This window comes from Equus caballus, chromosome 21 (assembly GCF_041296265.1).
Source record: "Equus caballus isolate H_3958 breed thoroughbred chromosome 21, TB-T2T, whole genome shotgun sequence".
NCBI lineage: Eukaryota > Metazoa > Chordata > Mammalia > Perissodactyla > Equidae > Equus > Equus caballus.
The window spans coordinates 21,926,633-21,998,721 of NC_091704.1; positions in this window are offsets into that span (position 1 = coordinate 21,926,633).

Sequence of the window (72,089 nt, forward strand, 5' to 3'; positions counted from 1 at the left end):
GGAAGATGAAAATCCTAGTTGTTGTGGAAGAACTAATGAGAAGACATGTGGAATTGGCTTCATGTCTAATTGGAAGTGAACTAAATGCATACAGATGATAAATTACAGGTACGCACCATTTTAGGAAAAAATTCGTCCAACAAATATTTTACTATGAGTCTAAATTTGGCCTAATCTCAGTTCTGCTAGTCACCAGATATACATGGCAATTTTTTAAAAGACATAAATTAGGGGTACCTTTCCTATCATTTTTAAAATGTGAGCTTGAAACAATAGCACATGCCAAAAAATTTTGCTTTTTTCTAGCTCTTCTGCCTTAAACTGAGCAGCTAGGACTAGGGTAAAGGTGAAAGCTGATCAATGGTTTGAAGAGAAAGGCAGCTTACCCAGGCAATTTATCTCAGATCACAGGCTGAGGCCCACAGAAATCCAACCCATTATTTTATAGGCAGGTCACGCGTACTTCTCACTGAAAATAAATTTTTATTACAAATGAAGCATTGACAGTAGCTATCCAATTTATAGGAAATGATATACAATTCTGAAGCACAATCTAAAATAAATACAAACACCTATTGTAAATAGATATAAATACTCTAAGTATTTAAAATAAATGATGGACTGGTCCATCTTGGCAAGGAAGAGCATTTTACCACTGACACTGTTTAGCATTACTGGTGCAGGTGCTAGTATAAAGCAGACTGGCTTTTAGTCAGTTTATTATTTATCTTAAACTTTCCTTTTGCTTGTCTCTGGGGCGGACCGCTCCCCACACATTGGTATGCCCTAGTCTTAGTAATTGCCTCAAATTCTTTTTAGAATGAGGCAAATATAAGGGAATGAATGCAAATATACCTAGGAACTAAATATACCTAGAAGATATAATTAGAAACCTCAGAATACCATTGCCTGTAAGAAATCTTATTAAAACCATTCTAATAAATCATCAACTGTTATCAATTATTGCTTAATCTTCCTTTCATTTCTCTATTTTGCTTTAGGAAGATGTGGTTAACTCACCTTTCACTCAAGATTGAACAGCTGCCGTTCAACAGGATTTTGGCTGAGCCCCCGCAGCAGCCTTTCCAATGCAGCCTTCAACAGAACTAATTTTACACCGTGAGAGATGGCCCCAACAGACTCCATGAATGCAAACTCCTCTGTAATCGCTTTTAACCCAAAAGAAGATAATAAGAATCTTTCCAAGTTCTGAAACTCCTAACTTTTATCAAGGGTTGCAAATTCAAATGTACAGGGTCAGGCAGGTAACGTAAATAAGTAACATGATGAGGACTGGCGGCAAACAGGAAACCTGGGGAGGACGTGCACTCGAAAAGGTTCTTGCACCGAGTCTGGTCACAAGGATATTGTGGTGATGGTGCTGTGCTGTTCTCGTGTTTCAGGAGTTTTTGGAGGCTTCGTTTTCATTTGGTTGAGGTTTTTACTTTGCTTTGTTTTATTGTTTTAACTTCTGCTTTTGTTTGTTTTAGAAATTGAATTTTGTTTGTTTCATTTTGTTTTTTGCATTGAAAGTAGTAATTTTCTTAATTGGGAGAGAGGACAAACCTGCATCCTAGTAAAGTTAGAGGGTATATTTAGAAATCTTAGAAGACCCTTGTGTATAAGAAATCTTATTTCAACTATTCTAAGAATATGTTTGTTCTAGTATTTTCTTAATGATATTCAGAGAAAAATATTCCACAATGTCCTGAAGTGGAACATGCTAATCGAGAATATAATGAGGCCCTGGGCCAATGCTTATTTACTCCCTCTATACTTGCAGTGTTTATCTCCACTTGGACTCAAAACTTAGTCAGGAAAGTGTTTTATAATTTCTACTATTGGTTGGATTTTCTGTTTGGTTAATTTTTAGTTTTTGGAAATTTTTAGTTTTGGAAAATTTATTTACTTTCTTTAAGATCTATTTTAGGTAATTTTAATAATATTTCTATGGATGCTGAAAAAGAAGGTATACATGTATTTTTATTTTCACAAAGCGAATTATATATATAATACATAATTACACATATAATTGTTGTGATATATAAATACAAATATATATATCTCAAAGTAATTATTGATGTTATTAAGTATACTATTATTGATATTATTCAGATTCTTTTTCTACTTCCAACAATATTTGCTTTGTGTATTTTGAAGAAATATTATTTGGTTCTAAGGGTTCATGACAGTTTATTTTTTACAGCAATTTCTTTATTTTATCAACAGAAAATGCACCATAATTTCATTTATTTCTTTAATTCTACCTTATCACATTTACCTTACTCTCTGCTTTTTTTTTTCACTATCACGATACACCTACCCTATCCTTTTACATTTCAGCATTTGTTTCATTTTGTTTCAGCTCTGTTGGTTTTCAACAGGATACGGTTGAACTCTGTTTTTTGACTCAATATGAGACTCTACTTCTTTTAATAAGAATATTTTATCCTGTTTATATTTATTGTTGAAACTGATCTGGTTGTTTTTATTTTTATCACAGTCTTCTACACTTTCTTGATGCTAATCTAGTTTTATGTCTTTTACTATCTGGACTTCCTTTTCTTTTTTTGGGTTTTGTATTTTCTAGGTGGGTTTTGATTTATATTCTTCAGGGTTCTGGAAATGAGTTTTTTTTTTTTTATTGCACTAAACAACTTAATGCCTCTATAAATAATTCCTTAGCCTATAGCTCTCTGTCAGAACCAAGAGACTATTGTATTTTTTTCAGTTGCCCCTATTTGAGGTAAGAAATTAAACACATTCCCTCTTCTGCTGTATCCACTTCCAGGTTTTTTGTTAATATAATCTGGACTTTCAAATCCAGATTATTGTTAATTTCATTTTCTATATTCTCTTTAAAAAAAGATTGTGGGATATTTGCATTCAGCTTCTTTTCACCTCAGTTCTGCTTTTGCTGCTTTCAGAGTAATTCTTAATTCTGCAATTGCATCCTAGCTGTGAGCAATCCTTCTTGATTCATGTAACTCCCTTTTTATCTTATCCTACTGCCTTTTCATTTCAGCTCTTTTGCAATTCTGGCTTCCTCTCCCAATTCAGAGGTCAAATCTTCTTGAACTATTTTAAGAATGTCAACAAGTCCCGTGAAATTTTCCTCTGGGTTCTGTGGGAGCTGATTTCTAGAGTAAACTTTTCCTCTGGGTTGCCCAGATCACATATCCTTTCCTTTGCTCTGGACAATTTTTTCATGTGCCCCACCTGACTGTTTTCTCTTCCTTGAATGCAGACCCTATCTAGACTCAGAGTTTGTCAACAGACAGTGTGATAGGCCAATCTCCCGGCTAATTCTTGGTTTTGTGTGGGTTTTCCCATAGTGGTCTTTGATTTTCTGCAGAGGTGTCCACTTCATACCTCTTCTTCCTTGTTCTCTTATACTTGAACCAATGGAGGACATGACAGACTGGAATTTCCAGCATGCACTTCTGCAGAGGACTTCCTATCTCTGCTCCTAAACTAGTGCTTTATTCACGAGACTACATCTCCCAGATTTTACAGTGCTATTGTACACACGTGTGCATACACACACACACACTTCATGCTGAGATGATTTTTGAGATATTTAGTTTCTGCATAGATGTAGAAAGTAGGTAAGGAAGGCACCTTGGAAAAAGAACGTACTCTTCCAGTCTCAAAGAGGGGGACCCAAAAGGTGTAACTGATCATTTTCAAGCTATACAGGACCTAAGTTCTTACAGCAAAAGGACAAGTAATGGTGGGATATGCAATATCTCTTGACATTTTTTTTAGGCAGTCTGCTTTGGAAACAAATCTAAAGCTTGAGTAATTTTTCCTAGTCCAATCCCTCTGCCTTATAATTATTGTCAGACCCTCCCAGATTCTGTCATCAGGCTGTCTAGTTTTGGGTGGTGGTATGAATGGTCATATTGTACTGGATCTTTGTGGATATTTTAGTAAGAAATAAACCTGAAGTCTCTTTATTTATCGGCCTTCCCCCCAACCACTGCCCCTGAAAGGCTGCAGAGCTATTCTTTCAATATCAAGATCCAAGGTTCTTCACACATACACACACATGCATGCATGCATGCACATGCACACATCATTTTTGCCAGGCTGTTTAAGATTCCCTTCCATTGAATTTTGATCTGAATGATGCAGTGAGTCTCTGGAAATCAATCAAAAATGCTTTTGCCAAAAAAAGTCTCTGGAAGTCAACCAAAGAAGTTTCTACCATCAGGTGCTTAGATTTATTTATAATTCACAGTGGCCGTCCACGTGTTGGGAAATTCACAGGATGATACCTGACTTTTGAACTCAGACCTCAAATTCATAGGCCAAGGAAACACTTAAGCTTGCCTACTATGTACTGTCCTATCCCCTCTCTCCACCTAGGAAACAGATGCTGGCAGATGGCTGTCCCACAGGCCAAATAATGGTCTCATTGTATTAAAAACTCATCCCTACTGCCCCCTTGAGGATAGTAGGTGCCACGAAAGGCTGTGTGCTCCAAAACATGATACGTTACGGTTGCCACCATAGCCAGAGGCTTAGTAAATGTTGCTGAAACCCAGACAGTTGAAAGAGATGCCTCTGCTTGCTGCAGAGGCCTTAGTCTTACCAAAAATCACTCTCTGCCCCTGAAAGTCCAGAGAAGAATGGCAAATCTTACCTGCCCTTCTGACTACCAAGGAAAAGGGCGATCTGAGGAGCCATCAGAGTCAAACCCCACCCAAGACATTGGTCATGGAGAGCCAAATAACCCTGAGATCCATGTGGGCCTGAGTGCGGGTGGGAGTGAGGAGCAAGGCAGGAAAATTCCAGACTTGAAAGCCCCAGAGCCAATCTCAACGTCCTCCCCGGAACCCACCTCGAGACTCACGAGCCCTGCACTCAGGGGGGTGTGTTCAGAGACAGCGTCCCTCTGCAGCTCTTCCCCGGGCCTTCAGCAGTAACATGGCCTGGCCCAGGGCTGAAGATGGCCTCTGTCACAGACTCAGTTAACTTTGTCTTCTTCCTTTCCTTTATTTTATTTTATTTTATTTTGAAAGAGATGTTAAAGATTTTTGGCCAGCTGAACAGTATGAGTTGCTACGGATCTTTAAGTACAGCTAATAAAACAGAATTGAAAATATTGTACCATCCATTATGACAGGCGTGATTAAACTGCTTGGACATGATTCGTCTCTATTATACCAGAACATGAGAAAAAAAGATTAAGCCATCATCTTTATCACCATTGAAAAAAAAGCCTCTCCCTGGATATTAAAGACTACACCCCTGCTCAGAGAGAAATTTGAAATCCATTCGTGGTTGTTAACAGTCAATGAGCTCACCACGATCAGAGCATTTGGGAAGAAGTTGATATTTGTGTCTGAAAAGATGATGATTTACGTTAATGTGGACAATGAGGCTAGAAATCTCTACTACCTGACAAAACAGCTAAAATGAAACATGGAACAGGATGAAAGATCTTTGCTAGGTCACACAGCCCACAGGAGGGCTCATAGCAGTGGACAGGGTTAGAGTCCCTGAGGGGTGTTGGAGGGAAGGTCGTATGAGTACCATTTAGACGGCGGGTAGGTGCCTCCAGGCTGTCTGAGAGAGTGCTCCACGGCATGGTCGCTCTGGGCAGCAGTTTCCAGCATCCTTATAGCTTCACAGTCGGTTGTTGGGGATGTTGCAATTCTCCCTTCTGATATGCTTTCTTGAATGGGAGAGCAAGTAGTAGCAGAGCTGATACTCCAGAAATTTCAGGAAATCCTGGATTCTCCCAAGGGAGGGTGTTCCATCATCCCTTATGAGCTAGGGAGGAGAAACGATTCACTAATTTGAAAGATCTCACTATTCTTTCCTAGCTTACCTCCACCCCACACTCCCGACAGGCGTGACCTCCCTCCCTCTTTCTCTCTCTTCCTCTGTTTCTCTCTCTCTCCCTCTTTTACTTGGTCTTCAGATATGTATATATCAGACACACTCAGAGTGTGTGAAATTTTATATGAAAGAATGAGAGCCCTTGGAATTTAGAGAGCGTTTTGGCTTTGGCTGATTGATAAAATGTTTTCATTAATCTAATCTTATTAGTAATTTATTTCTAGTTTCTTAGCCATCCATGGAATACGGAGTTAACAAAACATAACAACTGTACATAAACTACTCCATTAAAATTGAAACTAAGCCTGCTTTCTCAGTGTAGCAGAAAAAGCCTTGTACTGGAAGCCAATAGACTGAGTTTCTACTCTTAGGTCTGCCACTACATAATTATGTGATCCTGGATGAGTTCTTTTGACTTCTTGGACATGTTTTTCTCATCAGTTACACTTATGTAACCTTTAGGGTCAAGGACCCCTCTGAGAATTTGATGAAGCTACAGGCCCTCTTCCCAGAGAAATGCACATGAAGACAGAATTTTGCGCACAATTTCACAGTTCTTGGGCTCCCACAAAAGCCCACCTAGGACTTTACATGTGTGAGTGACCACAGGTCAGGAACTCCTAGAGGAGAGAATCTCTACAGCCTCTTCCAGCTCTAACATGATACAACTTTGTAAACCTGTGAGCAGGAGATGCTGCTGAAGAATTTACTTTAGGAGAAAGAGGAGGAAGGAAGAAGAGAAGGGAAAGGAAAGGAAAAGAGAATGAAGGGAAAAAGAGAAGTTTTATTTCTAGTAACCTGAAAAACACTTAAAAACCCAGTCTTTAGATAAACACTTAAGTGAATTAAATGCAATATAATTAAATTTCATGTTATAAAGGAAAATGCAACGTAACATTTTAACTCACTTTAAAGTTATACCCTCTTGGGAACAATAAAATAACTCATATTACGTAAAGTAGAGAAAGAAAAATGGAAGCAAAAAGCATTTACCATAACTAAACGGTTATCTCAAAACGTGATTAAATACTTGGAATTCTATGATAATTGAATTAATCTTTACCTTTTTTTTAATCATCTGATTTCTGAGACTTGACTCTTAAATCTTTTGGGAAAATAAACCTAGTCTACAGGTTTTTAGTCCCACGAGAACACATCATTACCCCCATATTTTAAAATGCAATTTTAGCAGCTCAGTAGAGGTATTCAATCTAAAAGATTTAATTAACTTTAGATGATGTCTCATGCCGAGCCCAGGCAGAATACAGCCTCTCACAAACATTCTATGAATGCTGAGCCAAAGAAGCCATGAGCTCAACAGAGGGAGCCCTGGGCTCCAGTCCTGGAGACGGGGCACAAAGCAAGTCCCTTGTCCTATCTGGAGCTCAGTTGTTCCTCCTGCAAAATAAAGATGTTAAGCCTGATGATCTTTAGGATCTCTTCCTGTGCAAGTTTTACCTCAAGTCTCTCTTCAGCACAATCCCCAAGACACTGTCCTAAATTAACGCAAGGAACCGGAACCAGTTTCCCTCCAAACACAGGTACTTGTGCGTTTATGGCTCTAAATACATGAAAGGTCCAAATTGAGCAGGGAAAGTGAGGTAGAATAAAATCTAACCTTATGACAACTCCCCACACACGTTTCCTAACTGCTGTAGGTTTTCCCAGAAAGTAGAGAAGTGAGGAGGGGGAGAGGGTGTATGTTTGCGTACTTGAATATTATCAACTAGTAATTCTTTTTTTTTATTAAGATTATGATAGTTATCAACCTTGTGGAATTACAGTTGTACATTATTGTCAACTAGTAATTCTTAATCACTAATTTGCTCTTAATAATCTGCTAGAAGAAAAGAAGTTAAATAGTTTCCCGAGTCTAAGAACTTGTAACCTAAAGTGGGCGACAGCAAACTAGGCAAATAGAAATACACTTATTTACATAAGATTTAGAGCAGCGATTGCCCGCCCCCAGGGGCCAGGCTGGTGATGTAACAGTGTGAAACAATTTCTGTCTGATGCAATAGGGAGCAGCAGGGATGGCGGAAACTAACACATTTTGTTAGCCAAAATAAACATGTCTGCAGGTGAAAACTGCTATCCAGGCCAGATCCAGTTTGCAACTCTGACTTAAATGTCCAGAGAAGTACTTCTTGAGGTTATCCAGCGAGTTAAACGCAAAACAAGAACTCAAATTTAGGCCTTTTAATTCTCAGACCAGGGTTTTCTCCACTATACCGCACCTTCCTTTTGTCAAAGATTGCAGCAAATTCCCTTCATAATAGATGTTGGCATCATCCTCTCCCATTACTCTCACTGCTGACTGTCAGATCAGGCTCCACATATGCCATCATCAGACTCTTTCTCTAAAACACGAGTTTTATAACGTCCCTTCCCCACTCAAGAAGCAACAGAGGCCCTACCTGCCTCATCAGGCTATTGAGGACCTCTCTAATCAGGCCCCACTTAACCCAAATCAAACTGCCCTGGACCAGGAGAGGCAGATTGCTGGTGCTCACGCTGCCTCATTGTTCATACCTTTACCCGTATTCATCACATTTCTCCTTTCTGGAAAGTTCTCTCCACTCATTATCCAAATCCTTTGCAAACAAACAATGAATAAATATTGGTCTCAGTTCTTCACTCCAAGATGAGGAGTATGCAAATGAGCTTCCTCCAACCCCTCCCACTTTCTCTTCTTGGCCAAGGAAGACGCTAACCTTGAAGAGAATCTACCTTCCAGAAGCCAGTGGGTCTTACATTTCCTTAAAGGGCTCACTGACAAAATAACCAGGGGATCAAAGGAGGGTAGGTGCTCAGCTGCAGAGGGACTTAGTTCACAAACAGGGAGAAGTTGCTCATGTAGGACGTGAACCCGTTTCTCTGCCTCATGGGCCAATGTTCTCTGAAGGACAGTGATATCAGCTACGTACCACTCCCCGAAAGAGAAAAACAAGTAACTTGGTTGATGGATGGAGCGCCCTCCCATCATACAAATCTGGCACCTTTTTTTGTGGGTACCTATAGAAGGAGCTAGAAAGAGAACCCAAGTATGCTGAAAGAGAAGTGGCATCTGGTGTCATTTTTTAAAAAACCACTGAAGCGTGTCGAGCATGCTTTAACACCCAGAACATTGCCTAGAGCTTAATTCTCCAGGTTTATTCTCCTTTTTACTACTTATATTTTATGGTATTTAATTTCTCTAATTTTCAAGCTGGCTCAGGTGCAATAATGAAATTCTAGGTCAGGGATAATTTACACATGATTAACAAACTGAAAGAACAGCGTCTTTCCAAAAAACGAATTGTTCACCTGAAGGAATTAGCCAGTGGTTCCTAGTTTCTAAATATTCTCATTATAACCTGTCTCATCCTGCCAAAATGGGGCTTGCTCTGGCATTTGGACCTTGGCGTGGGCACCATTCCCGTTTGCGCGTTTGGGAGTGAGCAGAGGCGCTGGCCTTTCATCTACTGTGAACGAGACTCGGCTGTTGGACTGAAGCTTTCATCAGCAAACCCGGCTGGAATCCTCTCCACGCGAGCACGAGCCTGCCAGACATTCATATCAAACTCTACAGGCTTTATTTAACTCGCCCAGGAAGGAGGTATAAAGGTTACAAAATAATGAGGAAGAGCTCTGTTGAGCAGGAACCCAAGAGTCACAACCTCTTTGTTAAAACTGACAAAAGAGGTGGGAGATAAACTCCATTTAACCTGCCGAAGGGGAAGCTGGACCGGAACAAAATCTCGGGATTCATACATATGAAGGGAGATTATAATAGGGAATGCTGAGCAGCTGTTCCAGATTCCTCTGAGGACAAGTCAGAAATGGCTTTAATAGCAGCAAAAGCGTTTGCAGGTATTTGAGTGTGCTGGGAAGAATAGACAATAAAACGCAGAAAATTTGAGTTCTAATTCCTGCTCCTCCCTTCACCAGTTGATCAGCCCTGGTACCTGTGTTTTCTGGGAAATTAGAATGGGATGGCCCCCTCCCCATCTAGTGCCACGGGATTATTGTGAGAGTAAAAAGCAATGACAGGCACAAGACTGCATGTAAAAGTTGAAAATCGTTAAGAAAATATAAGGAATTATTACCTCAGCTTCAGCAAACAATAGGTGAGGGGTGTGATGTCATTTTCAACAACACTGCACTAACTTACCTGGTGACCTCACCAGGTAGGACATATTCAGCTCTGTATACGTGTTGATTTCTCAAAAGCAAAACAGACTGAGTGTGTGCATGTGTGAGTGTGTGCCTTTGTGTGTTTGCAGACACAAAGGGTTCTGTTAATACCACTTTTTAAATTCTCTTTTAGAGGCTGATTTAGGCCTACAATCCAAGTAACAGCATAAGAAATGCTGAAACGTATGAGAGAATAACTTGGTTTACAGGTCTTGCTGCTGAATTCTAATGTCTAGAACTTTGTTATCATGGGGCTTTCACAGTCCTTGCCAAAACCACCAAAATATAATATCCCGGCAGCTGATATCATTTTGTATCTGGAAAACCCAAAAGAGTTCATGGAAAAACTACTACAAATAGTAATAGAATGTACATTATAAAATTAATGTACAAAAACAGGTTTTCTATACACAAAAAATAGAATGGATGAGAATGCCCCATTTATGATATCAAAATATGAAATAAATGACTTAAGTGCAAACTTAAGAAATAGCCAAAATCTATATGAGGAACATTACAAAGCACTCCTTTAGGTCCCAAAAGTAGGCTTCAAGAAATGTAAAGATATACCATGTTTTGGCATATCAGTTCTCCTGAAGGTAATATACAAATCTAACACAATCCCAATATAAAATGCCATCAGAATTTGGGGGGACACAAAGCAAGTTTACTCTAAGGTTCATTTGGAAGAGCAAACAAGCAAGAATAGCCAGGGAAAAAAACCTAAAAAAGAAAAACAAAATGTTGGTACCGGAGACTAGCTTATATAAAATAAAGTCTTCATAATTAAAAACAGTGTGGTTTTGGCACACGGCTACAGAAATCAATGGAACAGAATAGAAAATTCAGACATAGACTTAACTTCTAACATGGAAATTTAGTATGCGATAAAGCGGGCGTCTCAAATCAGTAAGAAAAGACAATGAGTGCTGAGAGTATGACCAGCTGGCTTTATGAAAAAGATAAAATTGGATCCATTTCTCATACACTACGCTAAAATCCAAATGGGCTAGAGATTTAAGTGTAAAACATAAAGCTATAAAAATGCCGTAAGAAAACATAGGCAACTTGCTCTAGAATTAGCGACAAGGGAAATTTTTTTCACTATGGCTGAAAATCCAGAAGTATGTAAGAGAAAAGGTTAACAAATTGAAAACATAATAATCAAAAACTTCTGAATAGGTCAAAACGCTATGAACAAAGTAAAATACCAAATGATGAACTGGGCAAAACTATTTGCAACTAAGATCACAAAGTGTTAACATCTCTAATATATGAAGAACTTCTAAGAATACAAGAATAAAGGTCCAACAACCCTATAACAAAAATAGGCTGGGTGATGTCAGCGAAACAGCAGAGTAAGAAACTGCAAAAAAAAACTCCACTCCTCCATAAAAGCAAGTAAAACACAGACAAAAACTGCCAAGATTCAACCTTTTTTGGAACTCTTGGAACAAACCAAAAGCTTGCCGCAACTTTGGGAGCACTTATCCAACAGAGAGGGCTGAATCTCAGTAAGAACAGCGAGCTCTGTGGCATTTTAATTTACCCTGGTCCCATTGCCTGTTCCTCAGCTTAAGAGTAGCCTTGAAAGTAACAGGCCACATTCCCCGTTCTGGTACTGATCCCAGAGGGAGCAGAACAGACCTCATTTGCAAAGCATTGTCCTTAGTTCATCTCTGGTGACTCTGTGGAAGACCAGCTCATCAGGCCTGTTTTAGCTCATCTAACAGGAACTCACCCAGCACTATAACCACTACCCTGGGGGTATTTGTCAAAAACATTCATAGGCATTTATTCCCAACAATCTGGAAGGCCACACACATAAAGAGGACTATGCACATATTCAGGAAAGACCTGAGAAGGTCTTACACTCTCACTCCAGGCTGACCTTGACTTTCTGCACAAGCAGGAAGCAAAGGCTAAGGCGGAGTTGTAAAACACCTGGCTGAGTCCTGAAGGTGTACCCCAACACGTACACACAGCCCCTGTGCCAAAACTGAAAAAGATCTTGTTTCCAAATGACCACTAAGCTAACAGAACAGAAACTGCAGTGGTCACAAATGACAAAAATACAGACTTTTAAAAATTCGTTCAGAAAAGTCACTAAAAAACAAACAACTGAAACAAGCAAAAACAAACCGTGGGGAAGAGGAAGTATCTTATTTCCAGAGTCACCACATTATAACATTCAAAATGTCTAGTTTTCATCAAAAAAAATTGTGAGGTATGGAAAGAAACAAGAAAATATGACCCATACACAGGGGGAAAAAGCAATCAATAGAAACCGTCCCTGAGGTAGCACAGACATTGGCATTACTAGAAAGAGATTTTGAATCAGCTATTTTAAATATGTTCAAAGAGCTCAAGGAAACCAGGCCCAAAGGACTAAAGGAAATCAGGAGCATAATGTCTCACAAAATAGAGAATATCGATAAAGAGAGAAATTATTAAAAGGAACAAAATAGAAATTCTGGAGTTGAAAATTACAATAACTGAAATTAAAATTTTACTATAGGGGCTCGACAGCAGAGAACTGCAGACAAAAGAATCAGCAGAGAGAGGTGGAGGACGGCAGCACGGGAGGGTCCTCCCACAGACACAACAAGCCCACCACTACCTGTGGAACAATTTCCTCTGAGAGAGATCTGGCAACCAGGTGAACAGAGCCTCCACAATGAGGGACAACACAGGGAGGGGTGGAAGAGGCAGAGAGACAGTCCTGCTGAGGAAAAGACACACTCCAGCAGCAGCGCTTCATGGCCAGGAGCGATCTCAAGGGTATGGAGCTTTTCCCAAAGGAGTGAGGGGTTCCAGCTCCACATTAGGCACCCCATCCCTTAGATCCAGCACAAGAGAGACGAGACCCCAAAACACTTGGCTTTGAATATCAATGGGGAACACATCCAGGAAAACCATAGAACTTCAGGGAAAGGAAAACCTGCTCTTAAAGGGCCCACACACAGACTCACTCAACCCAGAAACCAGCACAAATACACCAGATAGGAAACTGTATAGTTCCTTGATAAAAGCAACTCACTTACTAAGCTTGGAGCGCCTCCTGGAGAGTCAAGAGACATCTTGGCCTCCCCCACCCAGGGTCTGAGACACAGGCAGCAGCCATTTTTGTGACCTACTTCAATCGTGCTAACAAAGACATTGACAGGCACCATTTCAGAATCCTTCCTCTAGCCTGTTAGCTCAGGGGCCTGTCCCATCAACCAGAGCTCCCGAGGCAATCAGGCACCACCAGGCAGCACAGGCAGCCTGCCCAGGACCTGCCCCACCCACCAGTGGGCCCACTGCAGAGTAGTGCCACCAGGCCTCACAACCAGCCACACAGGGGTTCTCCCCTGCCCACCACTGTGCCTGAAACAGTCTCACACTGCCACACTGGGTGCCTGCCACACCCACTAGCACACCTGAGTCAGTCGCATGCCCCCAGGCCACACAGTCAACATGTGCCAGGACCTATTCTGACCACCAGTGTACCCAAGGGAGTTGTACACTGCCAGACTGCAAAGCCAGCCCATACTTGAGGCCTGCCTCACCCAAGAGCAAGCTAGCAGCAGCTCAGCCACTGAGCTGCACACCCAGCTGTGCCAGGGGTCTGTCCCGCCCACCAGTGCACCTGAGGCAGTTGTGCACCACTGGCATGCACAGCCAGCCTGCACAAGAAGCCTGTCCTGCCAACCAGTGAACTCGAAGCAGTTGTGCACTAGTGGACCCCACAACCAGCTACAATGGGGCCTGACCCTCTCACCAGTGAACCCACAGCAGTTGTGCACAACCAGGCCTCACACCAGCCACATCAGGGGCCTGATCCACCCAATAGAGTGCCCCCAACACAGCGATAGCAGCCCTGCCACAACAGAAGGGCACACACAGCCCACACAGGAGACATCCCTGGAGCATTTAGCATGGGTGACAAGAGGGGAGCAAGCTGCTGGGCCCTATAAGACATCTCCTACATAAGACCTCATTTCCAAGATCAGAAGATGTAGCTGACCTAACTAGTACACAGAAATAAGCACAAAACAGTAGGCAAAATGAGCAGACAGAAGAATATGTTCCAAATAAAAGAACAAGACAAATCCTCAGAAAAAGAACTAAATGGAACTGAGATAAACAATCTACCTGATAAAGAAAGCAAAGTGATGGTCATAAAAATGCTCACTGAACTCAGGAGAAGAATAGACGAACACAGTGAGAACTTCAACAAAGAATTAGAAAATATAAAAAAGTACCAATCAGAGCTGAAGAATACAATAATTGAAATGAAAATTTCACTAGAGGGAATCAACAGCAGAGTGGATGACACAGAACGGATCAACAAGCTGGATTACAGACTACAAGAAGTCACCCAAGCTGAACAGAAAAAAGAATTAAAAAGATTGAGGTCAGTTTAAGGGACCTCTGGGACAACATCAAGCATACTAACATTTGTATTATAGGTGTCCCAAAAGGAGAAGAGGGAGAAAGGAGCAGAAAACTTAATTAAAGAAATAACAGCTTAAAACTTCCCTAACCTGGGAAAGGAAATAGACAGCCAGGTACACAAAGCAAAGAGAGTACTAAACAAGATGAACCTAAAGAGGCCCACACCTCCCAGACACATTACAAGTGAAATGTCACATTAAAGTTAGAGAAAACCCTAAAAGCTGCGAGAGAAAAGCAACAAGTTACATACAAAGGAAACCTCATAAGGCTTTCAGTTGACTTTTCAGCAGAAATCTTATAAGCTAGGAGGGAGTGGCCTTCCATAGACTCAAAGTGCTGAAAGGAAAAAGTCCTACAACCAAGAACACTCTGCCTGGCAAGGTTATCATTCAGAATGGAAGAAGAGATAAAGAGTTTTTCAGACAAGCAAAAACTAAAGGAGTTCATCACCAATAAACGGCCTAATACAAGAAATATTTAAGGGACTACTTTAGGTGGAGAAGAAAAGGCTACAAATAGAACTAAGAAAACTATCAAAGAAAAAGGATCACTGGTAAAGGCAAATATATGGTAAACATAGTGGATCAACCACATATAAAGCTAGTATGAAGGCCAAAGACAAAATTACTAAAATCATCTATATCTACAATAAGAAGTTAAGGGATAAATAAAATTAAAAGAGGTAAAATATGATGTCAAAACATAAAACTAGGGAGAGGGGAGTAAAAATTAGGGCTTTTAGTATGAGGTCAAACTGAAGAGACCATCAATTTAATATAGATTGTCGTATACCTAGGTGGTTATATATAAACTTCATGGTAATCACAAACAAAAAACCTATAATAAATACACAAAAAACAAAGAGAAAGGAACCCAAAATAATGCTAAAGAAAATCATCAAATCACAAGGGACAAGAGGAAGAGAAGAACTACAAAAACATCCAGGAAAAAAGTAACGAAATGGTAATGAGTGCATACCTGTCAATAATTACTTTAGGGGCTGGTGCAGCAGTTAAGTTTGCACATTCTGCTTAGGCAGCCCAGGGTTCACTGGTTCAGATCCCAGGTGTGGACCTACACACTGCTTGGCAAGCCATGCTATGGCGGGCATCTCACATATAAAGTAGAGGAAGATGGGCATGGATGTTAGTTCAGGACCAGGCTTCTTCAGCAAAAAAAAAGAGGAGAATTGGCAACAGATGCTAGCTCAGGGCTAATCTTCCTCAAAAACAAACAAACAAACAAAAATAATAATCACTTTAAATGTAAATGGACTAATCCAATCAAAAGACATTCGGTGGCTGAATGGAAAAAAAATGACCCATATATATGCTGCATACAAGAGACATACTTCAGACATAAAGACACTCACAAACTGAAAGTAAAAGGACAGAAAAAGATATTCTATGCAAATAGAAATGAAAATAAAGCTGGGGGAGCAATACTTATACCAGACAAAATAGATTTTAAAACAAAAACAGTACCAAGAGACAGAGAAGGCCATTACATAAGGATAAAGGGAACAATCCAACAAGAGGATATAATATTTGTTAATATCTAAGCACCCAACATAGGAGGACCTAAATACATAAAGCAATTATTAAAGACATAAAAGGAGAAACTGACAGCAACATAATAACAGTAGGGAACTTTGATACCTCATTTACATCGATGGATAGATCATCCAGACGGAAGATCAATAAGGAAGCATTGGCTCTAAATGACACATTAGACCAGACTGGCTTAATAGATAGTATACAGAACATTCCATCCAAAAGCAGCAGAATACACACATTCTTTTCAAATGCACATAGAACATTCTCCAGGACAGATCACATATTAGGTCATGAAACAAGTCTCAATAAATTTAAGAAGGTTGAAATAATATCAAGCATCTTTTCCAATCATCAAAATATGAAACTAGAAATAAACTACAAGAAGCAAGGTGGAAAAGTCAAAAATATGTGGAGATTAAACAAAATGCTACTGCACAACTATTGGATCAAAGAAGAAATCAAAGGAGAAATAAAAAAAAAATACCTGGAGACAAACGAAAATGAAAATATGACATACCAAAATCTATGGGATATAGCAAAAGCAGTACTAACAGGGAAGTTTATAGCAATTCAGGCCCGCCTCAAGAAACAAGAAAAATCCCAAATACACAATCTAACGTTACATGTAAAGAAAGTAGCAAAAGAATAACACACAAAGCTCAAAATCAGTAGAAGGTAGAGAATAATAAAGATCAGAACAGAAATAACTGAAATGGAGACTAAAAAGACAATAGAAAAGATCAATGAAACTAAAACCTGGTTCTTTGAAAAGATAAACAAAATTGACAAACCTTTGGCTAGACTCACTAAGAAAAAAGAGAGAAGGCTCAAATGACTAATATCAGAAATGAAAAAGGAGAAATTACAATGGATACCACAGAGATACAAAGGATAACAAGAGAATACTACGAAAAGCTATATGCCAACAAATTGAATAACCTAGAAGAAATGGATAAATTCTCACAATCATACAACCTTCCAAAACTGATTCAAAAAGAAGTAGAGAATTTGAACAGACCAATCACCAGTAAGGAGATTGAAACAGTAATCAAAAACCTCCCAAGAGACAAAAGTCCAGGACCAGACTGCTTCCCTGGTGAATCCTATTAAACATTCAAAGAAGATTTAATACCTATCCTTCTCAAACTCTTCCAAAAAATTGAAGAGGATGGGACACTTCCTAACTCATTTTATGAGCCTAACAGTACCCTGATACCAAAACCAGACAAGGACAGCACAATAAAAGAAAACTACAGGCCAATATCACTGATGAACATTGATGCAAAAATCATCAAAAACATATTAGCAAGTAGAATACAACAATACATTAAAAGGATCATATACCATGATGAAGTGGGATTTATTCCCATGATGCAAGGATGGTTCAGCATCCACAAATCAATCAGTGTGATACACCACATAAACAAAATGAAGAATAAAAATTACATGGTCATCTCAATAGATGCTGAGAAAGCATTCAACAAGATTCAGCATCCATTTATGATAAAAACTCTGAATAAAATTGGTATAGAAGGAAAGTACCTCAACATAATAAAAGCCGTATATGACCAACTAACAGTTAACATTATACTCAATGGTGAAAAACTGAAAGCCATCCCTCTAAGAACATGAACAAGACAAGGATGACTACTTTTGCCACTCTTTTTCAACATGGTATTGGAAGTCATAGACAGAGCAATTAGGCAAGAAAAAGAAATAAAAGGGATCCAAAGTGGAAAGGAAGAATTAAAACTGTCATTATTTGTGGATGACATGATTTTATATATAGAAAACCCTAAAGAATCCACAAAAATACTCCTAGAAATAATAGATACAGTAAAGCTGCAGCATACAAAATCAACATAAAAAATCAGTGGCATTTTTATAGACTAACAACAAACTAGCAAAAAAACAAGAATACAACCCCATTTACAATCACAACAAAAAGAATAAAATACCTAGAAATAACTTTAACCAACGAGATGAAAGACCTGTACACTGAAAACTATAAAACATTGTTGAAAGAAATAGAAGACACAAACAAATGGAAAGCTATTCCATGTGGATGGATTGGAAGAATTAACATAATGAAAATGTTCATATTACCTAAAGCAATCTACAGATTCAATGCAATCCTTATCAAAGCCTCAATGACATTTTTCACAGAAATAGAACAAAAAATCCTAAAATTTATACAGAACAACAAAAGACCCCAAATAGCCAAAGTAATCCTAAGAAAAAAGAACAAAGCTGGAGGCATCACACTCTCTTATTTCAAAGTATACTACAAAGCTATAGTAATCAAAACAGCATGGTAGTGGCAGAAAAACAGGCACATAGATCAATGGAACAGCACTGGGAGCCCAGAAATAAACCCACACATTTATGGAAAGCTAATTTTTGACAAGGAAGCCAAGAACATACAATGGAGAAAGGAACATCTCTTCAATAAGTGGTGCTTGGAAAACTGGACAGACACATTCAAAATAACGAAAGTAGACCACTATCTTATGTCATACACAAAAATTAACTCCAAATGGATTAAGAACTTGAATGTAAGACCTGGAACCATAAAACTTCCAGAAGAAAACATAGGCAGTATGTCCTTTGACATTGGTCTTAGCAGTATCCTTTTGAATATGTCTCCTCAGGCAAGGGAAACAAAAGAAAAAATAAACAAATGAGACTGCATCAAACTAAAAATCTTCTGCATGGCAAAGGAAACCATGAACAAAACAAAAAGGCAACCTACCAACTGGGAGAAGATATTTGCAAATCATATGTTCAATAAGGGGTTAATATCCAATATATAAAGAACTCATATAACTTAATAACAATAAAAAACAAATAACCCAATTTAAAAATGGGCAGAGGACATGAATAGACATTTTTCCAAAGAAGATATACAGATGGCCAACAGGCATCTAAAAAGATGTTCAACATCACTAATTATCAGGGAAATGCAAATTAAAACCACAATGAGATATCACCTCATGGGTGTCAGAATGGCTATTATTAAAAAGACAAAACAAGTGTTGGAGAGGATGTGGAGAAAGAGAATTCTCATACGCTGCTGATGGGAATGTAAATTGGTACAGCCGCTATGGAAAAGAGTATGAAGATTCCTCAAAAAATTAAACAATAGTACTACCACATGACCCAGCTATTCCATTTCTGGATATTTATGCAAAGAACATGAAAACGTTAATTCAAAAAGATAGATATATGCACCCCTATGTTCCTTGCAGCATTATTCACAATAGCCAAGACTTAGAAGCAGCCTAAAGTGCCCATCAATGGAAGAATGGATATAGAAGATTTGGGATATATATACAATAGAATACTACTCAACCATAAAAAAGATGAAATCTTACCATTTGTGACAACATAGTTGGACCTAGAAGGCATTACGCTCAGCAAATAAGTCAGATAGAGAAAGCCAAATACCGTATGATTTTACTCACATGTGGAAGATAAAACACTAACAAAAACAACATACAAACACATAAATACAGAGAATATATTGTCAGTTACCAGAGGGCAAGCGGGTTGAGGGAAGGACAAAAGGGGTAAAAGGGCACATGCGTACAGTGACAAATGGCAACTGGACTTTTGATGGTGAACATGATGTAGTCTACACAGAAATTGAAATATAATGATGTGCACACAAAATTTATATAATGCTATAAATCAATGTTACCTCAATAAAAAGCAAAAAGAATCAGCAACCTTGAAGATAGGTCAATTGGGGTTACCCAATCTGAGAAACAGAAAGAAAAAAGAATGAAGGAAAATGAAAGAATCTAAGAAACCTATGGGAGACCACTAATCATGCAATATATGCATGGGAGTCTCAGAAAGAGAAGAGAGCAAAAAAAGAAAAGAAAGAATATTTTAAGAAACAATGGCAAAAAATAATTGGCATAGCCCCCAAAATCTCTTAGCATCAAATGGAATATTTTTGTTAAATGCCCTTTATACTTAAAGAGGTTAACTGCAACTTTTTCTTCATAGTTAGGAAAAGTGTGGCTAGGAAAAAGTCAACAAAGAATTATTGCTTTGCAAAAACACACTGGAATTAAGCCTTTTCTTCTAAAGACAAGTGTAGAATCACCGCCAATCGCTCATTAAGCGGCTTCCTTTTGGTATCATATTCCGTTCTCGCTGACGCGAAAAACTTCTGTCATGCCCCACACTGGTGTGGAAAAATACCACCAGGAGGATTCAGCTCTCAGAGAGAGTGTCCTTAGCTGCTCACCAAAGCAGAATGTGAACAGAAAGACAGAAATCAAACCGCAGGCTGGCTCTACATGACAACAAAACAAATGGCTGAATACGGTCAGTCTATCTCACACAACCTAAGGGGTTTTCCACTGTACTGTTTTTTTTTCTTCTCTGAAGTGATAGTGCTGCTGAGAGATTTGGTATCAGCGGCTGTAGCCAGAGTGTGTATTTATCAAGCATCTCAAACTGTTGGTCATATGCTTTAGGTTCAAATGCCCCCTCTCAGTTCTTACAAAATCAGCGCCGGAGACCTGGCATCTCGTCGCATTCAAAGAGCCGCCAGAGCTAGCACCATGGCGGGAGGTGAAATTCAGCAGATGCCAGTGTCGGGAGCGGCTTTGCCGTTTCACGTCTCTTCCTTGTGCATCTGCAGAGGCCTTCTTCCAGATGTAAGGAAATTGGCTCCATGTGTCTGGTCTTTTCTGCTTTGAAAAGGTTTCTGAGAGTTCTTTAGTAATCACACGTCTTTATGACACTTTCTAATTCATCACTATAAAGACTGTTTCTCCAGAAATAGGGTTGAGTTTTGCCAGAAGATGCATGTGAATTAAAGGTCACTCTAATTCTAAAACTGAACGTTTTCCCCATTTCAAATGAACGCTTCTTCATTTTATTGTTACTGCCTTCCTGTTAGTTCTTCTTAAAAGCACATTTTTTTCTTTTTAAAATTTTCTTCCCTCGGGAAAATCCTAGAATTAGGCCGGGATGCAAATACATAACCCGACTCCTGAGTCTTCTCCCCGCACATGGGCGTCCCTGCATCACGAGGCCACTACATGAGACAGGAATTGTCGATTTATTTGTCTAATTGTGTGAACACGGGCAACTAAACCTCTCTGAGCCTTGGTTTTCTCACTTGTAAAGTGGGGAAGAATAAAGTATTTACCTCATGATATTGAGGAATGTCACATACTAAGCATTCTGTAAGTATTTTCTGATATTATTATTATTATTATTAGACTGTGAGGACCTTGAACAAGAGCACTAATTCTCCACACCATGGTGCCTGGCACATAGTAGGTGCTCAATAAATATAGGGTGGGTGGTTGAATGAATGAATAAATGGACAACTATGAAAATAAGCAAGCAGCTGCGAAAACAAGAAGAATGCAACCCACAGGCCCACTGAGTGTAGAATGGGAACTTGCTAGATCTTTCTGGGAAGATATTCATTGGTGCTTCTATGTCCAATGCAAAAGCAGTGTGTGTGAATAGGAATGGGGTGATGGTGGGGCTCCATGTTTTATTCACTGGTGCAGTTAATATAACAATGTCTTTACTTGTACATTTGATGCTGAAAGAGTGATGATGACTGTCCAGCTACAGAGAGACCTGGCACCTGCTGGAGAAGTCTGAAGACACAGGAGAGATCTCAGGAACCCTAAAGAGGATTCTGGAAGCAGTAGCTATTGAGAGCTGCAGGTGCTGTAGCTGAAGCTACTGCTACTGATCCATTTGCCACTGGAGGAGTTTACTCAGAAAGACGTCAAGAACCGCTGGGGACCAGGGAAGAAACTGTTCTGGGGCATGCTGTCATTGGCAGAGCCTTGCCAAAGGCCACTATGGTCCCACATTGGGAACCACACACCCAGTGACAAGTAGGGAGACCACCGTGTTTCCGGCTCCAGCCTCTCTGCCCTGCAACCCTTGACTGTGTGGTAGAGGGTAGAGATTATGGGTGCCTGAGTGACTTCCTTCTAAGAAGAGAGAATGGTGGCAACCTGGGCAAGCCAGTCACAGAGAGCTCAGATTCTTGGGGAAGGATGTGGGTCCCTGTCTCCACTTGTGTACTCCATTGTAGGTGAGGGGAATTTCCTGATTACCAATTGCTGTGTAATCTCTTACTTGTTTGCTTTTTTTTCTCCTTAGGAATTAAAATTATAATACTACTTTAAAGCACAAGTCATGAAAATTTGTCGTATTTATTCCGTTTTTGCTACAAGCTCACCCAGTAAGCATGGGCAAGCTGTTGAACTTGGCCCTCTTCTAATGCAGTTTTTCCGTCTATGAACACAGACTCCCTTTCCATTAAATATGGATAGTGTTGATCTCTACCCGCTGAGTCTCCCCTTTGTGCTGGTGTTTTATATTCACGGAGCTCAGCAAGGAACAAAACAGAGAATTCAGTACAGAGCTTCTGTCCATTGGGTTTTCATTCAAAATTCAACAGATAGACAGCACTCCCACATAAGGAAGGGATGAGGTGACAGAGGAAGCAGGTAAAGCTGTACGGTAATGATGCTTTGCTGTGGGCTGCCAGGGCTCTGATGGCCAAAGGATGATCTTTTCAAAGAAAGTGAGTCTGGAGATGTGAACAGTGCACACCAAGGTCACGCTGAGTGAGTTTGCAGCCCCCAAGTCAGTGGAGCCTGAGGTATGCAAACAATAAACTTCCATTTGCCTGGAACCAGATTTGTATTTTTGTGCTCATCTTTACGAGATGGGGGCAAATGGAGATTATACAACTACACATGGGTATTTATCCAAAAAGGAACTCAATCAGCAGTGTAAAGTCAGTACTTCCTGTGTGAAGATGATGCTAAGTATTGTCAGAAAGTGCAGAGGTCATTAGCAAGCTCCCAGCCGTCACAGAGTTGACCATATTGATGGTGACACAGATTAACTAAAAACAAGGGACCGAATTGAGCAAAGGGATAAAATAGGTGCTAAGGACTGGTGTCAGCTAAACGGACTGGAGGATTTGTGGAAGGGAAGACCTGATGGGGCACTGGGAAGGCTTTGCAGCAAGTTGGAATTTTGGCTGGACCTTGAAGACTGGCTTGAACTTGGTCAGTGGAGAGGGAGAGGAAAAGCAGGGGTGCGCAGGAGCCACCTCATGCTGTCCTGTTAGGGCTGCTCATCACATTTTTCAGGAATATTGTGAGGTGGTTGTTAAATGCAGCCATTACTAAAAATGAAATTATGGAAACTTATAATTATATAAATTATTTTTATTTCTAATTAATTTTTCATATCTAATTTAATAAGACATATTATTATAGAAATAAATACTCAGAACTCATCCTTTCCTAATTGTTTTACTGTTGTCTAGGCTCTTGAGTTTATTCACACCCATCGCAGCTGTGTGGTGGAAATGCTATACAATAACGTGTTACTGCACGTCTCTTCCTAACTCCATGCTGGAAGCATTTACACAGCAGAAATCTGCAAACACTATGAATCAGGGCTTGATTCATTGTTGTTTTGATTGTTTAGACTTAAGAAAGTAAAGGAAAAATATTAATAATGCAGATTAAACTTTAAACTATATTATGTTTGTAGTTGTTACATTGTAAATGACACCAAAATATTGAAGGAATCTTTTTCCAGCACTGGAAAATTATTATCCAATTCAGCAAAGATGTCCCTCGTGTCATGGATGAACAGTGAAGTCCTAACATGCTCATTAATGGAAATAAAAATATCAACCAGCGTTCGTGTCAGAACTGCAACGAGAGCCTGTTATTAAACATTTACCAGCATACTACTGCTGGAAAGCCCCATCATAAAGAAATAGCAGCATGTGCAAAACGGCAGAGGCTGAAACACTCATATTCAAGGGGATAGCATGGTCTGGTAGGAATACTGTGAGCTAGAGTCATGGGTTCAAATCCCAGTTCTGCTATTTACTAGCTGTTCAAACTTAGGGGAGCTACACGACGTTACTGCGCCCAAGTTTCCTCACATGTAAGATAGATAACAAAGCCAACCATACAGTGTTCTTATGAGAACTAAAAGAATATCGTATTAAGTGCCCAGAACAGTGCCTGAAATGGATGCATATCACACACTCAGTACTGATACTAATCATTATAGTGAAATAGTCTAAAACCCATAGAAAATAGGTTGACTGAGAAGTAGGTTTATTTAGGGGATGGGTGAAAGTTTTGGGTCTTAAATTCCGGCAAGGAATGTGGAATTTATTATATAAAAATTGGTGGGTCCCTAAAGGTTTCTGAACAGGACGCTAATGTGAGTGAAATAGTATCCTAGGAAGACGGTGATGGCTGTGATATGTGATCCAACCCTTTCTCCTGCATGTGGACATCTAGTGTAGTGCTGAATGGTAAACTTAGTTATATACATAACAATGTCCTAGAGACACTGGCAGATCCCCAAATGCCTTCTGAATCAAAGAAAAATTAAGTCATGTTTAATGGTATAATTTTAGTATTAAGTGTACCTCGGAATATTCTAATTCTTCGGAAACTGACAATGTGTACCTGGTAGCTGTAGTACAGTGGTCCTGCCTTCTGTGCAGGGGATACATTCCAAGCCCGTTGGTGGATGCCTGAAACCACGGATAGTACTGAACCCCATACATACTGTTTCCTCCTACATGTACCTACCTATGATAAAGTTTAATTTATAAATTAGATACAGTAAGAGATTAAAAACCATAACTAACAATAAAATAGAGCGGTAATAACAGTATACTGTCATAAAAGTTACCATAGAGCTAAGCAACCTCAACATACGATTTTTTTCTTTCCTTACTAAGTCGAGAAATTTCATGTTTTCACTTTATAGCTTCTCACTGGCATATCCCAATTACCAGCATCACTACTCTTGATCTTTGGGGCCATTATTAAGTAAAATAAGGGTTACTTCAACACAAGCCTGTGACAGTCGATCTGATAACTGAGAGGGCTACTAAGTGACTAACGGGCGGGTAGCATACACAGCGTGGATACACTGGACAAAGGGATGATTCACGTCCCGGGCAGGATGGAGCGAGATGGCGCAAGGTTTCATCACGTACTCAGAACAGCATGCAATTTAAAACTTGTGAATTGTTCGCTTCTGGAATTTTCCATTTGAAATTTTCAGACCACGGTTGACAGCAGGTAACTGAAACCGTGAAAAGTGAAACCGTGGATAGGGGAGAATTACTGCGATGCCCAATTAAGCAAGAACATCAGACTCATCCTCAACATTTTTCCTGCCCATCACTCTTTCTTTGAATCAGTGGCCAAGATCTGTGGTTTTATCTCCTTAATATCTCTTGACCCTACTTGCCATTGACCTTCCCGTTACCCGGCCTTAGGTCAGTGGTCCACAACCTTGGCCTCGCGTTGTTATCACCTAGAGAGCTTTAAGAAAAATAGGCAGTGCCTGGGTCCCGCCTCCAGAGACTGTGGTTTAACTGGTCTGCAGTTGGGCTTGAACATGGCCATTTTGAAAGCTCCCAGGGCTTCTGTGCAGTCAAGCCTTGGTTCATGCTCTCCCTGTTGCTCATCTGAATTATTGTCATCTGGCTGGGCCCCCTGCCTCCTGTTTTGATTTCTTCGAATCCCTTCTTCATCCTGCTTTCAGAATGACCTTTTAAAAACACTAATCTTATCATGCCACTCTTGCCTTGAAACTCTTCAGTACCTCCTCAGTACCTCTCTAATAAAACCCAAGCTCGTTAACAGCTACCTTCTTCAACAACACACGCACAACTCTAACAAAGGGGTGATGACAAATCCAAGGGATGAAATTTGAACCAACGAGTAATCTAGCTTTAGAAAAATGCTGCAAATTCAGATGTTTAAAGACATTTTCCAAAACCCTTGTTGAAATATACACCCCCACGTAACTGCCGTGCAATGCTGAATGCGACTGAGAGCTTCGGGGGGAAACAAGTCCAGGGGTAACAAGCAGCACTCAGCCCTGTGGCCACGGCAAAGTGCGGGGAGACAGGGAGACGTGATCGCTCAGCAAAACCCAGTAGATTTTCAGTTCCACTGCTGACTCTCAACACATCCTCTGATTTCCCTCCTGTGATGGGTTGACTTTCACCTCCCCGAAATTCGTATATTGAGGTCTTAATCCTCAGTAGCTCAGAAGGTAGCCTTAGTTTTGAGACACAGTCTTCACAGAGATAATCAAATTAAAATGAAGTCGTTAGTATGACCCCTACTCCAATATGACTGGCATCTTAAAAAGGGGAAATTTGGAGACAGACACGCACACAGGAGAACACCATGTGAAGATGGAGGCAGAGATTGGGGTGATGCTCCTACAAGCCAAGGATGCCAAAGACTGCCAGCAAACCACCAGAAGCTAGGGGAGAGGCATGGGACAGATGCTTCCTCACATCCCTCGGAAGGAACCAACACTGCCGGTATCTCCGTCTTGGACATCTAGCCTCCAGAACTCTGAGACAATAAATTTCCATTGTTTAAGCCACCCAGCTTGTGGTATTCTGTTGTGGCAGCCCTAGCAAACTCATACACCTCCCAGGGCAGCTTCTTGATCTAAGCTCTGCCTCCCTCTCCAGCCACGTCCCACCTCTCACCCCCAGGCTTTGCAACCCAGCCATATCAATCTACTTCAATATCCCCAAACATGCTATGTCCTTTCATGCCTCTGGCCTTGTGTCCGGGCTGCTGCCTCTACCTGGAATGCCCACTTCCCAGCCTTTGTCCACCTGGAGAGCGCCGATGAATCCTAGAAGACTCAACTCAACTCTTCCCTCTTCTGTTTCCCTAGTCACTATGCCCTACTCTCCCCAAGCCAAACGTCACAGAACTAACCATTCCTCCTTAGATTTACCACTACAACAAACAATTTGTATCCAACATCCCTTCACACCCTCTCAGCCTCATCTCTTACTCCAGCCACTGCTGCAGCATGTAGTCCCAGGCCCACTTCAACCAGCTTTGTGCAGTCTGATCTTGACTGCCCCTCTCCTCAGCCCACAATGCTCACCTCTCGCTTCCTGGCCCAGGCCTTCTCTGACGCCAACATTGGAACATCCACAGAAACCCGATGGACATGCACATGGACCAACCGGAAGAAACGCAAAGGAGTTAACCCCTCTGGGGCCACTCACAGGTAAAGTTTCCCCTTTCATCCCCTGTGCAGACAGTTCTGACTCATATTTCATAAAGCTCCTCAGAAGTTCCAGCAGATTGAACACCAATGGCTTGAGCAGCAGCCAACTCCAAAGGCATCCTCAGGTATTGGTTTTTCTCTCCTTCCCTGTTTCACTCCCCTGGTCCCTCCCTTACTACTGCTTCCTGGAATCATTTCCAAATAAACTGCCTACATACATGTATTTGTCTCGGGTTCCATCAAACTAAGACATTGTGTTCATTTTGGGTTGGATTGTATTAAACTATATGAAATTGCCAATACTTGACCATTCTTGACTTATGGCAATTTCATATGATCTAATGATTATTTGTTTGTATTTAGATCTTTCCCAACAGAATGTAAGCTTCTTGAGGTCAGGAGCAGTACTGTTCATTTCTCATCCCCAATGTCTACTACTGTGACTGGTATAGAGTGGTCCCTCAATAAATGTTGAATGCTTGTGTAGCAATCTTCTCAGCATAGACAAGGAAAAGGTTAAAGGAAGGATACTTCTGTAAATGTTAGGACAATAAAGTTAGATCCCTACCTCACATTTGTCACCAAAATAAAATCAATATGAGTTAAAGATTTCAATGTAAAAAAGAAAGAATTTTTTAAAGCACTAATAAAAAGAGTTTATAGCCTAGTGGCAGAGACAAACCAAAGTTCCAATGTGGAGGGGGAAGGGCTCCACCAGCAGAAGTATGGGGTACTAGAAAAGCATCTGAGTCAGGCCTGGGGGCTCCTAGGGAGAGTGAACTCTAAGCTGAGTTCAGAAAGACAACTAGATATTAGCCATGAGAGGGGTATTCCAGGCAGACGGAGGAGCCTGTGCAAAGGCACGGAGGTAAGAGAGTCAACTGGAAGAAACAAAAGCAATTGTCTCAAAGCTCTCCCTGGAGATACTAACTAAGCCATGGCAATAATAAAAGCCTGGCTTTGGAGAAGGCATGTCAAGTCTCACACGAATGACAGCTGTTTTCTTGGGACAGGAACTCAGAGTTAGACTTGGAGTCCATGTTGTCTTCTTGGGAGTAGACTGGGATCTCAGTGTGGGGACAAATGGTTGCTGAATCCCTGGAATTATTGCAGACTTAGTCTCCACACTGGCACCAGCTTTGACAAGTACATATAAAAACTGGTCTGGCCCACTCGTGAAGGATCATCCCAATTCCAGGGCTGGATCCTGCACCAAGTATATGTTTATAAACACTGTCCCTTCTCTTCTGATGGCTTGAGAGAAAAGCTGCTTAGTAAGTTACCCCTTTGTGGCCCAGGAGCTCTTTGATTTGCCATGACCCAACGTGGCTGAGAAACAGGATCCGACGCGGGGCCAGAGACCAGGAAACAAAGCAGGCTCGCTCTTTATTTTTCAGTCTACAGTTGAATCCATTGGAGACTCTGGGTGCTACATCAAACATCTGTGACAATCGAAACCTTTCCTCTACACCAAGTCAATGCTTATGTCATGCTTACCCTAACGGATTGCTCTACGCAACAAAAAGATGGCAAATCGACTCAATGTGCTTCATTTTATAATAACCATGCAATATTTCACAATGTATCTTTAAAATCCACTTAAAGTAATAAGATATGTGTTTTGCCATGAAATCCTTTAACACAAGAGAGAGTAACGTGACAAAACACCATGATATTCTAAAGAGGACCAACCAGTATATTCCATGCCCCCTCCAAGAGTAGTAGTGATTGAACATGAGTACTGGTAAGAGTTTCTATCAGGCGGGCTCCTCACTTCTCATTCAGAATAATGAGGAAAAGTCTCTTGGCTTAAGAAACTTGGTTTGTCACTAGAGGGTAGGCATGAAAACTCCAATATTTTTTAAATCACCTGTCTTTGGTCACCTATCTACTTTCTTCAGACACCTGATAGGATGAATTGGAAGAAACTGATCAAATACTATCCTAAGTGAAAGAATTTTACCCAAAGAATTTCTATAGCCGTCTATTTTCCAAGTTATAACTGTGTGTTATTTATGACTCATGTCAAAAATGCCTTGGGGCCTTTGCTCCTCAATTCCATAGCAGTTTATTTCTCCAAAATTGTGCCCATGTTTTACAGCAAGACCCACAGCAATAAAGCAAGAAATCAGAAAAATCAGCATTTGATATCAACCCGTTTAGCATTCTCTGCTGCCCAGGACTATCCAGAGGAGATCACAGAAGGGGTCTTGGTGACCTTGCAGTAGCTGCACACTGCTGTGATCTGAATTACAACAGTCTCCTTTTCAATAACGCATTACAGACTCAGTACACTTGGGCGTCCTCAGCGTTTCTCAGTAGGAACCAAAATTATTCCAGCACACACCACATTTTTCTTGTCACACAGCTTCCATCAATACATTTATGATCACTTTAAAACACACAATGGAGCCTATGCATCATGCCCACATTTATCCACAAGTGCTCAGATAGATACATAAGCCAATACATTCTAAATAACTAAATAAAACAACTAAGTAAAATCCTTATCTGAGGGGTGAATGCAGGGCTGCTCACGGTCAAGTTCTGTCCTAATAGAAACTGAGTGAAAAACAGGTAAAAGCAAGCTAGGTCAGCTGTGAAGGCCAGCTGTGAAGGTCAGGGAGATGACGGGGCTGCCATGGCAGATGGCGTCAAAAGGAGACCGACTGAGACTGTTGGCATTAGCTGAGAATGAGTCCCCAGACCATTGGGGGTCCCCATATTCAAGCAAGTCTCTATAGAATAGAGAAATAGAAATTCAATGCCCCTTCAGACCCCAGCATAGGACAACAAAGCCACACTGAAATGTCAATGCCAGTTGCTGGGAGTCCTGGTGGGGAACCAGTGCTCCCATCCTATTCAGCACACACAGGCCATCTCCCAGCTTCCTCACGAGCTGAATGATTCACACATGGCAGGAACAATTCAAATTTGTCCTTGAGTATGACAACAAAATACTGGATGCCATGGTTATAAAAATAATCGCTAACAGGTATGGAGTGCCAACTGGATATCAGGCAACGTGCTCAATATTGTCTATACATGATCTCATTTAATCTTCATCTCAACTGAATGAGGCAAATACTATTATATCACCCCTAATTTCATAGAGGAGAATCTTGTTTAGTGAATTAGACACTTCAGCAAGTGTCTGTCCAGTTCCAATCGTTTTCCCATCTCTGTGAACTCCCCCATCTTCACCCCACAATCCAGAGAGGTGGCTCTCCAGGAAACACGTTTGTACCACCTGATTCTGTCAGTTGGGGCTTTCAAATTTCAGATTTGAATGCAGAGCAAGAGAGTCTGAAAGCTGGTTGTCCAGTCTTAGCAGCAGAGACTGAAAAGAGGAGTCGTGAACTCCTGCCTACTGCTGACATCCAGGCAGCCCTTGGAGCCTGTGAGAGACCTTCCAGCAAGCTCCCTTTTTCCTAAGCTAGACTGAGTTCTTTCTCTTCCTTGCTGTGGCCTTGATGCCTCTGATGGCAGGAGACAAGAGGGAGCCCCCAGCCCACTCCAGGAACTGAGTGGGAGCTCTACACCCCAGGAAGACTTTATTCCCTCCAGCCTCAGCACTGTCATTAGCAGGAGCCGAGGGAGCCCCAGAACGCCACACGCTCTGCCAAGACCCCTGGCTGTTACTCATACCCTGGCTACCACCTTGTGCTTTGTGACCACTAAGTCCTTATCTCTGCTACATCAACAGCCACAAGCAGCCCAGGACTCCAAGACATCTGTACATCCCCTTTTCTGAGCCCTGTCTCCTGCCATCACCCACCTCCAGCTCTGAAATCCTCTACTATACCTGCGGGATCACACAACCAGTCCCCAGTGAAAGCTCAGCTCTCCTCGGCCTCCTCCAATCATTTCCCTCACCTCTGCTCTAACTGAAACCTGAGGAGTCAGCCTCTCCTGCAGCCATTCCAAGCGGTGGCCGTTTCCCACCTCACACCCCTTAAACCACTCGACTGGAAATGGGTAGCTGTCCTCTGCTCCTCCCTGCCATTTCTAGACCATTCTTCTTCCTAAACTACCTGCCCCAGGCTCTACTCCCACCCACTGCCCCTCCTTGTTGTGGTCACCTACTGAGCCCCCCACCCAGCATCACTGTCCTCATTCCTCTAAGATTTTTGCTCTTGGCTCACTGCCGCTTTCTCCAACAGTACTCTAATAAAAATTCTTGGAGCTTTTAATATCCACACAGGTGGTCTTGCCAATATTCTTTCTTTTCAGGTCCTCAAGGTCTTGTCCTCCACCCTACCTCAGCCACCCACTCCTACGGTCACACCCAGGATAGCATCCCCTCCATGACATTGATTTCAGGTATTTCATTTATTTATCAAACTACCTGTTTAATATCCCCACTTGTCTAATGACCGTCTCAAACTCAGCACATCCAAAATCCAATTCCTGGTCTTCCCCCCGACACCTGCTCCAACTTCTGTCTTCCTTTCTCACTGAAGGGCAATCCCATCCTTCCAGGTGTGCAACCAAACACTTCCATTTTTCTCATACCCTACATCCAGTCTGTCAAGAAATCCTGTTGGATCTACCTCCAACATATTTCCAGAATCCAGCCCCATCTCACCGACTCACCACAAGCGCCCTGATCTGATCCGCCAGCATCTCTCACCTGGATTATTGCCGTAGCGTCCTACCAGGCACACTGTGTCTACCCTCGCCACTCTCTCCACCTCCAGTCTCTTCTCAACACAGTACCCAAAGTGCACCGCTAAAGACATAAATCAGGTTCCATCCTTCTCTCCTTAAAAGTGCTCCTTTGGCTTCCATCACATTAAAGTAAAAGCCAGGGGCCACCCGGCGGCCGAGTGGTTAACTTTGCGTGCTCCCTTCGGTGGCCTGGGGTTTCACCAGTTCAGATCCTGGGCGCAGACATGGCACTGCTCATCAGGCCACGCTGAGGCAGCGTCCCACATGCCACAACTAGAAGGACCCACAACTAGAATATACAACTATGTGCTGGGGGGCTTTGGGGAGAAGAAGAAAAAAAAGAAAGAAAGAAAGAAAGGAAATTCACAACAGATATTAGGAAAAAATAAAAGTAAAAGCCAAAGTCTTTGCAGTAACTTCTGAGCCCTTATATATGGGTGTCCCCAGCACCTCCGGGACCTCCTCTCCTGCTGCATCCCTTTGTTTATCCCGCTCCAGTCCCTCCGGCCTCCTTGCTGTTCCTTCCACATACTGGACACACATCTACCTCAGGGCCTTGCTCCTTCTCTCACCTCGACCTAGAATGTTCTTTCTCGCAGATTTTTCCCTACCTTTACTCAAATATCGCTTCTCCTGGAGGGCTTTCCTGACCCCCCAACCTAAAATCGCAGGCTCTCTCTCCCTGTCCTGCAGTTTCCTTACCCCTTTTCTTATTTGATTTTTCTTCATGACACTTATCATCATCTTCGTGCTATAAACTTTTACTTCTTTTTTTAGTGTCTACCTCCACCTGCTGGAATGCCAACTCCACCAGGGTACAGGTTTTTGTGTTTTATTCACTGCTGGGTCCTCAACACATAGGACAGTGTCCGGCACACAGTAGGTACTCAATAAGTGTTTGTGAATTAGTGAGTGAATAAGTGAAAACAAATAGATTTAGGCAGATTAAGCATCTTCTCCAAGGCCACGTTTATCTGAGGCCGTGCGTTCTCCACTGATGGACTCCCTGCCTCCCCTCACCGTGCGTGCCTGGGATGGCTCACAAACAGACACAATCAGAAACGCTAAATCTTCAAATGATGGGTTTGTGGTGCCCTTATTTGAAAAATGAAGGATAAAAAGGAGTCTGCTTGGAATTGTTTAATTTAGGGCACTTTGTAACTGGTCATATAGAAACTATTTCTTGCTTTTTAAGCCATTTGGTCTCTGTCTCAACTACTCAACTCTGCTAGCGAAGTGCAAAAGCAGCCGCAGACAATACGTGAGCAAACAGGTGTGGCTGGGCTCCAATAAAGATGTATTTACAAAAATAGACCATGGACTGGATCTGACCTGCGGGCCATGACTGCTAATCCCTGGTTGGAATCTGGGAAAATGCAGCCGGGCTGAAGGTGTACTTGTGCTCCAAATCTCAGGCAATTACAGGAAACAGTGAGATAAAGTGAAAGGAGCAGCAGCTTCGATTAGAACCAGCTTGGGGTTCAAACTCCGGCCCTGCATGTGCTGGCAGTGACCTGGGCCGATGACCTGACCCCTTTGAAGTTCACATTGCTCAGCTGTCCGAAGAGTTAAAGAACTCTACCTGGCAGGGCTGTTCTGAGGCGTCAATGAGATGATGTGTGTTCAGCAGCCGCTAAATTGTACACAGTAGCTGCTCAATAGTGATGGTTATTATTATTAGGCTGCCCCTATGAGTTCCCATTAGACTGTATACCCCTGGGGTCCAGGCATCTCTTTTTTTCATTTTGAGGTCCCCTTAGCACTTAGTTCCAGCCTGGAGATGTCAGTGCTGAGCATTTTGTGGAGGGCACACCACTTTACATAATGCCTGGTAAATTTCTGAACCCAAGAACTAACACAGACTTTTAAAAAGAGAGTTCTAGAAGAGTTTAAACCCATAAGGATTCGGGATATGGGGGCTGTGGAGTTACAATGATAATGGTACCATGGGGAATATTAAACCAATGAGGTTTCGTCCTTGCTCTGTCTAGTCCTCGCTTGGCCTGTGGGAGACAGTGCACATGGTCTCTTGCATTTCCGTTCCACCCCCTGAGAGACCTGCTGCGCCCACTAGAAGCTGGAAAACAAGGCTGCATTTCCCTGAGCCCTTGGATCTCAGTCTCCCTTCGTTACCTGGCTTCCACCAAACAGACACACCACAGAGATTTGCAAATCTTCCGTGAGGTGGCTTTTCTCCTGGCAGAACACAGGGCGCATATTTTGCTGGCTTGGCTGCTGGCCGAGGCTGGGTGGTCCTGCCCTTGAGACAAGTTTCCTGATATGCCGGCAGAGGCGGCAGCCCCCGTGGAGGGCTAATCCTGCAATGTTGTTCCCAGAGTCACTTCTGGAAGCTCAGCCTAGAGCCTCCTCCTCCCGCCTGTCCAACCACGTGCATTCAATCTGTTTATGAGAAAACTAGCCAGAGTGATCGCTGCCGACTGGAACTGATCCTGCTCCTTCGTTAGGAGCCTCACCGGCCAATTCAGATCATCATGTTTCTTCCATAGCGTAGAATTCATTCAAGACACGACCCCAGACAGGTTCCTACTGAACAGGAAGAAGGCGAGACAAGTTTGTCCTTCCATTGGGGCATAAGAAGGACAGAGGAGGGGAAGCAGGCGATGGGGCACGTGCACGCCACCGCCCCTCCCTGGGCAACAGCCGGAAGCAGAAGGCCTGTTAGAGCACAGCCCAGGCGGTGCAGGCAGCCTTCGTGCCCTGCTCCCCACTGGGAGCCCACCGCGTGTCAGAGTCCCGGCAGGGAGCCCACATCAACATGGAGTGATCACAGAGCTGGCTCCCCGACAGCCTTGAGGTTTTCAGGAATTTTCACATTGCTGTGGGAGGCAACACAGATTGGAGAACAATACACAGGACACTATAACTTTTGTATTTAAAAACGGGCTCTCTATAGTGTATTTATGTACAAACCTTTAGTTGTGTCACAAAAAGGCCTGATGTGATATGTCACATTGTGAGTGGAGGTCATGTCCCACAGGAAATGGGAGGGAGTCGGAGGGGAGGAACCTTCACTTTTTTGGTTATAATGTTTAGTATCATCTGAATTTTAAAAAGTGAACGTGGACTTCTTTTCTAATTAAAATATTTCTTTTTGCCTTCTGTTCCTTCAGAGCTATCAGCCAAAGGGAAACAGCCAAGTGTGGGCAGCTAATGTCAGAAGTTGTTGAATGTGATCTGCTCAAGGAACTTTCTATTCAAACTTGGCTGTTACATGGGCAAATTAACTCTAAAAGTTTCCCTTCGGTGATTTCTGAGAAAACGTACATTGCTGGCATCAGAATGATAAAGCAGGCCTGTACCCCAGACCAGTGGTTCTCAAACCTAAGCAAACACCAGTGTCACCTGGCGGGCTTGTTAAAACACAGATTGCTGGCCCGACCTCAGGTCTTGTTTCAATGCGCTTGGGGTCGAGTCCAAGAACTTGCGTTTCCGGCAGGTGCCCGGGGTGCTGATGCTGCTGATGGGTGGACCACACTTTGAGATCCTCTGCTCTAGACCCTCACTAGCCAACACGCAATCCCAGAACGAGCAGCATTAGCATCACCCGGGCACTTGTTAGACAGGCAGAATCTTTGGCTTCATCCCACACCTCCTGAAGCAGAAGCTGCATTCTGACAAGAGCCCCGGGCGGTTCACAGGCACGTGGCAGCTGGAGGACCCTGCTCTAGATGTCAAAGCCCCAGCGCTTTGAGATGTGTCCTCTGAGCACAAGCCATCCATGAGCTCTCCTCCAAGACCTGGCCCCGTGGGGCTGAGGCAGGACAGTGCCCTCTCGGTGGCCTTGGGGACAGGGGATAGGAGGGAGGAGATCCCATCCATGACAGGAGGGACCTCGGCCACAGCCTCCAAGTGACATGCAGCAGGGAAACTCTCTTCGCAGGCACATTTCGGTAGCCTGTGTGGAGCAGTCTCCTCAACAGTGCTGCTGAGTTACATCCTCCTGACGCTCAGAGAGGGAGAGGGCTGGACCCCATTCTGGACAGGGATCCCCCCGCCCCCCCGCCACAGCACCAGGCTGGAGACTCCCCTTGCGGGTCCTCCACCTCTGTCAGGCTCTCCCAGAAATGTGTGGTCTTGGATCCAAAATATGTAAAGAACTTTAATAGATCAATAATGAGAATGAGCAATCAAATAAGAAGATGGGCGAAAGATCTAAACAGACATGTCACAGAAGATACATGAAGTGCCAATAAACACATGAAAATATGCTCAACATCATTAGTCAATAAGCAAATAAGACCATATGGGATACCACTCCACTCCACCCATTAGAATGGCAAAACAAACAAATGAAACAAAATAAAGCAACAACAAAATGCTGACCATGCCAAGCATTGGCGAGGACGTGGGGCAGCTGGAACCCTTGTACACCGCTGGTGGGAATGTAAACGCCACAATCACTTTGGAAAATAGTTTGGCAGATTCTTAAAAAGTTAAACATATACCTACCATATGACACAGCCCTTCACTCCGAAGTATTTACCAAAGGAAATGAAAACAGTCGTCTGCACAGAGACTTGCACACCACTGTTCAGATCAGCTTTATTTGTCGTAACTCCCAAGTGGAAACAAACATCTGGCAACAGGTGTGCTGTGTGCAGCCATACCGCAGAGCACTGGTCAGCTGGACAGCGACACGCATCACTGGTACGCACGGCAACAGGCATGAATCTCAGACTAATTATGCTGGTGAAAGACCCCGACTGGAAAGGGCACATGCTGCGTGACTCTATGTCTGTAAACACTGGGAAATGGAAAGTGGTCTCGGGTGACAGAGAGCAGATGCCTGGCTGCCTGCTGAAGGGGTGGAGGGAAAGATGGAAAAGGGGCACGAGGAAACCGCGGGGAATGATGAGAATGTGTGTTGTCTTCGTTGTGGGGCTGGTTTCATGGTTGTGCGTGTGGCCAGACTGGTCAAACTCTACACTTTAAGTGTGTGCACTTTAGTGCACTCCCATTTTACTCCAATAAAGCTGAAGACTGTGCACTTTTGTTTCAGGTCCTTTGGGATAATCCGGACTGACTGGGTGGTGAGAAGGTCACCCTGAGGGTGTTGGATGTTCGGAAGCCAATCAGAGCCTTGGGAGTCAGGAGTCAGCGGCATAAGAATGACCCTGAGCACGAGGGGAGCTACAGGCCGGGTCTGGGGGTCTGTTGTTATTGACCAGGTCAGGACTCTCGATAGATTAAGGCAATTTGCTGGACCTTTGTCGGCCCTGTGCTGGCTTCAGAGATGGAGAAATAACAGCTCACAGAACTCAGAAAGATACTTTACTTCCTATCACCAGTTTATTATACAGGATACAAATGAACAGCCAAATGAAGAGGCACCTGAGGAAATGTTCAGAAGGATCCTGAGCACAGGAGCTTCTATCCCTGTGGAGCTGGGGTACACCACCACCCCAACATGTAGGCTATTCACCAACTCCACAGCTCCCTGAACCCCACTGTTTAGAGATTTTTGTGGAGTTTTAATTACATAGTCGTGATTGAGTAAATCATTGGCCATTGGTGACTGAACTCAACCTCCAGGCCCTCTCTCCTTACCAGAGGTCGAGGGGGTAGGTTTGAAATTTCTAACCCTTTGATCAAGCCTTGGTCTTCCTGGAGAGTGGCCCCCATCCTGAAGCTATCCAGGGGCCATCAAGAGTCACCTCTTTAGAATAGAAGATGCTTCAGCACATTTATCACTCAGGAAACTAGAAGGGTTTTAGGAGCTCTGTGCCAGGAACCTGAGACAAAGACCAAAGAGATGCCTATGACATCACAGGTGGGTATTGTCCTCTTTTCACACAGATTGGGAAAACTGAAGCTTAGAGAGGCTGACTAACTTGTGCGAGGTCGTAAAGCTAGTGACCTGGGTAGGCTGGTTTGAGTCTGTAGGCTTAATCATTAGTCTAGACTGCCTTCCAATCTTATGGCTTAATGGAGCACCTCCCTTGAGAAAAAAATAAACACAATGATGGAAGGAATATCCAATTGCTTCTAAAAATATTGGAGGGGCCACATCACCTTTGTGTAAAATCAACCCATGAGTAACGGTCACCACACACCTATGATGTGGCATGTTTTGGGGTAGAGTAAGGAGGTCCAGATGGCTCATGTATTGTTCTGATGAATGGGGAGGTAGTCATTCTCATCATTGGAGGGAAAGCAAAGTCATGCCTTAGCTCCAGACCAGCTCATCATGGCGGCCAACTGCAGAAACACTTCATTCAGTCATGACCCAAGCATTATTGCTGACTGCTTTGACATATGCGGAGGCCCTGGGTCATCAGCCCCGATTGACAGCGCAAGGAGATTTTCAGTCCTCTTGTCTATGAGACTCATTCCTCATTGTCAGAATGACAGATTGCCTTGTGTCCTGCTGGGGAGAAAACACACACACCAGCACACATACAAATAGGTGGCGCCTCAAAGGAGCTCAGCTTCACTTGATAAGCATGAGGTAACATGAATTAATGACTCTGCTTACATTAGCTTCAAATGGGAAAAAGCAGCTGGTTTTTATTATTCAGCCAAAGGATGACTTACACGTTAGAGAGCTGGCAACTTCACCCTAGAAGGAATCATCTTTTGGTAAATGCTAGCCCTCAAAACTTTAAGACATAATCAGACATAATCCACTGCAGCAGGGCTGGGAGGGGTGGGGGGGGGGGGGGCGGAAATCAATGCCATTCAAGTATAAAGTTTTGAAAACACCCAGACTCATAAGTGTACAAGAGAAATAGAAGGGCAGTGGAAGGGCAAATGGGAGTGTTATTGGAAAGAAAAGCCAGGTCAGTGTTTAAAACTGGCCTCGAAGCAACTAATATATAGTAATCACAAACTCACTAAAATGTCTTGTTGAGATAAAATAGAGCTAAGAATATTGGAATTATGAGCTGACGTATGAGTGGTCATAATAATAAATACCATATATTAAGTATCTACTATCTAACAAACAAGATAGATACTATTCCCATCTTATAGGTGAGAAAGCTGAGGCTTAAAGAGGTTGAATAACCTACAGCAGGTGCCACAGATGACAAAAAGCAGAGCCTGAATCCAAATCAAGATTGAACTGAATCCAAAGCCCATAATTTTTTTAGACTACATGGGAAATGGCTACAAATTGTTTAAGACGACGAATTGGGAAATGGCATCTAATTTGAGATATGCCTAGAAGGGCCTGGGGAGACCACTGCTGGTGACTTGTCCATCATCCCTTCCCCCTTTTCTCCTTCGTGTCCAAACCTCAACTATGTTATATATTTAATCATCCAATTTCCAGCTCTCAAAGGAGAGCCCTGATTGAACCAAGAGAATCTTTGATTGGCATTCTCCTAGCCACTGCTATTGATCCAGGGGTGGGCACATGACCTCAGATGGCCCAGTTGTACTGAAGGAGGGGCATATACTCAGTACTTGGGAGGTCCCCTTCTCTTTCCTCTGGACAGAACAAGGAAGCATGTTGCCCTTCAGCTACTGCAGCCATATTGTGACCATGAAGAGAATCACGTGAAGACAAAGCCAACACCCCAAAAACGGAGTTGTGGCAAGATGGAAGAAAACTGGTCTGTGGGGAAAAACTCACTGACTTGCTGACTTAACCAATTTTTGAAACTGTCATACTTCCAAATTTCTTGTTATATGAAATAAAATCTGTCTTTATTCTTAACTAATTTGAGGCAGAGTTTCCGTCACTGGCATGAAAAGTGTTCTAATAGATATTGGCTCCCTGCCCAAATTATCTTCTTTAATAGATTACCAAATCCTATGTTTCACAGCGAGAGATTTATTCCTTTGAATATCTGTGTTCCCTAATAGGTAATAGGTAAATAACTATATAGCCTTAGAGAGGGCGCTATTTTTCTTAGCATTGCACAAAAGGAAATGATTTATAAGGGAAAATATTAATACATTTAACTTCATAAAAAGTGAAAACTTTTCAATATAGAAATACCATAAATTAACCTTAAAGGGAAACAACAAACTGGAGAACAATTTTTCTGCATACAATACAAAGAGTTAATATCCTTTCTATATAAAAAGCTCTGCAAATGATGAATACCTCAAGAGAAAAATATGCAAAGGATATGAACAAGCAATGGCCATTAAATATATTTTTAACATTCAATTTTACTAAGTAATCAAAGGAATATAAATTAAAATAGAATACCATGTCCATCTAGCAAATTTGCACCGTTATTTTTTCCTTAATAAAAACTCCCTTATCAAGGAAAGGACTACCTCATTCCCTGGACTACCAGCTGAGGTGCCTCTGCCCTCCTCTGTCTTCATCAGACTAGCCTGGACTCGTTATCACGGCAGAGGCAGTGGTTGAGAGAGAGTGAAAACGCACGGGCCTCTTGAGGCCTGGGCTCAGGACAGCCACATCATCACTGCCACTGCATCCCATTAACCAAAACAAGTCGCAATCCCAGCACTGATCTTGGGGAAACTAACTCTGACACTTGATGGGAAGACTTGCAAAATCATATTGCGAAGCTTCTGAATGCAGGGAGAGGAGGGGAATTGGGGCCAATTTTCAATCAATCTGTCACAAGCATGTACTACATTTTCCCAGTTATGCTTTACAAATGTTGTGTCCCCACCTATAATATATATATGCACATCTATATGTAATATGTGGATAGACAGACCAGCCACAGAAATCTATTCCCAACTGAACAGGCACTACACAGAAGAGAATACTCAAATGGCCAATAAGTCTATGAAAAGATGCTCGATAGCACTAGTCACCACAGAAATGCAAATTAAAGCCATGATGAGACACCATTACATACCTACAAGAATGGCTAAAATTAAAACAAACAAACAAGCAAACCCAAAAAACCCTGACAATACCACACATTGGAGAGCTATGGAGTTACTAGGACTCACATACTGCTGGTAGGAGTATAAATTGGTAGAACCACTTTGGAGCTTGTCGCCATATCTACCCAATCAAACACATGCACACTCTATGACCCAGTAATTCCACTCCTAGGTATATGCCCAAAAGAAATGCAGACGTGCAAAAAACGACATGTTTAAGAATATTTATAAAAGTATATTCATAGTAGCCAAAATCAACCCAAATGTGCACCAACAATAGAATGGATACATTGTGAGATTTTTTTTCACAAATGGGAATATTATACAGCAATGAAAAAGAACAAATACTGCTACTAGCAACAGCATTGATAATTCTACAGATGTAATGCTGCACAAACAAACCCAGATCCAAAGCATTTACCTTACAATGCCATTGAACACATGTAAAATTAACCTGAGGTTATAGAAATCAGAATAGCAGTTACCTTTGGCAACAGGGTGATCCAGACATGGCACAAAGTGCTGCTAACATACTAGTCCTGATCTGGGTTGTGATTTCACATTGTAAAAATTCAAGCTGTACACTTGAAACTTGGACACTTCACTGTGTGTATGTGATACTTTGGTAACAATATTTGCAAAACAATAGCAAGAGCTAGATTTGTTTAAAAAGTGTCCCCTATTGAGCCAGCCCTCATGGCCTAGTGGTTAAAGTTCAGCACGCTCCACTTGGGCAGCCCAGGTTCGGTTCGCAGGCACGGAACCATATCACTCATCTGCCAGTAACCGTGCTGTGGTGGTGGCTCACATAGAAGAACTAGAAGGACTTACAACTAGAAAATAGAATTATGTACTGGGGCTTTGGAGAGGAAAACAAAAAGAGGAAGATTGGCAACAGATGTTAGCTCAGGGCAAATCTTTCCCAGCAAATAAATAAATATTTTTTAAAAGTGTCCCCTATAAAAATGCAAACGCCTCTTGGGGAGCTTCTTCATTTTAACCCATCACAGAGCTCTCCTGAAGAGGGAGCTCCCCTGGGTGTGGGCTGAGAGCCAGGGAAGAGGCTGCAGGATGGCGGGTGTGAGAGACCCAGCCTCTTTGGGGCAGAGGAGCGCTCTGAAGGCAGTCACAGGCAAGTGATGAGCACCACTAGTCGGCGGTAACAGCAGTGCACACAGCAGGCGCTCCTTTATAGCAAAACCAGCTTCAGTGCCCTTGGCTCTAGACGGCTTCTTTGTTACCCTGCTCCTCCCTGCCCGGCTCCCCCTCCTCTGACTGAGCATGCTCAGCTTTCAGGCTCTTCCTGACCCTTTGAAATCACCCAGCACACAGCAGAGCAGAGTCCATAATAGCTATGTTAGCGAGAGTCACTGCAAAATGTCAGGGGAAGTGACAGCAAATGTAAAGGGACCCAGATGGACCCAGCTGTAGTGCTCTTCCTTAGAGCTCTCCTCCATTCTCCCTCTCCTCTTCAGCTTCAATTTTCTCCACCTCATCCCTCACTGTCAACACATTTAGGACTTTCCCATTGATAAAAATGAGATCCGTGTTCCCTAGGCTTGGGGCTGCCTCACGGATCTTTGGGATTAGCTGCCAGGATCCAGGGAAGGATATAAGTAAAAGGAGTGCATTCAGGAGACTCTGCATTCAGGCAGATTATTCACTCACATCATTGCATCACCATAAAAACTGGGGAAATCTGTCCAGACTTTGCTAAAGAATTTTTAAAATGTGCCACACTTTCCCCATAGGGCTCTTAAAATACATAGGATTTTAACTGGCATAATGTTTGAGAGTGTCTGACCTCTCAAGATAGGTGAAATTGGGGCTGGCCCGGTGGCACAGCAGTTAAGTTCACACGTTCCCCTTCGGCGGCCCAGGTTCGCTGGTTCGGATCCCGGGTGCGGACATGGCACCGCTTGACAAAAGCCATGCTGTGGTAGGCATCTCACGTATAAAGTAGAGGAAGATGGGCACGGATGTTAGCTCAGGGCCAGTCTTCCTCAGCAAAAAGAGGAGGATTGGCAGCAGATGTTAGTTCAGGGCTAATCTTCCTCAAAACAAAACAAAAACAAACAAAAAAATAGGTGAATAATACATTTAATTTACTAAATAGAGCAGAGGAGGGCACTGTTGTCTGCAAACATCACTCACAGTAATCAAAGGGACACAGAGGAAATGATAGGAAATGAATTTTCAGCTGGAAAATCAAACGCTGTGCCTCCTCTGGGCAGATAAACCGGCTGCAGGAGCACAGCACTGATCTGCTTCAGCCACAGGAACCCCATCCCAACCCTGCACCCCCAAGTCCTCGGGGGTGCGGATGAAATCAGAAACCAGCTGGCGAGTAGAATCTCGGGAGATCCCTTGACCTCATTGTGTCCCACGTCGTCTAAGCCAACCAGTGTCCCAGCAAAACCCCAACCCAAAGAGACAGGGGGTTTTTATGGGCCAAAGTCACTCCCCAAGGACCTCCTGACCCAACACCAGGACCAACCACATAACAAACGGAGGAACATCACCAGACTGTCCTCCCGTCCTCGCCTACAGCCCTGAAAGACACGCTCTTCCGAACAGACAGCACGATCAACCTCCTCAGCACCCCAGAGCTAACCTCGAAGATACTAAATTCTAGATTTCATATGCCAGTTAAAGGAAAACAGAAATTCTTCTACCCAGTGATAGCTACGTAACTGGGCCCAAGGCTAGGCTGAGCGGGTTTGTTTAACGGAGAGATTCTAGCGCAACAGCTGGACATGAAAAGAAAACAGAAAAGCCGCTGCACAGATGTCTGAGGAATCCAACCCTACTTTAATCTTCAAAAGACTATTAAGTGCCAATAACACACGGCAGTTACAAACTCTCCACGACTCTTCATTCATTTACCCAATCAATGTCCCCTGAGTAAAGGACCATCAGCTGTGAGCTAGAAACTGCGTTCTGGGAGGGGGAAGACAGTGATGATTAACATGATACAATCCCTGGCTTTGAGAAGCTCAGTTTAGAGGGGAGACCTGTGTGTGAATACTCGCTCAGAAATAGGTCATTACGAGGGAGTGTAGCAGGGCTATGAAAGGCAGTGAACACTGTGCCAGAACACACATTTCTAGGGCCCTCTACCCAGTGTAGTGGCTCACGGATGGCCGCCCAAAGGTCTCAGGTCCTAATCCCAGAAAAATGTTACCTCTTAAGGAAAAGGGGTCTTTGCAGATGGGATTAAGTTAAGGACCTTGACATGCGGATATTATCCTGGTGGGCCCTAAATCTGATCACAAGCATCCTTATAGGAGAAAGGCAGAGGGAGATTTGACACAGACATACAGGAGAGAAGGCAGTGTAAAGACAGAGGCAGATATTGGAGTGATGCAGCCACAAGCCAAGGAATGCCAAAAGCTACCAGAAACGGGAAAAGTCAAGGGATAGATGCTCCCCAAGAACCTTTAGAGAGAACGCAGCCCTGCCGACACCTTGTTTTGGACTCTGGCCTCCAGAACTGCAATAAAACAAACTTCTGTTTTGTGAAACCACCAGGTTGGTGGCAATCTGTTCAGGAGGCACAGGAAACCAATATGCCAAGAATTGGGAAAGACCTCCAAGGCAAAAAAAAAAAAAAAAAAAATGCATGGGCTGAGTTGTAGATGGTGCGGGGACTGAAGTTGAGAAGTCAATGGTTGGTATGGAAAATGCAAAAGGGAGAGAGATGAGACTAGCCCTGGGGTAGATTATGGAGAATTCAGTATGTTTTTGTTAAAGTTTTATTTTGTTTGATGTTTATTCATGGGGAACAAGGGAGAGATATTACAGGGTTTGAAGTCATTTACATTCTAGAAAGTTCTCTCTACCCGCACTATGGAGACCGTCTCTCACCGCCCCACCATATCCAGTCTATCAGGAAATCCTATGGGTCCTATATTCCAAATGCATCTAAATTCTTACTCCTCTCCCTACAGCTACTGCTCCCATTCTAATCCAAGCCACCGTCATCTCTTCTAGATCTTGAAATAGCATCCCATCTGGTCCTCTGCTTTTCTTCTTGCCTGTCTACACCTACTGTCAAAACAGTGGTCAGCATGACTCTTATAAAACTTAAGTCACATCATGTCTGTCCTCTTCTTCCGTTTCACTCATGTTCTTCCCTGTGCCCCTGCCTCACACCGCAGCCTGACCTTCCCTTGCCTGCTCTGCTGCTGCCCCCGTGACCTCCGGCTGCTACTCCTTGAACACACCACCACCGTCCTGCCTCAGAGGTTCTCATGGACTGTCCCTTTTGTCTGCAATGATCTGTCCCCCAGATACCCTTACCTCCTTCAAGTCTTTGCCTAAATGTCACCCTCTCAATGAGGCCTACCCTGACCACTGTATTTTAAATTGCAACCCTCTCAAGATGCTTCCTATTCCTCTTATCCTGCTGCTTTTCTCTTTTTTCCATATCTTCTAATATATCTAAAATTTACTTATTGTACTTATTGTTTAATGTCTATCTCCCTCACTAAATATAAGCTCCACGGGGAGAGGAATCTTTGCTTCCTTCACTGCAGTAATCCAAACATCTAGCACATACTAGGTACTGACACATAGTAGGTGCTGAATAAATGTCTGATGAATGACTAAGTGAATGAATGAATTGGGACTGAACTGGAGCAGAAGTCCGCCTGAAGGCTGGGAAGCCTGATGAACTCAGATTGAAGACTGCATTTTGTTCCCGACTCTAAAATGATGTGTCATAAAATTATGTGATTAATGACGAGCCTTTGAAAGACAACTTGGAAGGATGGAGAAAACAATGTATGTTTCTGAGAGTAAACTAAGCCAAGAAGGACGTGCTAACGCAGACCAGATTGTGTCAAGCTTCAAATAAATTTTGGTAAATATTCTTAGCATTGGGCTTGGAAGTGATTCAACAAATATTTACTAAGCTATTATGGTATTCAAACACTAAATCTCAGAAACTTTATGAGTTGATAAGGGAAGTAAAATATCTAAGAGGTTGTGACATATTCTAGAGGGTTTTTTAAAGTAGGCTGTTACAAGAACGTTCATCAGAATACAGCAACTATAAACAAACAATACAGAGAAAGCCATTCTCATATACTGCTTACTTGAATACAAATTAAATCAAGATATCTGAAAAGCATTTTGGTAATACATACCAATTGCCTTAAAAAACATTCATCTCCTGATGTAAACTAAGGAGGAAAAAATGCACAGAAAAAAACTTGAGAAAAAATATACCAAAATGTTGACAACGATTCTTTCTGAAGAATAAATCACCAAATTTCAGTGTCTTAACCCAGCAGAGTTTCATGTAACAGTGTATCGTAGCCACGTAAGAGTGTAGCCCAGGGCCTGGCCCGGTGGCACAGCGGTTAAGTGCATACGTTCTGCTTCAGCGGCCCAGGGTTCACTGGTTCAGATCCCAGGTGTGGACATGGCACCACTTGTCAAGTCACGCTGTGGTAGGCGTCCCACATATAAAGTAGAGGAAGATGGCCATGGATGTTAGCTCAGGGCCAGTCTTCCTCAGAAAAAAGAGGAGGATTGGCAGTAGTTAGCTCAGGGCTAATCTTCCTCAAAAAAAAAAAAAAAGTGCTGTAGAAGATAAGCAGTATGGAAAAATTCACAGTGTTTCAAGTTAAAAAACCAAGTTTCAAAGTAGTATGCACAGTAATTTATATACATAAAATGTTTAGAAGACTGGAAGGGTATACATCAAAATGTTAAGAGTTATTTCTGGGTGGTGGGACTACACATCATTTTGTTTTATTATTTATGATTTTCCCATTTTTCCAACATTTCAACAATAAAGATATAACACTTTGAAATAAGATTTAAAATATTTTACTCAAGTTTTAATAATATTGGGGGAAATTCTCACAATGATATTGAAAAAATTAAACTACTAAACTGGACACAAGGTATGATTCCAATTGTGTGTACATTTTCACAAAAAATATATACTGGAAGAAAAAACATCGAAATATTAGCAATGGTTATTCTGAGTAGTAGGGTTCCAGTTCTGGGGAAAATGGAGTAAGCAGGTCTACCCTGTCTCTCCCCGAATGAATGCAGTTATGAATTCCGGACAGAATGCAAGGAGCGGTGACTTCAGCACTCTGGGAAATAAAGAGTAGCAGGAGGACTGAGGAGGAAGACCAGCATTTGAAGTCTCCTGAACCAGTGGAGACCTGACTAGGTTTTTAACTCCAGTCTAACCTTGCCTGGACTTGGGGGAGCTGGGGGCAAGTGAGGAGGAGAAGCCAGAATGGGCATCCGAGCAGACAGACAGCTCCAGGAGACACCCTCCACTTCTGGCTCCAGGAGCAGTACACAGGTCTCTAGGTAGTGACAGCGCTGGCAAAGGGGGCCTGCAGACACCCAGGGCTCTGAGGAAGCTGGAATTTCTTCTCTAATCAGAGGAGCTGTATTCCCAAAAGAATGGGGCAAATCCCATTGCTTGTTTCTCTTTCTGCCCTCCCAGCACTTGGTCCTGGAGGCAGAGACAGTTGTGGGAGCACATGGCAAAGCAGGGTAAATACAGCTGCAGCTTTCTGGGCTCCCCAGGGACCTGGAAAGTATAAAGAAATCAGAGAGAAAGGAGCTTGCAAAATCAGCCCCATAAAGTTGTTGATGAACCTCTGGGCTCACCACAAAGCTGCACATGCATGGACACAATCCTAACTAACACAACAACAACTTTGAGAGCGGAACTAAGAGATAACCACCACCCAAGCGTCAGACTGAGGGTGCACAATTGGGACAGATTTGAACAACATTACAAAGCCTTTGAAAGGAAAGTGGCATTGAAACCACAACCCATAAAAGGCTGGCTAAGGACTTGCAGGGGCCGGCCTGGTGGCGCAGCAGTTAAGTGCACATGTTCCACTTCGGCAGCCCAGGGTTCGCTGGTTCGGATCCCAGGTGCAGACATGACACTGCTTGGCAAGCCATACTGTGGTAAGCATCCCACATATAAAAAAAGTAGAGGAAGATGGGCATGGATGTTAGCTTAGGGCCAGTCTTCCTCAAACAAAAGAAGAGGATTGGCAGCAGATGTTAGCTCAGGGCTAATTTCCACCCTCCCGCCCCGCCCCCCCCCCCCCCAAAAAAAAGAACTTGCAACCTGGGGCCAGCCCCATGGCCAAGTGGTTAAGTTCACACACTCCACTTCAGCAACCCAGGGTTTCACAGGCACGGACCTAGCACTGCTCATCAAGCCACGCTGTGGTGGCATCCCACACGCCACTGCTAGAAGGACCTACAACTAAAAATATATACAACTATGTACCGGGGGGCTTTGGGGAGAAGAAGGAAAATAAAATCTTAATGATTTAGGGAGAAACATGGAGTTTAAAAAAACAGAAGACCTTGCAACCTGAACCTAAATGAGTCAACTGTCTTCTAAACCAAATGCCAACACACTCCACAGAATTTAAACAACACTGAAACTCTCATAACATAATAGTCAAATGTCTAATAGACAATCCAAAATCACTTGGAACATGAAAAACCAGGAAAATCTCAACTTCCATGGGAAAAGACAAGGAACAGATATTAATACAAAGATGACATAGATGCTGGAATTATCTGATTAAGACTTTAAAGCAGCTATTATAAAATTCCTTCACCAGGTAAGGGTGAGCATTCTTGAAAGGAACAGAAAGAAAGTATCAGCAAAAGGACAGAAGACAGAAAAAAGAGCCAAATGGAAAATTTCAAACAAAAAAACAAAACCTCATTGAGGGGGCCTAATAGCAGAATGGAGACATGAGAGGGAAGAGTCAGTGAACATAAAGATTTATCAATAGAAATTATACAGTTTGAGCAACAGAGAAGAAAAAGATCGAAAAGAATGAATCTGTGGGTTACTTCAGAGGCCTGTGGGGCAATACCAAAAGGCCTAACATTCATGTCATCAGAGTCCCAGAAGGAGAGGAAAAAGGGTGTGGTGTAAAAAAAATATGGAAGAAATAATGGCTGAAAACTTCCTGAATTTGGTGAAAGACATGAACCTATTGATTCCAGAACTCATCAACCACCACAGGAAAAACCAAAAAAAATCCACACCCAAACACATCATAATTTGCTGAAAACCGAAGATAAGAAAACATCTTGAAAGCTGTATGAGAAAAATAATGCCCTGCTTATAGGGAACAGCAATTTGAATCACTGCAGATTCCTCCTCAGAGGCCCTGGAGGCCAAAAATAAGAGAGCAATATTTTTTAAGGCCGAGAGGAAAGAACTGTCGGAATCCCATATCCGGTATAATATCCCTCAAGACGGAAGACATTCCCAGATTGAGAAAAACTAAGAGAATTCCTTGCTGGCAGAACTAGTCTCAAAGAATTGCTAAAGGAAGGTCCTCAGACAGTGGGGAAAGAATGTCAGAAGGAAACTTGGATCTTCAGGAACAAAATAAGAAACAAAAATGGTAAATATCTGGTAAATATAACAGACTATTATTCTCCTCGGAAGTTCTCAAAAATATGCATGACAGTTGAAAACAAAATTATAACCCTGTCTGGTGGAGTTTTTGTTGTACATAGATGTCGCAAGATCCTTAGATAATAAACAGAAGCGGGTGAGGGACCTAACGTGCTGGTGACGTTAGAATAAGAATTAATGGGAAAGACATGCATGCTCTGCATATGAATTGGGAGCAGAGAAAATGTTCTCCAGACCAGAATAAGTCCTGTCACCAAAGGCCTGTCCCCACTGTCACCTACCAAAACCCCACTTTACCCATCCTTCCTGCTTTCTAAATCCATCAGGCCTTCATGAAGTCTTTCTCGCTTCCTTCCACAGCACCCCCTTGCCTTTGATTTATAACTATCTGGGTGTTCTTATAATAAACAATAATGGGTAATATTAATAATAATAGCAGCAACCATCTATGTGTATCTTCTCTCTACCAGATACAGCACTAAGTACTTTACAACTATTATTTCTAATTCTTACCAAAAACCCTGTGAGATAGGTAATAGTATCCTCCACTTGACAGAAGAGGAAACAGGACCAGCGTGTTACTGTGATTTTCACACTTGTGTTATTTACGATAATTAGGCTTCCTAGGTTCTGCTAAGTTGCAGCTATCCTGGAACATCTTCTGTCTTCACTGACTCAGAGCTGGAATAACCTTTGTAATGTGCTTCTACTTCAATCCTCTAATTCTGCAGCTGACAAAATTGGCTGGTTTGGTTGCTTCAAAATTGAGTTCCACCCACAAACCCAAAAGAAGGACAGATCGATGAAAGATTTGGGAACTGGTAGGTCTTGACCGTGGTTCTTAAGGTGCAAGAAAAGGCTGAGATAGTTGGAGGGAGTTTTGTGCAAACTTCAGAGCCATTCTTGGCTCTCACTAAGATCAGAATGAAACAATTTACATTTCTGAGCAGCAATACCTCCCACTCACCTTGCTGCTGAAGGCTTACTGTGAATTTTCAGCTGCCCACATTCCAAATTCGAAGTAAGATAGATACACTTAGTAACACATGTTGGAGAAAAATCAATTTCTATGATAAATGGTGTGATTCTTGTCTTGTCTGGTCTTGGGGCTGTGTGGGCAGCCCCGTTGGAGCACAGCATATCCACTCCTGAAAGCCCACAGCTCCTTCTCTGAACACCACAAAGTGCTTGCTGCTTAGGAATGTCTTGGGCCAAGCTGCAGTGCACGGGGAAAGAAACAATATCTAATCATTTAATTATAATATCTGCTATGGCTGAATATGTCCCCCCAAAATTCACTTGTCAGAACCCTACTCCCCAAAGGTGATGGTATTAGGAGATGGGGATTAAGTCATGAGGGTGGAGCACTCATGAATGGGGTTGGTGTCCTTACAAAAGAAGCTCGGAGAGCTCACTCGCCCTATCCACCATGAGAGGAAACAGCGAGAAGGTGCCAACTATTAACCAGGCAGAGGGCCTTCACCCAACCATGCTGGCACCTTGATCTTGGACTTCCCAGCCTCCAGAACTGTAAGCAGTAAGTTTCTGTTACTTATAAGCTGCCCAGTCTGTGGTATTTCGTTATAGCAGCCCAGTATCTGAGGGAACTTTTCACAGAGGAGGCCCATTGTGTTGGGCATTGAAGGAGAAGCAGAATTTGGTCTTGTGGAAATGGGATTGGAGGCGATGGGGTATGCCAAGCTGAGAAGGCGAAGGCAGGAAAAGGGGCCAAGGAGCGGAGAATAGAGTTTGACTGGAGCACAAAGAATATATTCCAAGGAAGAAAAAGGAACATAGGTTGGAAAGATGGAGGGGACCAGCATTAGGCAAGATTCTTCCAATGGAAGTAATTGAAACCCAGTTCAAACTAGCTGAGTCAGAAAAGGGACTTCATTGGCTCTCATACCTGGAACATGTAGGGACGCAGCCGGCCTCGAGCACGGTTGGATTCAAGCGCTAAAAACATCCTCCATTTCTCTCTCCTCTTCCCTCAGCTGTCTCCCCACTGTGTGTTGGCCTCACTCTCTCCCTCTGCAGGCCAGCTTCCTCCAGGTAGTCAAGGAAAGCGACCATCAGCAGTTGCAGGTGCCCATCGGCTCAGCTGGTAACTCTGGCAGAAGAGCCTCTCTCTCCCACAGCTGTGCATCAATCTGCACCGTGTCTGAGGCACCGGCCTCTCAGTGCAGCAATCACGGGGGCCCAGTGAACGGGGTGCAAGGGCTGGCCAGGCCATGTTATATGCCCACCCTTCTGCCATAGATTAGTCTGTAACCAGAAGAAAGGCGTTGGGAAAAGGGAAGACAAAAACAGTTTACCACAGGGCCAGATCATGGAGGGCCTTAAAGTCCGAGTAGCAGGTTGGGACTGTATTGTTTAGACGATGGCAAGGACAGTGAATGCTTTAAGGTGAGAGGCATAATCAGAAATGTGAGTTAGAAAGAGGAGTCAAGCGGCAGTGTGCATGAAGGACAGCAGTGGTCAGGGGGTGTGGTGGGGGGGGTGGTCCCTCTAGTCTCCAGGGCTCCTGTCTGAGTTCTTACCCCCATAGGGAGCCAGGGGACAGAGGACAGGTCCTTGCATTGGGAGAAGAACAAGGGAGAGGAGAGCACTGGGAGAGAGCTGTTCTCGTCCCTTTACTTGAGAACCAACAATGACAGCAACAGAGAACAGGGGCCCTGGAGAACCAGTCAGGGTTCAGTGTTTTCTCTGCAAGCTTGTGACCCACCAGACTCACAAAGCTTGTCTTGGAGTTAATATTGGAGGAGAGATGGGATGCAGAATGAACTTTTCCCTATCTGTCAGGTGGGGGCTCAGGAGGATAATTACATGATTTCTGTAGGTGTGTGGATAAGCCCTAGAAGGATGTGCACAAACCGTCAAGAGTGATTTACACAGGAGGGAGAGAACTTCTGCTTTATAATTTGAATACTTTGATGTATAAAATAAGTAGTTTTACATTTGTAATAAAAATATACATATCCATTGTATAAACATTGTATATGCATTGCAAAAATACACATTGTAAAGGAAAGGAATTTTGACTTTTTGTACCTTGAGGTGGTGACATGGGACACAGCAGAACTGGGTAGAGTCGGGGCAGAAGAAAGAAGTGGTTAGTTCTCTCTGGGGCCTCAGGAAAGTTTCCTCAAGAAGATGTTATGTTGCTCCAGTTGAGACTTGAAAGAGAAGCAAGGATTGACCAGACTGAGAGGAAGAGACATTTGAGGCTGAGCGAATAGGGCAGACAGAGGTGTGGGGCCAGCAGCCGCCTGGTGGGTCTGGATGGCCAGAGAGCAGGGCAGAGATAGAGGATGCGGAGGGTAGGCAGAGGCCAGCTCAGTCACCTGGCTTGCATGCCACACCCAGGTGTGGGAACTTGCTCTGGGGCAAGGCACTGAAAGAAGAAGCCATAGAAAGCCAGTGAAAGATTTTATGCAGGGAAGTGGCATGAGCAGCCTTGAGTTTAGAAAGACCTCTGTGCACAAAGGTTAGAGGGAGGGAGAGAGATAGGAGGCTCCTGGAATAATCTGAACAAGAACTGATGAGGGCCTGAACCAAGGCAGCAGCTGTGAGGATGGGGAGCATTCTTCACATTGGGGAGGAATATTCACTGACTGACCAGGACTTGGTGGTAGTCGGGGCACAAGTCAGGGTTACTGGTTACAGTTTCCTGGTCTGAGCTGCCACTGGATGATGGGCTTTGAGAAGAAGAGAGCTTTCTTAAGGTCAAGTCTAAAGTCTACCATCTCTATCATCACAAACCAGCGTTGACTTTTTTCCCCACCTAGTTTACATCCACTTTGTGTCTGTCCTTTGGCGATTCTATCAGCCCCACCGATACGAGGGAGGCAAGTTCAGTGGCAGCATGTTGTACTGTCAACTGCAGCCACCCCTGAGCTTCTCGAAAATGCCCGCAGCTCCTGGTCGGTGCACTCCTTATCACCGTAGTGAAGGGAGTGTCCTCTGGTTCCCTCAAGAACCATAGCCAGGTGGGAGGCTCTCTAGCCTCACCAAGTAAATCCGTTCTAACCTTGCGGCCCCTTGAGCTTCCGAGCCCCTCCTCAGCACTCTGCTCAGGCAGTCTGCTCTCCCCTCGGTTAACTGTAGGCCACCACTCTTTTTTTTGTAATTGAAAAGTATTCATTTATCTATTTAGTTATTTATTGAGGTCACATTGGTTTATAACATTATGTAAATTTGAGGTGTACAGCATTATATTTCAGCTTCTGTACAGACTGCATTGTGTTCACCACCAAAAGCCTAGTTACCATCCACAACCATACACATGTGCCCTTTACCCCTTTTACCCTCTCCTCACCCCCTTCCTCTCTGGTAACCACCAATTTGTTCTCTGTATCTATGTGTTTGTTTGTTTATCTTCCACATACGAGTGAAAAATCACAGTAATTGTCTTTCTCTGTCTTACTTGTTTCACTTGGCATAATACCCTCAAGATCCGTCCACATTGTCACAAATGGCACAATTTCATCTTTTTTATGGCTGAGTAGTATTCCATTGTATATATATACACACACCACATCTTCTTTCTCCATTGATGGGCACTTAGGTTGCTTCCAAGTTATGGCTATTGTGAATATGCTGCAATAAACCTAGGGGTGCATGTACCTAGAGCCAATAGGCACATGAAAAGATGTTCAATGTCACTAATTACTAGAGAAATGCAAATCAAAACTACAGTGATATATCACCTCACACCCATCAAAATGGCTATTATTAAAAAGACAAGAAACAACAAGTGTTGGTGAGAATGTGGAGAAAAAGGAACCCTTATACAATGCTGGGGATATAAATTGGTGCAGCCACTATGGAAAACAGTATGGAGATTTCTTAAGAAATTAGAAACAAAAATACCATATGATCCAGCTATTCCACTTCTGGGTATTTATCCCCAAAACGCAAAAACACTAATTTTGAATGTGAAGATATATCCACCACTCTTGTCCCTGTCTCAAAGAGCAAGCCAGCGGCCCATCAGGACCAGCCCAGATGTCGTTGCCGGGAGGGCTCCCTTGTCAATAAATTCTCCCCTCCCATCCTTATATTCTCCCTACCCCAGTTCCAAACCCTCATGATCCATTCACAAACGGCCTCCCAGGTCCTGTGGTCACCTCTGACTTAGGTCTTGCAATTCTTTTAGCCTGTGCAATGTTTCCCTGTGCACTGGGGCCATGCTCCGCTCTGACTCTGGTTCTGGTCTAGAGACAGGTCTTAGTGGGTGGGCAGATCTTGAGGAGGACAGAACCCTCTTGTGAGGCCATGCCTGCCTAAGTGCCTGGCAGGTTCCCGTGGGTGCCACAAGCTGTGGTCCAAAAGAATATGAGCCAGAGCATAAGAGGCATCTATTACCAAAAGGCATTTGCTCGGCGATTTCAATCTCAAGTACAATCTTAAGATTGCTCAAGAATGCTTTGAATGTAGCCATTATTTGTGAGCACTCCCCCAGGCCTCTGACCCACCCTTTCACTTCCTCCTTCTTGCCCTCCAACCTTCCTTTCCCTCCTCCCCTGGCTGAGAGCATTAGCAGACTTGGCTCCCTGCCACTGTTCTATTGGACTTGGTCTGGAAAATGAGGACCCAGAGTCCTGCTTAGAACACAAAGTGTGGGAAGTTGGGCTCTCTGGAGCCCGAGAGCATGCTCAGCCATTTTGAAAGCTTGTTATTTTTGAGGCCTCAAGCTCAGGAAATGAATTCAGAAGGAAAATGAAAAAAATAACAAGACAGAGAGCAGGAGCACGGGCTCTGCTAATGAAGGCCGCCAGCTGAAACCAATTTGAACAGCTCAGCTCAGTCTCGGCTCAGGAACTTCACTTTACCCCAGAAAAGCCCTCAGCATAGCAGGCACACGCGCACACTGGCACACACACAGGCTTCCAAAGGGAGACTGGGTTTCAGGGTTATTCAGCATGAAAGGAGCAAAGGAAGCTTGCTTCCTTTGAAGTGATCATTTCTGCGGGTTTGACCTCAGTAGCCTAACATCTTCTGAGAGGTCTTATGTGCAACTAGCTGCCCAGCCATCTGGGTCTGCAAGATGCATTTTTAAGGAGACACTTTTTGGGTTATAGAACCTCAGGAGAAAAGCAGAAAATTCCAGAAGCAGCTCCTTTGTTTTCGCTAGCCACTTATCCCTGAAATACCTTGTCTCTCTACCCACCTTTATTTTTCCAAACCTGGAACTGAAGGATTTGAAGTTCTAAAATACTTAAAGTGCCCCCACCCAGGACTTAGCAGAGAATGCCTAAATCTGAATCTCCCGGAAAGAAAGCGGCTTGTCTGCTCCTCGGGAAGAGTAAATGTCTTACCTTCCAGCTGGCCTCTATCACCTGGTGATGGAGAGGAGGACAATGAAAGGCATCTTCTCTCTCCAGTTTGTTCAAGACCCCAGCCTAGTCCCACCTTCTCCTGAACCTCCTGAAAAACCAACCCAGTCTTCTTGGATTTTAGAATCCCTGTAGCTGGTAACCCCCCATCCTGACCTGGGGCGCAGCCTTGCTCACCCAGTGATTGCTGGAGTCCATCCAGCAGTGTGGACGTTTTCCCCAGACGAGGAACTCTCCTTCACCTTCGGTCCACAACAGGAATGAGGTGGAGAAAAAGTTCACTCCAGTATTAAGTGAAAAGGGCAGGGTTCAGAGCTTTGTATGCGGTAAGCTATTAATTGTATAAAAAAGGGGAAAAAATGAATATAAACGGCTTTGCTTACATATAAATATCTCTGAAAGGATACACAAGAAACGAATTACATTGTTCCTCTCTGAGGAGGGAAACTATGCTTGCGTGCCCTTTGAATTTTGAAACATAAGAATGTATTACCTATTCAGAATGAAGTAATTGAAACGCCATTGAAAATACATATATTTATTTTTTAAATATTTTTATTCACCAGAATTTCAAGATTGACTAGGGAAGGGAGGCCTGACAGAAGTCTGCTTGTCGGGGAGAACATTGGTCTGCAGACTGCAGACAGAGGAAGGGTCAAATGTCAGGACCGGGGAGCTTAGGGAGATGGTGGAGCCGGAGAGGTGGGACGAGCAGGGTGGTACCAGACGGGTACAGTGCGGTGTGGAACTGCAACTCCTTAGGCCTTCAGTAGCATTTCTGAACTCGCAAAAGCACAAGTGTAATTGGACTTTCTTAAACAAAACAGGGACAAGGACAAGCCTAATGGGCTGGCCAGTATGGGGCCAAACTGAGATGGAGAAGCTGATTCCAGGAGACCTTGAGGGAAAAGGTCAGAAATTCACAGAAGTTGCAGGGGAGTATGGTCCAGGGGTTTGAGCCAAGCCCCCGCTGAGAGCACACCACACCCCAATATGGAGTTTATCGGAGTTCCTACTTACGCTGAGACCAAGCTATCCCTTGAAGGAAAATCGCTTCCGAGATTCTAGAGGCAGCACCGCGGCTGGCCCGTCCAGAGCCTTCGTGTGACGGAGAAGATGGCACTCCTTCCTCAAGACACTGTCCTGACATCTGCCAGAAAACTGTCGGATCTATGATGACTGCCCTGTGAACGGCACCCCCTAGGGCTTGCAGTCCACAGCAGGTTCAGACACTCGTGGCTGCAGAGGACGACGCTGAGTGGGTGGCAGGGAGTCTGCTGGGACATGTTGGTGTCTCTCAAATGGATGCAGGTTGCCTATCTTCTAGAAAACCTTAGTAAAACACACACACTCACATCTTCTGCCTTCACAGAACAAAAACCTTAATGGGTAATTCACGTTTCAAAAAACCATTTTATGAAAAAGACTTCTCTTAAATAATAAGCTCTGTTTCCTAGGGTGAAAATGTGATTTTTTTTTTAATATTTTCCTATATCGGAGATATAATTTGTGCCAAATTTCTCATGGTTCAAAAAGTTTCAGAAGCTCACCATTGAAAGACTCAGAGTTGAAAGAGCAGAGGCAATCCCTGTCCTAAGTAAGAGGCACTTCACATGGAGCACGCTCTGCTCATCAGCCTCTTCTGGCGAAAGTAGGTGATTGAATAAATTATTGTTTTAGTGATCTGATATGGATAACAACTTTCCTTTCAACATACAGAAATTGTTCTCAAATTTCAATGTGCACAAGAATCATCAGGGAAGCTTATTAAAATCAGATTCCTACCTCCTTCTATCCCACCTACCGCCCCCCTTCTGACTCAGTGGACCCGTTGTTTTGTTAAATACCTGTGCAAGGACTCGATTACTGTATGATCTTCACTGTCTAGTGTGAACTCAGTGGAGACCTGCCAAACGGGGACAATAACTGGGATCTATTTTATTACTCATGGCTTTTAAATAAATATGCAAACATTGCATGGCTCCATCAGGTACTTGAAGCAAATAAAGCTAAAGTCGAGGATACCCAAAATTGCCTTTAATGGCTGCTCCCTCAGTTGGGTCTCAGATGAAGAAATTGACTTGCATTTAGGAGCTTTCTTAAATGAGAAATAAATGTCATTAAACAGAATCCCAGTGAGCATACAGTACATAGAAATTGAGACTGACTCTGAAGGCAACAGATTGGGGTCTCCCAATTGGCTCCAAGAGAGGAATAAAGAGACCCATTCCCTCAACAGAGGAGTTAAATAGGTATGAAATACCTATATAATGTGATTTTTGTTGGATACCTTTAAGCGAAGAACTAAATAAGTTCAATTGTTCTAAACCATCTTTTCTTTTGTCCTCTCTCCTCCTCCTCATTGTCCCAGCCCTGAAACACATGCCCATGAGTAAAGGGATAGGAAACTAACACTACCAGAGGCCATGTGGAGTAGGTAGTATTGCTCCCATTTTGCAGATGTGGAAACAGAAGCTCAAGGAGATTAAATGACGTGCTCTAGTCATAAAGCTAAGACAAAGCAGGGCTAGGATTCACACGTGGGTCTGCTAGGATTCCAAGTCTTGACTTACTACACCATGCACATCTGTGCTATGCAGTATGCTATGCACAGAATAATGCTAACTAAGACACTTAGTAATTGCATGGTTTGTTTTCAGTTTCTTAAGGCTTGCCCCAACGACACTCTCCTCCCTCTACTCCCTTTCTTCAAATCTCATCTATTTCCATGGCTTTAAATTCATCTATATACAGTCATCAACTTCCAAATTTATATTGTCAGCCCAGATCTTGTCTCTGAGCTTCAGAGACACATCCACTAGGTGACAATATCTACTTGGATGACTTATAAGTATCTGCAATTGAAGATGTCAAACACTGAACTGTTTATTTACAGCCCCTGCCTCTCCAACAAAATTATTCTCCTTCCTAGGCTTCACCATTTCATTTATTGGCACTGCCTTTGACCCACTTCTCAAGCCAAAGCACTGAGCATCATCCTAAATTTCTTCACTCTCCCACACACATTAGCATCCTGAGATGATATCTCCAAAATGTAATTGGAAATCTAACTACTACTGACTCTTCTTCTCTTTTACCATCCAGTTGTGTAGATGGGCATCCATGTACCCATATTTCTTAGCTGTAGGGTTGCAGTCAAAAAAGTTTGGAAACCACTCATTGCCCATCAGGTATGGCCCCTTCCTACATCTTTGATCCCATCTTCTACCATCTCCCCTTCTTTGTTCCTTCAGTCCCTAGAAAGTTGAGCTCTTTCCAGCCTTGGAGATTTAGTATTTGCTGTTCCCTCCACCTGAAACGTTCTTCTCCTTAATTTCCCATGGCTGGCTCATTGACATCCTTCAAGTCTCAGTTTAAATACCATTTCCTCAGAGAGGCCTCCCCTAACCACTTAACCATTTAAACTGTGTCCTACACATATTCATATTTTCTAATGTATACCTATCGATTGACTTGTTTATCATCAGTTTTTTCATGAGACTATAATTTTTGCAAGGATAAGAAAGGTTTGTGTAAATGATGATTCCCTGCACCCCACTTTCACCTAACTCAAGGAGCCCCACAGGAAGGTAGGGTAATTAATGACAGCCGGCAACATTTTTGTATTCACAGAAGTAGTAGGGTTGCATGTGTGGTGGGTGGAATTGTGTCCTGCAAAAAGATATGTTCAAGTCCTAGCCCCAGGCACCTGTGAATGTGACCTTAGTTAGAAATAGGATTGTTGCAGATATAATTAGTTAAGATGAGGTCATACTGGAGTAAGATGGGTCCTTAATCCAGTATGGCTCATGTCCTTATAAGTGGAGAAGAGGAATACGTATAGGGAGACAGACATGCGACAATGGTGGCAGAGACTGGAGTGATGCGTCTCCAAGCCAAGGAGCACCAAGGATTGAAGCTAAAAGAAAGACATGGAACCGGTTCTCCTCTGGAGCCTGCAGAGAGAGCGCAGCCCTGGCAAAACCTCGATTTCAGACTTCTAGCCTCCAGAACTGTGAGGGAATGGGTTTCTGTTGTTTTAAGCTACCCAGTTTGCAGTCCTTTGTTATGGCAGCCCTGTTCTCTTCCACGTGGGTAAAGCGAGGTGATAGTAAATGATTTCTAAAATGCAATTTAGCTCTAAAGTTTGTGGATTTTATGAGTTGTAAGTAATAAGAGAATGAAGTTAGGCACAGTACAGGATTTGGAGGACCTGGAGATGATTTCCAAGGCAGGGTTTATTCCTTGAAGGTAAAATGCTCTAACCAAAACTCTAATATTTCGTCCGAACCAATGTTATCCCAACCCTTGGAGCAAAAACTAAGACATATTTGATTCATCAAGCAATTAAATTGCTCATTAAACTTTTGCCACCTGACCTGGAAGAACTGAAAATCATATTAGAGTGACGTTAGAAGATGTGCCCATTGTTTGTTTTAATAACTGTAATACTTTTAAAAGTCACGTACTGATAATGAAGTTACATCGGCCTTTCAGGACATCTTTGAAGACAAATTGCATTAACTCGGACATCTCAGTTGGTTCATCAAGGGTAATGGAATTATTTCTGCCAGAAGCCATGACTCCATGGAAATTAAAATTGTGTTTTTCCAAATACTATAAATGATGCTTGCAAGTCCTGTAACCATTGAATCAGAGAACTTATCTTTTTATCTGTATTTTTGAGATGGGTGGTAACGTAAGCAGCACTTAGGGAAAAATTAATCTATCCAAATTTTAATTTATAAAAATGGTAGTTAAATATTGGAAAGGAAATCGCTGGTGGTCAAGGACCGGGCTATGGAAAGCACACAGCCTAGAATCATAGCATCCGGGCCCTCTGCAGACTCTGCTCTACTGACTAGTGGTAAGACGTGGGGCCACTCACTTCCTCTTCGAGCTTTGGGATTCCTCACCTCTTAAAGAACAGGAAGGGAAGAGCTAGACCATTTCCAAAATCCTTTCAAGTTCTTTCAAAATACTGTTGTCTGTGGGCATTTTATTCTTATTTCTCGTATTTATACGAAGCAGCATATTTATCTTGGCTCAGGATTTCATAGTTAGGCTTTCATCCTTTTCTAAGCCAAGAAATGTCTCACTGAGCTCTCAGTTCCTCTGCCTGCCAACCAGGCCAGCCAGAGGCCAGGGCCGGAGGGAGGAGACTTGTGGGAGCAGCCACCCGCCACGGGTGCCCCGCAAACAACAACGCAGACTGTTTATTGTACAAAGATGCCCAGTCTGGGAGACAAGGGAGCCCAGACTCCCAAGTGAGCACCATGTGCCAGGCCACGCAAGCACGAGGTTGCATCACCAGAGGCAAAACCCTTTCCTAATTCACACGAAGGCACTGAAGAGGCCCACAGCAGCCCCTGCTCCCACCTCCCTGGATTTTATAGTTTCTTTGAGAGACTGCCCGATTCCCTTCTTGTTTCAGAGAAAGCAGTTAAAGAATATACTTATTTTTTTATTATTGCTATTAATTTACCACTATTTATCATCACTGTTAAAAACTGATGACGAGCCTACATGCACAAGAACCTATGCAGCTCTCAAAACAGACTGGCTATATAATTTCAAAATTCTAGTTGTCCTTATATCACCATACTCGACATAGGACATCAATCTAAGTTGCTAGTTGTAGTTTAAATAGTAGAGTTTAAATCGTTAGTTTTGCGATTTGTTTTATTCACATTAGCCTGATTAGGGTGTAGCTCAGTTTAACCTCTATTCAAGTTTCTGATATTAGCTTGCTCTCACACCATGTAGGAGCTTGAAGTTAGGACAACAAAGATAAAAACATGCAACACAGATTCAGCTCATGTGTACTGTAAAGCGAGATCTTCCCCTACGAAGGGGGAAAACTTCTTGGATAGAGGGCCCCCACTTCAATCTCCTCCTGGGCCACCCAGACTGCCTGACCCGGGAGGCCCACGTAGATGCATTGGGTTCAAGCTTCTGGCTGAGTGTTTTCCCTATATCTTTAAGCAAATAAGTTTTTATGATCTGTCAAGAAATCAGTCCTTGTAAACACAACCTCCTTCACTGGTTGTAACGAGCCATGTTGCACTTGGAAAGAATCTAGTTAGGCTAGACTGAAGACTCCATCCTGTGAGATCTTGTCCTCCCTCTTTTGTTAAATAATACCCGAAAATGGATTTACTGCGAACATAAGAAAGTTTAACCTTCAGAACCCATCACTTGCACTAGTCCTTTCCAAGACTGTAGTCAAATTTTTTTGTAGAGAGTAATATATATTATCGCAAAAAGTATGTAGCCATAAAGTGTAGGTTAAAAAATATTACAGGAGACATCCACATTTGGCCAGGATGGAACCACATGAACTATGTTTATCATCTCACTTGAAACAACGAAACACTGGAAAAAATAATTATACACAACAATGGTCTTCAAACATCGAAAATCAGGGAGTGTGGGTGAGTGGTCCCTGATCAACAAATAAGGTGAACCCTGTGATGGCCCCAGTTTACTTCCTGGAAAAAGTTTACAGGCTGAAGCAGAGGAAGGAGAACCAAGGCAGAACGCAGTGGTCTGAGTTGAGGAGATGAAAGTTAGGGACCCACTGAGGACAAGATGGCCACAGATCACAGGGCAGACCACGGATTAAAGAGCTGCACAAAGAAAGCGTTCCGAAGATCTGCACAGGGGGACGTTACTCATTCAGCTGAGTAATGATAAGCATATGCATGTGAAGAAACTACCCCAGGTCCTGGAAAACACATCAGAAAGGATCAAAAGGAAGAATCTCCAAAGCTTAAACAGGACTGGAAATTGTTTGTGTTTCCATGGGCAGGGGTGAGGGTGGGGGAGCATAATTCACAGCACATCACGTACTTAGAATAGTACCACCTCAGTAGGGGGGCAAAACTAGCCCTAGACAAATGGCAGATCTGGTCCTCCCCAGCAGTTCCCCAGTAACTCAAGTGATCTCAGAACAAAGCTCAAGAATATCTGTAGGATACAAAAATACTCAGTACTTAAAATATGTAAAATTCACAAATTATATTTCATATGCTTAAGTTACATTTACATTTTAATATGTAAAATAGAGACATGGAAGACATAAAAATGACTTAAATTGAACTCCTAAAGTTGAAAAATAGAATATCTGAGATTATTTTTTAAAAGACACACTGGGTAAGATGAACAGATCAGACTCTACAAAAGAAAATATTAATAAACTCAGAGATATAGCAATAGAACTATCCAAAGTGAAACAAATAAAAAAGCTGAAAAAAATGAACAGAGCATCACTGAGCTGTAGGACAACTCCAAGTGACAATATACATGAAATTGGAGACTATACAGTGGGGAGGGAAAAAACTAAATTTGAAGAAATAATAGTTGGAAAATTTCCAAATGTAATAAGAACTCTAAACATAAGACCTAAGAGGCTCAAGGAACCACAAGCACATGAAACAGACATAAAACAACACCAAGGCACATAATAATCAAATTTATTAAAACCAATGAAAGAAGAAAAACTTTTAATAGTGGCCACAAAAAAAAGGCCACATTCTGTGTAGAGGAACAATGATAAGAATGATAACAAACATCTTGTTGGAAACAAAGTAAACCGAGGATAGTGGAGACCCATCTTTAAAGTACTGAAAGAAAAGTAAGCCAAACAGTCAATGTACAGGTCTATATCCAGCAAAAATATCTTGAAAGATTATGTTGAAATAAAAACTTCAGCATGCAAAAGGTGAAAGACTCCATCACCAGCAGACCTGAACTATAAGAAATGTTAAAGGATGTCTTCAGGCAGAAGGAAAATAGTACCAAGTAGAAATCCGAATCTACAAAAAAGAATGAAGAGTACTGTAAATTGTAAATCTATGAGTAAATATGAGACTTTTTTCTTCTTATTTAAAATCTCTTTAAAATTGACTGTTTAAAGCAAAAATAGATTAGAATGATGTCAGCATCATGGTGGAATGAGTTGCTCCATTTGTCTCCCTCCTGTAAGTTACAACCAGCAGGCCATCCATAGACCAACGAAGGACTCTGCACTGCACACAAGAACCCCTGATAGAGCTAGACATCTAGACATCTGAAGGTGGGTGGACTAGACCTTCTGGTGGTGCTAGAACCAGGGGGTCAGCAACAGCAGCTCCCAAGACCAGAAGCTCCAGGAACTGAGGTAATGCCCACAAATGGAGGTCCCAGGGATCCAGGCAGTCCACACTTCTGAGGCACCAGGAATCACTGCAGGCCCGTGACCAGAGGTTCTGGGAACCACAATGATACTTGTGACCCAGGCCACTCCTTTTGCCCCAATGCCAGTACCGTTGGCCCTGGCCCTCCTAGCAGTGAGGGCTGCATCCAAGAACTCAATACCAGCAGCAGCAGTGGTGGTGCCCATGACCTGAGGTTCCAGGAATTGTGCCAGCACTGGAGATCAGAGGTTTCAGGAAACCAAGTGGCACTCAAAACCCAGGTGTGCCTGCTCCCATGGCAGTGGTGGTGTTGCCCACGACCCTGGCCCAACCAGCAGCAGCAGTGACACCCACGAACCCAATGCCCCCAGCAGCAGCACAGCTAGCATCACCAGATAATCTGGAGGCAGCAGCACAGGTGGTGCACATGGCAGCAGTGCCCAAGCCTATGGAAAGCCTGCAGAGATCCAGGTAACAGCAATAGCAGAGCCCACAACCCCAGTCCTGCCCAGCTGCAGGGGCACCCACAACTCCCCCATCCATAGCAGCAGCACCTACAGACCCAACAAACCTGGACGTGGTGGAGGTGCCCATGACCCTGTCTCCCACCCCACTTTCCCCCTCCCCACTGCCACAGTGGGGGAACCCACAAGCCCAGAGGCAGCAGAAATGCTCACCAGCCCAGTGCCCCCAGTGGCAACATCTGTGACTGCAGTGACATCATAAGCAGCAAGTCACTAGCAACCTAAGAGTCACAAGCAGTACAACGAGGGCACTGACATCACCTCTGGCAGAGGCAGTGGAGGGTGGAAAGCATAGGCTTTCAAAATACAACCAGAAGCAGCTCAGAATCAGAGTAAACAATGCCTTACCCAAATAAGAAAGGTGTTTGCCACCAAAAACATGCCAGCAGAGGAACAATTCATTAAGCACCATGAAAAACTACAATAACATGTTATCACAAAAAGAAAATAACTCTCCAGAAACCAAACAAGAAGTCACAGAAAGTTGTAATCTAACAAAGAATTCAAAGTAGCTATCATGAAGTAACTCAACGAGTTACAAGAAAACTCAGAAAGCCAGTTTCAATGAGCTCAGGAATAAAATTAATGAACAGAAGGAGTACTTCATCAAAGAAATTGGAGCTCTAAAAAAGAACCAAACAGGAATTCTGGAGATGACGAGCACAATACATGAGATAAAGAAGAAAGAAGAAAGCATTGGAAATAGAATAGACCACAAGGAAGAGAGAATTAGCGAGCTCGAAGATAAAAATCTAGAAAGGATTCAGTCAGAAGAGGAGAGAACGGTTTTTTTTCTTTTTTTAGTGGAGAAATTCTACAAGAAATATTTGAATCAATCAGGAAAAGCAACATAAGGATAATGAGCATCCCAGAAGGAGAAGAGAGGGAAAAAGGAGCAGAGAGCTTATTTAAATAAATAACAGCTGAGAACTTCCCAAACCTGCAGAAGAAACTGGATATACAAGTACATGAAGCTAAAAGAACACCTAATTATCTTAACGTAAAAAGACCTTCTCCAAGGCACATTATATTAAAACTGTCAAAAGTCAATGACAAAGAAAGAATATCAGAGCAGCCAGAGAGAAGAAAATAATAACTTACAAAGGAACCCCTATTAGGCTATGAGTGGATTTCACAGCAGAAACTCTACAGGTCAGGAGAGAGTGGAATGATATATTCAAAATATTGAAAAATAAAAACTGTCAGCCAAGAACACTTATCCAGCAAAGTTAACTTTCAGATATGAAGGAGGAATGTAGGCTTTCCCACACAAACAAAAGCTGAGGGAGTTCATTGCCACTAGACTTGCCTTTCAAAATATGTTGCAATGAGCCCTCCTACCTGAAACAAAAAGGCATAGGTATACAAAGCTTTGAGTAAGGTGATAAATAGAATCATAAAACTGCAACTCTACATCAGAACAGGTTAATAAACACTGAATTATAGCATAAAGGATAAAGGGAAAGATAGCATTAAAAATAACTATAACCACTCAACTTGGTAACAAACTCACAAGACAAAAAGGGATAACTTGTGACAAAAACATAGAAGGGGAAGAGAAAAAGAACAGAACCTGCATAGGCAAACGGAGATAAGATGCTATCAGCAGAAAAAGGGCTATCTTATCTATGAGATCTTTCATACAAACCTCATGGCAACCACAAAACAAAAATTCAGAACAGAGTCACAAAACATAAATAAAGAGGAAACTGAGAAACACCTCACGGAAAACCACCAAACTGAAATGGCAGACAGAAACACAAGGAAAAAGAAACAATGGAAATATAGAACAACCAGAAAACAAAAGATAAAATGGCAGTATTAAGCCCTCATATATTAATAATAACCCTAAATGTAAACAGATTGGATTCATCAATCAAAAGACACAGAGGCTGGAAGGATGAAAAAACAAGACCCAACCATATGCTGCCTTGAGGAGATTCATCTCAACTCTAAAGACAAACATAGGCTCAGAGTGAAGAGAGGAAGGATGATACCCAAGCAAATGACAACCAAAAGAAAGCGAATTTAGCCTTACTTATATGAGACAAAATAGACTTCAAGCCAGGGGCTGGCACAATGATGTAGTGGCTGAGTTCACATGCTCTGCTTCAGCAGCCCAGGGTTCACCAGTTCAGATCCCAGGCCTGGACCTATGCACTGCTTATCAAGCCATGTTGTGGCAGTTGTCCCACATATCAACTAGAGGAAGATGGGCACAGATGTTAGCTCAGGGCCAACCTTCCTCAAGAAAAGAAAAAAGACTTCAAGCCAAAAAGGATAACAAGAGACAAAGAAGGACATTATATAATAATAAAAGAGAGAATCCACCAAGAAGACATAACATTTATTAATATATATGGACCTAACATATAAGCACCAAAGTATATAAAGCAACTATTAACAGATTTAAAGGTAAATTGACAGCAATGCAATAACAGTAGGGGACTTTGATACCCCACTTACAACAATGAATATATCAGAGACAACAAGGAAACACTGGCCTTAAATGAAACACTAGACCAGATGGACTTAATAATATATATTTAGAACATTCCATCCAAAAACAGCAGAATACAGACTCTTCTAAAGTGTTCATGGGACATTCTCAAAGATAGATCATATGTTGGGAAACAAAACAAGTCTCAATGAATTGAAGAAGATTCAAATCATATCAAGTATCTTTTCCAACCATAATGCTATGAAACTATAAATCAATTACAAGAAAAAAGTTGGAAAATTCACAAATATGTGGAGACTAAACAACATGCTACTGAACAACCATTGGATCAATGAAGAAATCAAAGGAGAAAGCAAAAAATACCTGGAGACAAGTGAAAATAAAAACACAACATACCAAAACCTATGGGATGCAGCAAACACAGTACTAAGAAGCAAGTTATAGCAATACAGGTCCACCTTAAGAAAGAAGAAAAATCTCACATAAACAATCTAACACTACACCTAAAAGAAGTAGGGGGAAAAAACAAACAAGCAAAGCACAAAATCAGTAGAAGGAAGGAAATAATAAACTTCAGAGCAGAATTAAATGAAACAGAGACTTAAAAGACAATAGAAAAGATCAATGAAACTGAGAGGTAGTTCTTTGAAAAGACAAACAAAATGACAAACCCTTAGTTAGACTCACTAAGAAAAAAAGAGAGAAGACTCAACTAAACAAAGTCAGAAACAAAACAGGAGAAATTATAATGGATACCACAGAAATACAAAGGATTATAAGAGAATAATATGAAAAACTATGTGCTAACAAATTGGGTAAGGTGGAAGAAATGGATAAATTCTTAGAATTATACAACCTCCCAAAACTGAATCAAGAAGCGACAGAGACTCTGAATAGATCAATCACAAAAGATTGAAACAGTAACCACAAACCTTGCAAAAAACAAAAGTCCAGGATTAGACAGCTTCTCTTGTGAATTCTATGAAATATTCAAAGAAGATTTAATACCTATCCTTCTCAAACTCTTCCAAAAAATTGAAAGGATGGAATGATTCCTAACTCATTTTATGAGGCCAACATTACCCTGATATCAAAACCAGACAAGGACAACACAAAAAAGAAAAATTACAGGCCAATATTGCTAATGAACATAGATGCAAAAATCTTTAATAAAGTATTAGCGAATCAAATACAACAATACACTAAAAGGATCACACACCACAATCAAATGGGACTTATGCCAGGGACGCAGGGATGGTTCAATATCCACAAATCAATCAATGTGATACACTACATTAACAAAAGGAAGACTCAAAGTCACATGATCGTCTCAATAGATGCAGAAAAAGCATTTGACAAGATTCAACATCCATTTATGATAAAAACTCTCAATAAAACGTGTGTAGAAGGAAAGCACCTCAACATAATAAAGGCTATATATGACAAACCCATAGCCAACATCATACTGAATGGGGAAAAACTGAAAGCCATTCCTCTGAGAAAAGGAATAAGATGAGGATGCCCACTCTCATCACTCCTATTCAACATAGTACTGGAAGTCCTAGGCAGAGTAACTAGGTCAAAAAAAAAAAAAAAAAAAAAGAAGTAAAACTGTCACTATTTGCAGATGACATATAGAATACCCTAAAGAATTCACAAAAAATTATTAGATATAATTAACAAATACAGTAACGTTGCAGGGCACAAAATCAACATACAAAAATCAACTGCATTTCTACATACTAACAACAAAACAGCAGAAAGAGAAATCAAGAAGACAATCCCAATTACAATCGCAACAAGAATAAAATACCTAAGAATAAATTTAACCAAAGAGTTGAAAGACCTGTACACTGAAAACTATAAGACATTATTGAAATAAATTGAAGAAGACATAAAGAAATGGCAAGATATTCTGGGTTCATGGGATTGGAAGAATTAACATAGTTAATGTCCATATTATCTAAAGCAATCTACAAATTCAATGCAATCCCAACCAGAATCCCAATGACATTTTTCATGGAAATAGAACCAAAAAATCCTAAAATTTATATGGAAAAACAAAAGACCTCAAACAGATAGCTAAAGCAATCCTGAGAAAAAGAATGAAACTGGAGATATCACACTTTCTGATTTCAAAATATACTGCAAAGCTCTAGTAATCAAAACAACATGGTACTGGCAGAAAAACACAAATCAATGGAACAGAATTGAGGCCCTAGAAATTAACCCACACATCTATGGACAGCTAATATTTGACAAAGCTGCCGAGAATACACAATGGAGAAAGGAAATCTCTTCAATAAATGGTGTTGGGAAAACTGGACAGCCACGTGCAAAAGAACGGAAGTAGACCATTATCTTGCACCATACACAAAAATTAACTCAAAACAGATTAAAGACTTGAACATATAAGAACTGAAACCATAAAACTCCTAGAAGAAAACATAGGCAGTACACTCTTTGACATCAGTCTTAGCAGTATCTTTTTGAATATCATGTCCCCTCTCAGGCAAGGGAAACAAAAGAAAAAAAATAAACAAATGAGATTACATCAAACTGAAAAACTTCTGCACAGCAAAGGAAACCATCAATAAGATGAAAATATGATCCACCAACGAGGAGAAGATATTTGCAAATCATATATCTGATAAGGGGTTAACAGCCAAAATATATAAAGAATTCATACAAGTCAACAACAACAACAAACTCGATCAAAAAATGGGCAGAGGATATGAACAGATATTTTTCCAAAGAAGATATACAGATGGCCAATAGGCACATGAAAAGATGTTCAACATCACTACTTATTAGGGAAATGCAAATCAAAACTACAGTGAGGGGCAGGCCCGGTGGCACAGTAGTTGAGTGCACAAGTTCCGCTTCAGCAGCCTGGGGTTCGCCAGTTCAGATCCCAGGTGCAGACATGGCACCACTTGGCAAGCCGTGGTGGGGTAGGCATCCCGCATATAAAGTAGAGGAAGATGGGCATGGATGTTAGCTAAGAGCAAGTCTTCCTTAGCAAAAAGAGGAGGACTGGCAGCAGATGTTAGCTCAGGGCTAATCTTCCTCAAAAAAAAAAAAAAAAAAAAAACAACTACAGTGAGATACCACTTCAAGCCAGTCAGAATGGTTATTATTAAAAAGATAAGAAATAACAACTGTTTCAAAGTATGTGGAGAAAAAGGAACTCTATTACACTGCTAGTGAAAATGTAAATTGCTGTAGCCACTATGGAAAACAGTATGGAGATTTCTCAAAAAATTAAAAATAGAAATATCATATGATCCAGCCATTCCACTTCCGGGTATTTATTCAAACAACATAAAAATACTAATTCAAAAAGATTTATGCACCCCTTTGTTCATTGCAGCATCATTCACAATAGCCAAGACTTGGAAGCCACCTAAGTGCCCATCAACAGATGACTGGATAAAGAAGATGTGGTATATATATACAATGGAATACTACTTGGCCATAAAAAAGAAGATGAAATCTTGCCATTTGTCTCAAGATGGATGGACCTTAAGGATATGATGCCGAGAAATAAGTGAGACAGACAAAGACAATTACCACATGATTTCACTCATATGTGGAAGATAAACAAACACACACACACATAGATACAGAGAACAGATTGGTGGTTACCAGAGGGTAAGGGGGTGGGAGAGGACGAAAGGGGTAAAGGGGCACATGTGTATGGTGACAGAAAGCAACTAGACTTTTGGTGATGAACATAATGCAGTTCATACAGAAGCTAAATATAACGATGTACACCTGAAACTTATATAATATTATAAACCAATGCGAACTCAATAAAAAATGAAATAGAATAAAATAAATAATAAGGTAAAATAACACCACCGTATCATGAGAATTTTAACACATGTATTAAGTAAAACGCATGTCAAAAATCACACAAACCTGGGATTGGGAAAATAAAAGAATATTATTGTAAGATTTTTATACTATATATGAAGTGGTATATTACGTTAAAGTAGACTGTGATAAATTAAAATACACACATACAATAAACCCACTTAAAAATTAAAGATTTGCAACAACATGAATGGACCTTGAGGGTATTATGTTAAGAGAAATAAGCCAGACAAAGACAAACACTGTATGATTTCACTCATATGTGGAAGATAAAGAAAACAGCTTAATGGTTACCAGAGGGGAAGGGGGTTGGAAGGTGGGCATAAGGGGTAAAGGAGCACATATATTTGACTGACAAATAATGTACATCTGAAATTTCACGTTATAAACTAGTATGACTTTGGGGCCAGCCCCATGGCCGAGTGGTTAAGTTCACGCACTCTGCTTCAGCAGCCCAGGGTTTTGCCTGTTCGAATCCTGGGCACCACTCATCAGGCCATGTTGAGGTGGCATCCCACATGCCACACTAGAAGGACCCACAACTAAAAAAAATATACAACTATGTACCAGTGGGCTTTGGGGCGAAAAAGGAAAAATAAAATCTTTAAAAAAAAAAAAAAACTAGTATGACTTCAATAAAATAAAAATTAAAAGAAAAACTGTTACCACTTACAACAGTCTGTATGAAACAAGACTTTCTTGATTATATGCAACTAAAACAAATTAGATGCTAACTCCAATCCAACAACTATCTTCTTTTCTCTCAATTTCAAATGTTTGTGTGCATTAAAACTACTTCAATGATTCATTAATTACTAATTCTTTATTCTTTAACTTTATAATAAGATTATGCATTTGAATAACCATAACTTTAGTAATTAAATACTGCTTTATCTGTTTATATATTGGTGTTTGGTGTAAGATTTTGCTTCAAAAAAGTTTGCTATATTGTTTTAAAACCACTGGACCAGATGATGTCTAAGGTAACCCACAGCTTTCTAAGGTCAACCCAGAATAATACATCTAACCAGCATCAGGTCAAGTGAAGACTTTTTGAAAAATGTAAACAAACTAGTCAACTCTCAAAAAAAATTAAACAATTACAGCAAATAAGCCAACAAATATTATGAAACAGAATAGTAAGAAGTATTCAATTAGTCCAAAAGGAAGCTGATAAAGAGGGAGAAGGGACAAAAGCAGAGGAGATAAATAGACGACAAATAGCAAGATGGTAGATTTAACCCCAATGACATCAACAATCACATTCAATGTAACTGGTCTAAACACTCCAAATAAGACTGGATAAAAAAAGTTCAAGGGGCTGGCCCCGTGGCCAAGTGGTTAAATTCACATGCTCTGCTTCGGCGGCCCAGGGTTTTGCTGGTTCGCATCCTGAGTGTGGACCTAGCACCGCCCATCAAGCCACGCTCGGGCGGCGGCCAACACAGCTCTCCTAGAAGAACATACAACTAGAATATACAACTATGTACTGGGGGGCTTTGGGGAGGAGAGAGAGAGAGAAAAAAAGAAGATTGGCAACAGACGTTAGCTCAGGTGCCAAACTTTAAAAACAAAAAAAGAAGAAAAACCTTTAACTGGGGGGCTGGCCTCGTGGCTGAGTAATTAA